Genomic DNA, 61,799 nt, shown 5'->3' on the forward strand with positions numbered 1-61,799 from the left:
GGCATAGGAAAATACAGAGATCTCGCCATAATCTCAAAATACCTCATTTACAGATGACTGTTGATGAGTGTTATGACTTTTCTGCCAAACACGGCACAAAATAAGTACAGTTTTTTTACCCAAATCCTACCACCTGCAGCTTTAACATTGTTTTATGAGGGTGGGAAACCAGAAAAGAGACAAATAGGTGGAGATAAAGTGGGAAAGGTTACAGACACTAAGCTACAGGCTAAAACAGAGAAATCTACAAAATTGAAGGTGGTGTACAAAGTTATTCCTTAGTGGAAAATGCTTTAAGTAGATCGAGGCAGATGGCCGTCTAACATGAGTCTGGTTCTGCTCGAAGTCTCCGGCTGTTAAAGGAAGTTTCTCCTTGCTGCTGTAACTAGCTAAATACTTCAAAGTGCTTAACTCATGGTGGATTAAGATGAGATAAAACTGTGTCTTTCCATGTCTTGATGTTGGGTCTTTGTCAATAATTCAACATAGAGTACAGTCTTGAGATAACATCTGTTGTGATTTGGCGATATACAAATAAAGGTTGATATATATATATATATATATATATATATATATATATATATATATATATATAGCAGTGTTCAAGGACTGAGGAATGGAAAGAAATGTCACAGACAGACAGTGGCAGAAAACCTCAATAGTAGCGCGCCTGCAATCTAGTTCAGGCAGACAACTCAAGCTGCGCTCATTCATACTGACACGTCATCATCCTCCCTATCAGCTGATCTCAACATCCTCTCATTTGGCGGTCTATTTAAGCTGCAAGTCTCCCTGTCTCTGCCTCTGCTTTGCAAGTGCTCCTGCTGTCCTGCTCAGTGCTGTGTGCAAACTTCGTACCCACCTCCTCCCCGGCATCCACCTGCGGGCTCCGAGGGGGGTTAGTCCTATCTCAATACTCCTAAATGTCTGCATTTAAATAATCAATGAGAAGTAATGAGGTTCAGAGCCCATACGCCAAACACAATACTGTATGCTACAATAAACTTTATCTTAAGTAAACGTGAGATATCTGACTGAAATAAGGTTCTTCACTGATTCACGCAATCCAGTACACCTTGTGATAGCAGCTAAGTTAGCTCACTGAAAGGTTGCAGAGTGAACTGCCACTCAAGCTCAAACTGAGGGCAACAGACTATTTTAAATGGAAGAAACATAAAAAGAATCAAAATACATATCTGGTGTAAATAACTAATTCATTAAGTAATTAGCAGGATAATAGTGAGTTGGTTGTCTAGTGGTTGTATCGGCTTTCAGGTTCTGCTCACCCCGCCGGGGTACCAATCATCTATGAACCCACTCACTATACATCGTCCATTACTGAACACCTTAAATGGTTAAAAAGGAGAGAAAAGTATTAATTACAGGTTTCATCTAATTCTACTTCTTTATAAACAGCTGAATTGTATAAAGTAGCAGACACAGAAGAGAACAGTTAAAAAACGATAAGCATATTTGATCAATGTGAGAAACTGCAACAAACCTCGATTAATTAATGTGTGGAAAGTATAAAAAAGGAAACCAATTTATCGTTTCTGTCATCTTTTAAGCACTCGTGTCACACCTTCTCTTGTTCCAACTTCTTAAAAACAAGGATCTGCGTTTCCTTATCAAAAAATGAATAGTTGGCCTGTTGGTTCGACACAAAGACAAGCTGAAGTTGTCACTTTGGGTCCATTGGATTTCTTCTTTCAAAGGAATGATTGATTCATTTATAATTCTGCAGGATCTTCTATGTTACGACTCATTTGTCTGGAGTAACTGTAAGTAGTTGTCATAGTTCAGCTAAAATCTAAATTTTAGACTTCTGTTAAAAACTGTTTTCTGACATTGCCAGCCCATGTTGTTGAAGAACACATGTCCAGAGCACATGGCAGATATTACCCTGTTTTTTTTATTTAGACCTCACTCTGCCAAGCCCTGCCCAAAGTGTTCCTCATGGTCCCAAACTTAAAACAGAGAAGAGGGAGAAATGCTTCAGGAGATGGAGTAACTAATAAATGAGAATGACATAGTTGCTAAAGACGGCAAGCAGGAAGATAACAGAAGGAAAGATCAGAGGCGGACAGAGTGAGCCTGGATGGAGCTCTAAAGAGAAGGAAACCACAAAGAAAACCTCTGTGGCCAGAGCATCAATCATCCTCATGTTACTGCGATGGGAAGAGATTGCTGACCTCACCAGCAGATGTGCGGCCTGCTGCCTGGGCTGGGCTGGCCAGGGATGGGCAGGGAAGAGTTGGACTTAATTAAATTACATTGATATCCCCATCCAAGTACTTCTTAGGCCATTTAGCTACTATGGTTATAATTCAGCACTTATTTCAGTAGGACTTACACTAAGGACTTTGTTATTGTTTGTAATGGTTTATTAGGAAAGCTAATACAGCTAAGACATTCATTTCTTAGAGGAACGAGCTATGGAAAGTGAAAAAGATGGTGAAAGGCAATTCTAGCCTCAAATGTTTTGATGTTTATGATCATTTGAAGCACAAGACAAGTTAACTTTTTAATCATACAATCAGCAAAACATTGTAAAATGTGTTTTCATAAGTCAGACATGTGAAGACACAGGTCCAGATCAAATTAGCAATACCAAAAAAGCATTTAACAGGGCGCAGTCGGCCTAGAGTTTTTTAGCATGCGCCCCATGTACAGCGCTATAGTCCTTGTTGCAGTCTCAACCATTTGCTGCAAGTCTTCCCTAACTCTGCACTCCCCATGTTTCCTGCCTCTCTTCAGCTGTCCTTTCTAATAAAAGTCAAAAATGCCCGAAAATATAAAACAATTTATAGAAAATTTAACAAAGTTCATGCAACCTTTTGCAGGCTTAAACATGCTCAGACACTCAGTAGTAAACATCTTTCCACCAGACAAAAGTGTATTGAGGTTGTGCAGGATGCTTCATGTTTTTCTGTAATGGATGGTTGTCTGTGCTGACAAGATATTTGTTGTACTCATATAAAATACAAAATGTGTCATGGAAAAGGATCCCTCTTTCAGGAACAGCAAACATGCAATAAACGTCCTGTATAAAATAGACCACCATGGTGTAATTGCAGCACAGACAACCAGCATGACAAAATTACAGATTGTAAACATATGAAGAAATCCAGGTGCCCCAAAATCAGATAGGACTTAAGCCACGCCTCCTCTCCCCAATGGATACCTGGACAGAGGACAAACAACCAGACTTCACAAAGGCAAGCTCTGAGCATATCGTTCATACAGACGAGTGAAAGGAAACAAACAAGGAGCAAGAGAGAGAGAGAGACAAGGACAACATACACCGTAAGCAGAGGGAGAGAGAGACAGAAATGTGGAGAGACTGCATCTCCTGCAGGACAGAGATCCAGATGCTACACATCTGGAATAAGGCAGGAGATTCAGGGGAATGTCAAAGTCCTTTGCCTTAGTGCATACAGAATAAAGCAGCGGCAGCCAGATCTATATGAACTTGCGGTCCAGTGTTTCTTAAGTCTTCATGGTGAAATTTTGCAACTGTTTCTTGCCCATTTTTTCAAGTTTAAAACACTTTATAGACCATAATGTATTGCTTTATTTTGGAGTAAAGATTGATTTGATTAGAGGCATCTTAAGTGCAATTGTCCAGCAGTAATCATGCTCATGGTGTGAAGCATTTGCAGTCAGATATCTTGCATGTTTGAAGGTGGATTAGAAATTTCAGTCAGTTTCTGCACTCTCCTCCATTCTCATCCTGCTACACTTGTCTTTGCTTTCATTTACCACCTCTTGTTCTCACTGTTCTTATTAGTAAGAGAACCACCTCATCCTCTCAGTAGTGGTTTGCCTCCCTTTATCTAAAACCCCCCATGTCTTGATCCCACTGCGCTCTTTCTCTTCTCCTGCTCTGCTGGAAAGTCCCCCGAGTTTAGCAGTGGCACCAGGAGCTGCAAGAAGCAGTGTTTGGGTCACACTGGTGAGCGGAAGGCACGCTACTGGCAACTTGCCTACCACATTAGAAGACTTTGGAGATGCATGTGTGTGTGTGCATGTATGTGTATGCTTGCATGTGTGTGTGAGTGCATATGTGTGCAATAATAAGAGCCCTGCTGCCTGTCAGCCACAAGGCAGCAGCTGCTCTGGCCCACAGATTAGAGGCTTGCACTGCACTGGATGCCCCAAGTGAGTGGTTAGATGGATGGATAAATGAACAGATGGATGGATGGATGGATGGATGGATGGATAGATGGATGGGAACTGACTGTTTACTAAGAGTCTTGCACTCTAGCAGGGCATGTAGAGGCAATTGTGAAAATTAGAACATCTTTTACATTTTTAACTCATGATTAAGGTTGACATATTTTGTGAGTTACCATTACATAGAAATGCCATGAGTTACCAGATATTCCCAAAGAAACCAACATAGAAATACTTTCAGGTGTTAAAAGTAACTTTCAAAACTCTGCATTTATGTTAATTTTCTAATCTAAAGATTGGAAAATAGGCAGCACTTCTTCAAGGTCCAACTTTAACCCGACACACAGACACACAGACACAAGGTAGGTTAGAGGACCCTGAAGCAGACTTGTGCACAGAAGCAGCTAGGTTAGCATGCAAGGAGGGTACTTAGAAAAACAGAAAAAAGTACAAAAACATTGCTCACTGAAGCATAAGCTCAAAGACTGAGAGGATGGACAAAGACAGTCTGTGGCCCAATCTCAATGTCCACCCTCAAGCACTCACTGACTTTGAGGCGTGTTCCCGCTGAGTCTGTGAGGGCTTAGGGCCGTCCCACTGTCAAATCATCAAGTGTGTGAAGGATCTCTCTGACTTTTGAGCCCTTTATGCCCCCTTTCCGTAAGTGGGCTTTTTTGCAGACTTAGCGTAAGGGAATTACCCAGAGTTCATAGCATTGTGACGTAAAAAAAAAGGGATTCCCAGGGGAAGCCCACGAGCATAGAAAGGTAAACAAACACTGTAACATGAAATTTAAGTTTGCCTGTAAGTATAAATATAGAAAACAGCCTTAATCTATATATCTTCACTTTTATGTGTATACAGTATAATTTATATATTCATAGTTATATAGCCTATTTATATATTTTAAATTGTGTGGTTAAGCAATCTGTATGGTCAGAGCCTGGATCACATGACAGTCAGTTATCCCTTAAGCGCCTTGAATTTGAGGAAAGTAAAAATTGTGCAATAAAAAAATCCTAATATCGCTAAGGTGAGCTGGTGACGTCATGCAGGTCACGTGAGAAGTCGCAAAGTGCTGTCCCATTCCCAGTTCCACAGTTTGAGCCCTTACAGCCTTCTGCCCTCAATCACTTTACAGGTGACATCAATTAAGTCAAGAAGGGCTCAAGGTTTAGGGAGGACATTGAGATTGGGCCGACATCAGCTAACCAGTCGCCTTGACAATGAGCTGTGATGCTCTATGACCTACTGATTGCTGATCTGCTTCAGCTGTGAACTCAGCAGGTGCAGGCTAATGATGTCAGAGCACACAGGTGTGCTGCTCCTGTGGCCTCTGGGAGAGGGGAGAAGACAAAACATAAACACAGCAGGCATAATACTCTCATAAGAAATTAAAAACTAAATTAAATTAACAAAGTCCAACACTCACTGAGGAGAGATTGTGACATACATTGTAGGTGACAGTACTCCAAATTATGCACTCAAAAAATGTTAGAATTAATCATTTCTTAGATCTTATTTCAAGATATCACAAGCCAAAAATAAGACCTGAGTTAGGTGTAATGCTAAGTGATTATTGAGTGATTATTTTTGTTTGAAGAAACTTAACAAGTATCTTTTTTACCCCATTGGAAGATTTCTTTACTCACCATTAGCAATTCAGTTCTTATTTTTGGCTTGTCATATCTTTAGAAAAATATGTTTATCTGGACTTGTCAGCTAAATGTGGTTTATATTCAGTCTAAAACATTTTTTTTCTGAGGAACAGATCCATCTTGAACTTCACTGACCATCAATCAATCAATCATAGCGCCAAATCACAACAAAGATTATCTCAAGATGCTTTACAAACAAAGAAGGTCCCATCTTACAGACAGGACTCAGTCTGATCTCATCTTAATCCACCATGAGCAGAGCACTTTGCAGCATTAAGAAAGTTACAGTGGCAAGGACAAACTTCCTTTTTACAGGCAGAAACCCTGAACTGGACCTGACTAATGTTAAAGTTTTTTAAGTTATATTGTTGGGCTGTATGCTTTCTTTATGCCTTATGCCTTCTTTCAGAGAAGACAGGACAGTGGAAAAAGCAGTAGAGAGGGAGGAGTGACGTGAAAAAGGGGACACAATTTGAACCTGGGCAGCCTGCTTGAGGACTAAACTGCCTTAACCACTACGCCAAACTGGCACCTGCTTGTCTCATTTAACATAATTGTATTATTATTATTATTATTATTATTATTATTATTATTATTATTATTATTATTATTATTATTATTATTATTATTATTATTATTTGGATTTCTCAATTACACCGTAACTCAGTCAGGAATCTGAATGAGTCTTTATTGCTTACATTCTAAATTATTCTAATATAAACATAAAGGAGACCAGCCTAGAGGCTCCTTTGCTGTCTGAGCTTTTCTACATAAATGTAATCTTATTTTGGTTTAAGCAAAATTTCAAGATAAAGTGATTCAAGACAACATATGTGGACATATCCATCCATCAAAACCCTCTCATTCATTTCTCTTTGATGACACAGTGCAGCAGAGTCTTGTGCAAATTTAAACAGGCCTAATGCCAGTAATTTAAAGCTGCACTTTTGGGATACTGTTTTTTGTTGATGTCTAAAAAGCGTATTCTCTCCACCCAACAGTTAAAACTTTAATTGCATTCTAAATATTTAGACTAGCTGAGCAGAAGTGGACTCCAAAGTCAAATTATCACTCATGCCATAGGGTTTTGATGAATTCTAACTAAACTGAATTTGGATGCCAGCTGCACAAAGGCCACTATAAAAGAATCGCTGTCTGTCATGTACCCCACCTGTGCACAAAATCTATTTTAGGGTGGAATTTCCCTTTAGGCGTGAGCTATTATTCATGTACCCTTGAGGTATCCCCCCTTCATCTTCTGTTGTGGTTTCTCTGAGTGAGATGAAGGCTATTGCTGTGACACTGGGAGGTAGGCGATCTCTTAAACGCTCCCTCTCTGTGTCTGATCTCTTTGTTCCATACACACTGGCACGCGCGTACAGGAATACATGCAAGTACCTGCAAGAACACACACTCCTAAATTCTCTCTAACACACACACACACACACACACACACACACACACACACACACACACACACACACACACACACACACACATGCCCATGTGGTTTGTTGATCCATGTAACTGAATACTCTTTATGTCATACCGCCAATAAAAGCCAAGCCCTCCAGATGTCTGGTGTGTATGTCATTGTATTGGGCAGATCACCTACAATGAATGCCTGCTCACTATGACAGACATAACTCACACACACAAGCACACACATACTCTCAAAACCACACTAACACATATTCATCCAGAGGATGTGATCATGTGAGTGTTGGAGAGGTGGTGAGGAACCAGCAGTGGTTGCCTCATACAAAGAGGAATGCTGTTCAGAAGACATCTGGTGCAGGTAGGGATGTAACCGTTAAATATTATGTCATGGTGTTCAGGTGCAGGTGATGTAAAAGGGGGATTTGTTCACCTCATGTTTCACACTACACATCACACAATGGCTTGCATTGTCTCATATTTTTCTTAGTAACAAACACGATGGTAATCCAATAACAAAAAGTGAGTGCATTTTTTTGATGTCTCAATAAAATGTCATGATTAAAAAAATGTGAGAATGTCAAACGGTAATATTATGTTATGATATCACTAAAGACAAATATGTAACGTAAAGATCTGTAAAGAATAATGATTATCTATCCCAGTGTACATCTTTTATTTAAAAAATGCATAAGACATCTAGGGCCACCACACGACAAGCTGTTACAAACTGGTTGAAAAGTTCTTTTTTTTTTCAGTAAACATGTTTAGATATTCGTGTTTGGATCAGATTTCAACCTGGAAATATGCTTCAGTTACAAGATTCATCGCACATTCATACACATATCCAGTTGTGTACTCAGAAGCGGGACAAGGGGGGGCATCACTCCCCTGGTACCTTCACATAGAAAGAAAAATGCCTTGAAAGTGCTCCACTGGAGACATAAGACAAAAGCCCTCTCTTGTGCCCTTTAAGTGGAACATGTAATAAAATGCTCCTATAGCTGCTCTTCCACTGACTGATACCTGATAAAAAAGGGCCTTCTCGGATGCCCCTTCAATGGATAAAACATATAAGTCAAACTTTTTGTTAACTTGACCTTGTTAAGTTAAGGCCACCTCAGAGTCCAGACCTCAACCCCATTGAGATTCTTTGGGATGTGCTGCAGAAGATTGCGCAGCGGTCCTACTCTCTTCTTATTTTAAGAAAAATAATCAATCAGAGGTTATCTCTTTCACTTGTCTCTACAAGGCTGAAATTAACGCTAAACCAACAATATCTCAAATGAAAAACATACTGTAATAAAATAGAACCTAAGTAGTTAACTAACAAGTATTAACTGCCTTTGTCTCCTCCAGGCAAGATTACTGTAACACACTACTCATCGGGATCCCTTGGAAAGCCTTCAAAGGCTGCAGTTCACCCAGAACTGTGCAGCCAGGATCCTGATGAGAGTGCATAAACATGACCATATCACACCCATCCTGCAATCACTTCCACGCTCCCGGTTTCACTCAGGAACGAATTCAAAATCTCTCTGTTGACACATCAGTGCATCCGTGGAAACGCCCCAACATATCGAAAATAACTATTGCACCCACAGGCAGTGGTGGACAAAGTACACATCTTCATTACTTAAGATACTCCAGGTCAATACTCCAATACAAGGGAAAGTTGCTCTGTCAGATTATTACTAAAGTTAAAGTCCTGGAGTACGTGCTTTTAAAAATACTTCAGTACTCAAAGTACTTTTTGAAAAATCTCAAAACGTTGTATTTTCAAAATATATAAATAAAGTAAAGAATACATAGGAGTACATTCTGTTACATCATGTTTATCTAGAAACCATTACTTGAATCTCTAAAAACTATACCATGGAATAAAAACAGAAACTAAGTTACTCCAAGCACAGACAGCTTAGTTTGAAATGTTCATCTGGAATGAAACAAATGTTACGTAGCTCAACACGCTCTCTCAGATTGGACTGTGAATGTTTGTATGTTTGGGCAGAAATAGGGAGAACATTTCAAACCATACGTATCATTCTTCATTTCAAAAACCTCTAACATGGGCTGAAGATATGACCATGGGTGCTCAGGTGGAGAATTATAGCCATCATTACCACCTCTGCATGAACTGCCTGGTCTTAGTGAAATCTGCTCTGTGTTTGCTCCACGTTCAACCACGGAGACGCACGATATACAGGTATGACTACACCCCTGAGACAAACAGAACTACACAAACACAGTTTACTGTCTTAGGATCAGATTTCAGAAAAGAGAAGGAAATTCATGAGCAGACTTAAAAGATAAAATAGTGAGTAACTAGAGCACTGATAGAAATGTAGTGGAGTCAAAACGACAATAATCGTCTTCTGAATGTAGTGGAGTAAAAGTAATAAGTTCCTTAAAAAATAACACTGAATTAAAGTACAGATACTCAAGTAAATTTACTTTGTTACTGTCCACCACTGCCCACAGGCCACCACAAGAACCCTCCGCTCCACCAACACCAACTGCCTCCACTGCCCTCGAAGCAGGCTCCACACTAGGAGCCCGGGCCTTTTCCTCCGCTGCCCTGCGACTGTGGAATGCCCTCCCCGACCACCTGAGAGCACCCCAAACCACAGACTCCTTCAAAAAAGAACTAAAAACCTTTCTCTTTAGAAGGGCACTTCCTTAGTTTTTTTTTAATCTGCCCTCATCTGCTGCTTTAATCTGTTTCTTTAAGTACACTTTTTTTAATATGTGTCTGCAATCTATTGTCTGTTTTTAACCCTGTTTTTACTTTTGCTTGTTTCAGTGACATGTAGCACTTTGAGATTTGTTTCTGAAAGCAAAGTGTGTATCAAATAAAATGTATTATTATTATTATTATTATTATTATTATTATTATTATTATTATTATTATTATTATTATTATTATTATTATTATAACTGCAGGGTTACTAAACAGGCCACTTACAATGCAGAGGTTCTTCCCTCCAAGAGTTCTCAGGTCTTCTTGCATATAATCTCTGTTAACTCACTATCTGTAATGGGATAGCTGAGCTTGAACACCTCGCTGCAGCCTTTCAATGTCCAGTGGTGTAGTAGAGAGCAACATCTCTGGTGTAACGTCCAGTAGTGAACATTACTTTGACTTCATGCAAACAAGAGCTCAACCAACAGTTTAAAGCCCACTGTGTGATCTCTGGGTATGAATGCAGTCCCTGATGCGCTTTGTCACATGAAAGTTCAATCAGCTGTTCAACAGCGGAGGCATGTTGGTTGAGTCTGCAACACAGGAGAAAGGGTCCCTCACCCCGTCAAATATCACAACATTCAGCAGCACACTACCCTCTTGACAGCCACCGTGCTTCTGTGTGAAAAAGCAAACTGTTGTGTTTAGAGCCCATGTCATTGCATGGCTCCACATCAAGAAGGGATACGATCCAGTCCCCTCTAACAGACAGGACTCAGTCTTATCTCATCTTATTACACCATGAGTAGAGCATTTTGCAGCATTTACCAAGTTACAGTGGCAAGGACAAACTTCCTTTGCCAGGCAGAGACTTCAAGCAGAACCAGACTCATGTTAGACAGCCGTTTGCCTCGACTGAGTTAGCGTTGGAAAGAGGGATTGAAGAGATGAAGAGAAAGAGAACGATGAGAATGGTGAGTGAGACAGTTGTAGTAGTAGCCGCTGGAGTCTGGAACATCCACAGCAGCAGGCCATCTATGGCAGCGACTCAGAGGAACCAAATCTTTCTAATCTATGCCACCAGTAGAGCACTTTGCAGTGTTTAGCTAGTTTCAGGAAAAATAAATCCTTTTAACAGGCAGAAACCTCAAGCAGAACCAGACTCATGTTAGATGGCCATCTGCCTTGACCTCTTATTTAAGATTTGCTAGTTACTTACTATTAAAGCTGGGGTTGGTAGTCAGCTTTAGATCCACTTTTTGTTATACTGGTTAAAATGATCTTTATGTCCCGATGGCATTCAATACATAATGTGTTCTTAAAAAAGAGGTAAAAAAAGCTGCTATCTACTGCCGGAGTAAACCTGGGAAAACACCAACCAATCCCTGCCATCAGGAGCCAAATGATGAAACCAATCAAATCCCATCCTGCCGTTCTTCCCGCCTCCTGCAAAGCGTACATTTCATGTTTGTTTGTGTTTTTAACTTTCACAATGAGAATGTTTTGGTGTTTTCTTACCGCTGGGTGAGACATGAGTCGATGTGCTGAGGACCAGTTTTGAATCAGTCACGATCATATGGTCGTGAATCAGCAGCGCTCATGCATGAGAGCAGGGGCGTCGTTTTGGAGGAGCTCTGAGGGGAAGGGGGGAGGGGTTAGACGGAGTCCCGAGGAAATGCTACATTCAATTCATGCTAGTTTTCCGTGACTACCAACCCTAGCTTTAAGGGCTTTGTTAACTGTATTGCTAACATGCTACAATGTCATCTGTTGCATGTTAGCATGTTCACTAAGCATGTTGAAAGCACCTTTGTTCCTGCAGTGAGCAGAGTTTGCAGCTGTAGGCTTATTTGTGATTAGCACTTGAAGTTGGATTGGAAGATCCAGGAACTATGTTTTTAAAAATCTTGCAACAAAAAAGACTTTTCAATTCAATCCTTTGTCCTGTATACATCACTGACCATCCTGAATGACCTTTACATCTTGCCACTCAAAGTGAGTGAAAAACTCCTTGCTAGCCACTAGCTACTTGTAGCCAAAGATTTCCCTGGAAGGTCTCTGGTCTGCAGAAATACATACTTGGAAAAGATTGTATATGTATGTACATGCACATATTAATGTGCACTCACACACTTGCCTACAGCATAGGGCAGGTTAGAACACTTTGGTAGCAGTGAAGCCTTGGCACTCCCAGTTGACATGTTCAAATCTGTCCTGATCACTGATTCTCTGCTTAATCTGCACCTGATCACCTCGGTCTGTCACATCAAAAGAAGAAGGGAGGTGTCCTCCTGTAATTTCCTTCTATAATTTAATACCACAGCAGGTTAATAAAGCATTTTGAGTTCGACTGGATGGGCAGGGAATGGCATTTGCAGGTTTGTATTGTCAGGTGGTGATGGTACGGTGGGGACATAAAACAGAAGTTGTGAGCTCCAGTCACACCTGTATGAAACAGAAGGTGAAAGTTAAGGCTGCATTCCTCACACTCTTCCCTTTAGTTAAACACATGGAATGTACTGTAGTTGCTCTCCACGTGCAAAAAAAGAGAGACAGTGTGTGTTTTTCAGTGTAGCAATTAGCGAGACAGACATGTTGCTTCAAGGCCATGCTTGTTTCTGATGAACAACAAAGTGAAAGTTTGTTTGATTGGAGAAGTTGTAAGACTTTTGTGCATTCAGAAATCAAAGGCAGACTGCATTTCTAATTCCCTGATGTTAATTCTAAGCAAGTGCATTTTACAGAATGTAGACATACAGTTCTGTAATAGCATCAACAACTCTGCCTCTGTTTGTGAGTGTATGAGCATGACACACTTGGGGATAAAATGAGGCCAGGTGATCAAGCCAGTTTGCGGCACCTCAGTCTGCAGAAGTTGTCCTCCGGGATCATGAGGGGAACAAGGAGGGCTGGACAGGAGGGATAGGAGGAGGGAAGAATGTGAGGAATGACGGGTGAGCTCAGCCTGGCAGGTCTGTACAGAGACAGCATGCGCAGTGAACTCTAAATAAGGTAGTAAAAATGGCCTGAGGACACATCTTTGCCTCTGCACAAAGAACTTGCTACTGATTAACCTACATCTAATCAACTCTCACACCCAGTCTTTGACACTGTCTCCATCCCTAAATCTCTGATTTTCAATTAGACAAAATAAGGCATGTGCAGGTATCTGTCTCAACAAAGTTATGAAGTAATGGAATAAAAGTTAAGAAGAAAATCTGTTGTGTTGCACTAGTTTGCCTTTAAACAAATTAAGGACGGTAGATTAAAGGCTTTGGATGCAGTGCCCTCAAAGGAGGTGTAGTGTGAGGTGAGTGGCAAATCAGCAAAGCAGCTTCTGTGCTCAGTCTTTAGGCACATTTACTTTTTGTAACAAACAACATGATATGTGAGAGTATATGTAGGCTGCAGTATATTTTGGCAATAGAAGTATGGTGGAGTACAATAGCTTGCCAATCTACATGGGAAGATTAACCACCAATGATCACGACTGCTACCTAAAACAAACACAAGTTATGTACAGTGTACTGACTATTCTTTTTGTAGTCTTTGTGTGGTCGTGTACCAAAAAAGTGTTTATTGTTTAAGTGAGCCCCTCATACGACCGAAGTATATCACCAAATATAGACCAATGAACCGCACAGAAAGAGGAATATATTTTTAAAGAAATAAAATTGATTTTTAATGGAGGCTAACAGATGCTTGCAGACTACCAGGTGCACTGTAAAGAATCACAAAGTACTTCCATGTAATCAGAATCAGAATCAGAATCAGAATCAGCTTTATTCACCAAGTATGCTTGAACACACAAGGAATTTGACTTTAGTAAACTGTGCTCTCTCTGTACAAGACATAAGAATAATAATAAGAATAAGAACTACAATAAAAAATAAAATAAAAAATATAATAACAATAACCTTAGCTATAAATACAAAGAAACAACAAATAGGCTTGACTAATATGTACAGGCTAAAATAATATGATAAAGTGCAGTGGTGAGTTGCAGAGGTAGTTTTACATTATAAAATAGTAGTTAAATAATACAAAAATAGAAATATGGAATTCTGCTTGGAGAATTGTTGCATTGTGTATCTACATGTATATTTACAGAGAGTATTTATCTGACAGGTATGACACTGTTATGGTTTAGGGTTCATCAGAGTGACAGCCTGGGGGAAGATACTGTTCTTATGGCGGGTTGTTTAGGCGCACAGTGATCTGTAGCGCCTGCCGGAGGGGAGGAGTTTGAAGAATTTGTGTCCAGGGTGTGAGGGGTCAGCGGTGATGCTACCTCCCCGTTTCCTGGCCCGGGACCGGTACAAGTCCTGGATGGGGGGCAAGTCGACACCGATGATTTTTTCTGCAGTCCTTATAGTCCGTTGCAGTCTGTGTTTGTCTAGTTTGGTTGCAGAGCCAAACCAGACAGTGATGGAGGTGCACAGAACAGACTGGATGATGGAGGTGTAGAACATGATCAGCAGCTCCTGGGGCAGGTTGAACTTCCTGAGCTGACGCAGGAAGTACATCCTCTGCTGGGCCTTTTTTCTGATAGTGTCTATGTGGGAGGTCCACCTCAGGTCCCGGTAAATAGTGGATCCCAGGAACCTGAAAGAGTCCACAGTAGACACAGTGCTGTTCAGGATGGGGGGGGGGGGGCTTCCCCCACTTCCTGTTATCTGATTAGTTTATATTCAATCAATCAATCAATCAATCAATCAATCAATCAATCAATCAATCAATCAATCAATCAATCAATCAATCAATCAATCAATCAATCAATCAATCAATCAGTCAGTTTTTATTTAAATAGTACAGTGGCCCTGAAGGCCAATAGTAATACATATTTCAGAAGCGCAAAATAAATTTCATAGAACAAAAATACATTTCAGAGGAACAACATACATTTCAGAGTAACAAAATAAACTTCAGAGATCACAAAATTAACTTCAGAGATCACTAAATAAATTTCAGAGATCACAAAATATATTTCAATGATCACAAAATACATTTCAAGAAACCAGAAAGGGTAGGTCCATGGTACTTGTTTGTGATTGGCTAAACCCAAGTCTGTCCGGCATCAGTCATTTATCATTTCCTGTTTATAAATATGTTTTGTGAAGTGAATTATTTTTTTGCCCTTTTGAAATATGTATTACTATTGGTCTTCAAGCCCACCGTAATATAGTGCAAAATCACAACAAATGTTATCCCAAGACGCTATGCAAAAACAGCAGGTCTAGACGGTACTCTATGGTATATATATTATTATACCAACAAGAAATAGCCCCATTTTCAAGCAGGACTCAGTCTTATCTCTTTTTAATCCACTATGAGCAGAGCACTTTGCAAGTTAGAGCGGCAGAAACCTCCAGCAGGACCAGACTCATGTTAGACACACATCTGTTGGACACCCCAGCACTTCTCTTTTAACAAAGCCCCACTGGAGAACACTCTGAAGTGGTGATCATGGTAAATGACCTGTGTATACGCAACACTTTCTCTAGTCATCTGACCACTCAAAGCTTGTTTACATTACACGTCACACTCACCCATTCACACTGCATTCATACACTGATGGCAGAGGCTGCTATGTAAAGCTGCCCATCAGTTGTGACCAATCCCATTCACATACCGATGGCACAGCACCAGGCATTTTTGGGGTTGAGTGTCTTGCCAAATTGGACACTTTGGCATGTGGACAGCAGGACCTGGGATCGAACCCCCGAGCTGTACCACTGAGCCACAGCCGCCTCATCATAAGAGTCAGTTTACCATTTATACAATGAAAGTGTTTTCTGCCTGCCCGAGGAGAATCAACACTGGTGCTTACTCTCACTCTCTCAACATTTCCCTTAAAGCCAGTTAAGTCATAAATATCTGTTAGTTTACTGTTATTATTTCGAATTCCAACCGCATCATGCAAGTTGATCCAATGTTTGGCTTTCTGCAGTTTTTGTTAGATTTTCAAAAGTTGTCAGTTTATAAATCTCTCAACACTCTCTGGAAAACAGACACACTGAGCTGCCCAGTGTTCTATCAAGCAAAAGAGGGACCAGTGGCTTAATCCTAATAGATTGCTCATGACCAGTAGGGACTGATTAAAATGCCTGTTTCAATCAAGTTTGACTGTCATTTTAGACATACCATGTCAGCATAGATGGCCTTAATGAGGCTTGATCAGAGAAGACCACACAAGTGTTAAAGTAAATCCAATTAGCCAAAGCAGACTAAGGTTGAATCGGTTCGAAGTTATATGCTCTCAAGTGATTTGCTCACTGACTTATAAGATGTTAATGAACATTCCCCAGCAAACCGATGACTCCTTTTTTTTCTTCATTTTTCTCGCTGCTAAGAGGTTTTAAACTTCATGAAAACAGCCTTGTAAAACTTTTTTCAAGCCATTCCTTGCTAAAGATAGGTCTTGTGTTTTGATAACTAATTCATCATTCTTATACCTTGTAGAATTGCTCTGTTCCACATTAAAATTCAATGTGACAGGAATGGGGAACATGCAAGGCACATCCACATTATCTCATAGGACCTCTCTTGTATACAACCCTTTCAGCTTCTTTACAAATACTTGATCTGCGCTAACACTGCAGTTTGATCTGTGTTACTAATTCATGCACTCTCCCACCAGGGAAGGATCGAAGAGGAAAGAGGGATCATTTTTGTGGGCTTTCTCTCATAAATTATTAAAAGCTGAGGCCAACGAGTACATGCTTTTAACACCATTTGGAACATGTTCCGCTCGACCTAAGCTGGCACTTGCTCGACAAGATTTGAGTTCCACTTTATTAAAGCCTTACAGGGACTGAGATGGTGGGCCTTCTGCTACGTGCCTGCTGATGGATTCACTTTAACTCAAGCCTCTAACACATGCTGTGATCACGTCCTCATCCGCTTGTGAGATGGGTAGTGACACGGGGAGCAATTTCCTAAAATATTGATCAGTGAAGGTCAAACATATCCTCACTAAAGGGGCTATATATGGAAGACGGCTAACCCCTCTGGTCCAGTAGTTTTCCCAGGAAGAACTGTAAGCTCCACTTATTCAAATAGAGCACTAAGAGCTCATCAAAGTAGAAGAAAACTATTTTCAGGACAATGACTACAGTGTTTTCTTATGATTGTGAGAACAAATGAACAGGCAAGATTTATGACAGAGAAACCCAGGCACAATTCAGAAATGATTAACCTTCCAACTCCAACACTCAGATTCAGTTACCATGGCTTCCTGTGCGAAAAGAGGCAGAGAATGTTGCAGGACGGGAACCTGGTGATATCACTAGCAGAGAAATCTCACTTCCAAGTAGTGGAGGCAGTGTATTGTAGAGCTATACAGACACTCCAGTGCACGAGTATGTAGTGCTCACGAAAGCATAGGCTACTACAGCATTGCTATGGCGGAGAGTCAACTTGGAAGTATAAACTAGACTTCAGGTTACAAACAAATGGCATCACATCTAGGGGACTACTATCAGTTGTTTGTATGATTCCAATCATTCCAACAAAAACAAAGTCTTTCAAGGTTTTTCTGTTATTAACAATCTTCAAATGTTGTCCACACTTTACCGGCTACAGAGCGTTCACACTTTACCTGCTAGCAGAGCGTCCACACTTTACCTGCTACAGAGCGTCCACACTTTACCTGCTAGCAGAGCGTCCACACTTTACCTGCTAGCAGAGCATCCACACTTTACCTGCTAGCAGAGTGTCCACACTTTACCTGCTAGCAGAGTGTCCACACTTTACCTGCTGCAGAGCGTCCACACTTTACCTGCTAGCAGAGCGTCCACACTTTACCTGCTAGCAGAGTGTCCACACTTTACCTGCTAGCAGAGCGTCCACACTTTACCTGCTAGCAGAGTGTCCACACTTTACCTGCTAGCAGAGCATCCACACTTTACCTGCTAGCAGAGTGTCCACACTTTACCTGCTAGCAGAGTGTCCACACTTTACCTGCTGCAGAGCGTCCACACTTTACCTGCTAGCAGAGCGTCCACACTTTACCTGCTAGCAGAGTGTCCACACTTTACCTGCTAGCAGAGCGTCCACACTTTACCTGCTAGCAGAGTGTCCACACTTTACCTGCTAGCAGAGTGTCCACACTTTACCTGCTAGCAGAGCATCCACACTATACCTGCTAGCAGAGTGTCCACACTTTACCTGCTGCAGAGCATCCTCACTTTACCTGCTAGCAGAGTGTCCACACTTTACCTGCTAGCAGAGCATCCACACTTTACCTGCTAGCAGAGTGTCCACACTTTACCTGCTGCAGAGCATCCTCACTTTACCTGCTGCAGAGTGTCCACACTTTACCTGCTAGCAAAGCATCCACACTTTACCTGCTAGCAGAGCATCCACACTTTACCTGCTAGCAGAGTGTCCACACTTTACCTGCTAGCAGAGTGTCCACACTTTACCTGCTAGCTAGCAGAGCATCCACACTTTACCTGCTAGCAGAGCATCCACACTTTACCTGCTGCAGAGCATCCTCACTTTACCTGCTAGCAGAGTGTCCACACTTTACCTGCTAGCAGAGCGTCCACATTTTACCTGCTAGCAGAGCGTTAATGGCAGCGAAAGTCTGGAGAAAGCAGCAGAGCCCTGTTTGGGATGATTTTGAATATGACTGTGTCTCTGATAGGAGGAAGTGCCTTGCAGTGGAAGGTGATAAAATATGTGGAACATTTTTCAAGGGAAAAATCCCACTAATCTTAAAGTCCATTTGAAAAGCTCACACAAGACGGCTAACCTAGCTTACCTTGTCAAGGCAAGGGAGAGCGCCCAGCCCTCTTCCCCTGAAACAGAAGCTAACCCCAGACCAGGCAGCATGATGGAGCCCGAGACAACCAGAGGACCGCAGAAAACACTGATGCATCGCTTCCACCAGCGACCCGATAGCTGCTGGTCAGTACATACGCAGGAACATCACAAGAGGGAGGAAGCTTACACAATGCCTTTTCTGACCTTTTTGAATCTCACACCTGAAAACTTACCCATGTTACAAAAAAGACTCAAACTAATACTGAAACTAATAAAAACTCAACTAAACTAGCAAACCAGCTTCAAGAACTAAATACAACTAAACTGAAGTGGAAAACAAAAAGTCAAAACGAAATAAAAGTAAAAACTAATGAGAAATGCACAACTATAATATACTTGGTTTGTGTGTGTGTTTGTGTGTGTGTCTGTGTGTGTTTGTGTGTGTTTGTGTGTGTGTGTGTGTGTGTGTGTGTGTGTGTGTGCAAGCAACAAATGCCGCTGAGCACTGGTTTGTTGTGTAGATTGGTCTCCATAGTCACATGATATGGGCAAGCAGAAAAGCAGAGCTGTCCCTGCACAGCAACACACAAAATGACTGAAAACAGCTGGTGAAGCAGTCATGTTTGCAAAAGTACTCATTTGGTACTGATATTTTTTAAAAGTACTCCATACCAAATGACTACATCGTCAGTATCAAAGTATTGATACCACAGCATAGATATGCCCATCCTTGTATTACACAAATATCTTTCATACAGGCAAAGGTTAACCAAGAAGTTATTACAGCCGTGGTTACTCACAAATTTGGCCATAGCCAGAAGATAGTTTAATCCCCTTTAAGCTAGGCTCAACTGCCAAAGTCAAATGACATGCTCACCTCTTTTCCCCAGCTGTATTCAGTCCAACATCTTCTTTGTCTCTCTCTTTTGATTTCGAAGTCCTTCTCTGAAACAAAAGTTAACTCAAGACCCAGAGTTCAGTCTTCATGGCCTTGAGTGTGACTGACTGATTAAGGTAGCTTTTAAAAACACTTTTACTATCAGCTTCTATTGTCTCAAACACATTTTACACATACATGATGTTTCTATTCTTATCTTTTCCTCCTTTTTCATCATTTTCTCTGCCTATAGTTGTATGGACCACTTTGTTTATGACCCAGCCTGGTGTCCTGCTTTGATCAGTTATCTGTCCCAAACAAGTTAAATTGCTCCATAATCAAAGGAGCCTTAAAGCTTCTGAGACGGTATAATTAGTAATTTTGCCATTAATAATGAAACGAGGTACAAGCGTTCTCTCTAATCTTGAGCTTTTCATTTGGTATGTTTTATGTCCCTTCTCCCTTCCACCTCCTACCTTCCTCTCTACTTCTACTTAAGCATGATAGACTGCAACCCACGGTCTTCCAGCAGACCACCATTTGAGCCTTAGAGAAAGGGTGTGTATGGTTCTATAGACAGATCTGAAAACTAGTGGTTAGCCAGATGACTTCATTTGTGGGTAATTTCTCATTAGTAGTCTAGTAATGCCTTGGACATTCACTTATGACCTGTTGTGGATCAAAGGATTAGAACCAAATCTGAAGATCAACAGAGGAGCTGGAGCGTCTCAGTGAGACTGACTTTGTAGAACTAGTGGTTTGGCAAGGTTGACTGGTTCAGCATTAGTTTAATATTATACACTGCTAAGTTAAAGCAGTGGTTCCCAAATGTGTTCTGTCATGCTCTCTCTTTAAGTGTAAACACAGTCAGCTGCCAACATTTTCAGACATCAAATACACTCCGGTGTTTCAGTTAAACTTGTGACCCTGTTAACTGGTGACCTCCGGCGTCTGTTATTGACGTACTTTTGGAAAGAGGTTATGTACCTGTACTCAGGAATGTCTCTTTATTAATGTTTTAAATTATAAGATAGGTCTTAAAGGTTGTAACTGCTACGACAACATCCAGCTGACAGTCGCAAGATAACAGGATCCCTATAAAAACCAAAACACTGGTCCCTTCCTCATCTCCCATCACATTCACTGTGAATCCAAGAGTAAGATAGGCTCTGTTACCTATAGCTAGTTTGTTTCGTAAGATTCAGACTATTCCTTGTTGACCCCTTCAGGTATCTGTACTTTCTGTCAGCTCTGTGTTTGAATGAACACCATTGCTAGTATGCATGCCTAGTTTGTTTGTCGTAGCGCGACATCAAGACAATAGTTGACCTATTCACCATACACTTTGGGAATTACTGAGTTGGAGTGTGTGTGCTCTGAAACACCAGAGATTAAGAATGTTGTTGAACTGTTAATGTTGCCTTCTATTACTTGGGATTATTTAGTTAGAATGAAAATATGCATTTGCATTTTGGCAACATTAACGGCTTTTTGTTCCATTCATCCAGACAAGTTATAGTGAGCTTAAAATACTGAATATATACTTTTACCAGTATTAAATCTTGCCTCAGGTTATTGTAGAGTGTCCGTTTTGATACTCAAAGCCACTCCCCGTCTCGCCGCCTCAGATCATCAGATGACAATCTGCTGTCCCCTATCACCAAGACCATGCACCACACCTTGGGGGACAGAGCCTTTGCCATCACTACCCCGGCTCTCTGGAACCCTCTCCCTCCCCACATCCGCAACTCTGACTCACTTCAATCATTTAAAAACCACCTCAAGACCTTCCTGTTCAAAAAAGCATTCAACACATGACCTCTACTCCCGCCCCACCTCTGTCCTTGTTCTGTTTTTGTTCATCAGCTTTATTAGGGCCCGAGCACCGCTGGTGGCGAAGGCCCTATTGTAACCCTTAGGGTTATTATTATAGGAGATTGCAGTTTTGGACCCCTGAACGTGAATGAAAGCGCGAGTATTTTTGCACACTCATCAGGTCTGGTGAAAATTGCAAGTTATTATAAGTCTCGCAAAAAAAATCTCAGTAGCGCCCCCTAGAGGTAAAAATAACACCCTACGCATCGAGTTTTTTGAGCTACATGCATGAAAAATCTTACACATATTTATGGCATCAGGACGCACAAAAAAGTCAGTGGCACCCATATTCAAAACTCAACAGGAAGAGCGCCACCTAGCTTTGAACATGAAAAAATGGGCCAAAATGGGTCTGTGCAAGGGTGCATACTTTTGCTCATTTCTCCTAGAGCTTTTCTCCGATACAGTCCAAACTTGGCACATTCTATAGTAAACACATTGACGATTAATAGAAATTAAAGGCATTCCGTTCAGACGAAAGTTGTGGGCGTATCAGACTTTGGGGCGGGGCATAAAAAAAAAAACGTCGGAAAATGGAATTTTGTGAATTTAAAATGCACGTAATTTCACCTCATCCAACACACTGCTGGGAAAAGTTGCGACACTTTATGGGTTTCGCAAAAAAAGTCGAAAAAATGTGCTCACTGGTGCCCCCTACAGTTGTAATAAAACCCTCCCCATAGGGGTTATTTTGAGCTACATGCTTGAAAAATTGTACACATATTCATGGCATCAGGACGCACAAAAAAGCCTCTTGCACCTATATCCCAAACTCAACAGGAAGAGTGCCACCTAGCTTTGAACATGAAAAACGGGGCCAAAATAAGGGTGCATACTTCCGTTATCTTCTCTGAAGCCACTTCTGTGATTCATTCCAAACCAACGGCAACCTATAGTAGACACATTGACGATTAAAAGTTATAAAAGGAATTCCGTTCAGACTAAAATTGTGGGTGTGGCATGCGTTGAGGCGGGGCATCAAACGCACATGCAGCTTTGAATGTGAAGAATGACGCCCAAATAAGGGTGCATACTTTTGAGAGCTCCTCCTAGAGTTTTTCTCCGATTCAGTCCAAACAAGGCTCATTCTATAGCAGACATATTGACGATTAATACATTTTTAATTTATTTTTATTATTATTTTTCTGTAAAGCGACTTTGAGTACCAAGAAAAGCGCTATACAAAACCTATGAATTATTTATTATTATATACCAACCATGCACTAGAGTTTTACAGAATTCCAACAAGATCACAAGAGCAACCAAATTTGAGGTTTTAAGGGGTACAATATTACTTTCCCATCATTAGTGCGTGATAAATCTGATCCTGCTGATTCTTTGTTCTGATTTATCCTTGTGACCTGTGTGACAGTTTTAGACATCAATATTTGCAGCCCTGAAATCATCAAACAGAGTGGTATAGGGATAATGACAATGAATATGAAATAGTAATTCGAAGTGATCAGCACGCCTAATGAGTATGACAACTTCAAGGATCCAATTTTAGCCTATTTGAATCTCTGTTGAAGTATGATATCAGGAAAGCACAATCAATAACTTTCACCAATATTTTCAGCATTTAAAATTCAAACAGGTTGGCAAGGTGTCCTGCTCTCTTCTTCCTCACCTCAGAATCAGCTCACAGAGTTCTACCATCAAAAGATGTGACTGGTCTCTGTTGGTCTCTGATCTCTGTTCCTGAAAATAATCTACAGAAAAGGTTAAGTGTTCAGCATAGTGATCTACTCTAGTAAGAAGTAAACCACTGCCGTAGTTCCTGAAGACTCGGCGGTACCCCTGAAGTTACCATGATAACTGCAAATCCTACTTTGTCGTATACCATGGTGAGGTTAATACAGGAGACATACAAGAACATTAACACACACAAACACAAAGGAAGGCCAGAGGAAAAGGGAAAGGAAATACACTAGGATCCTTGCAAATCTCATAAGCAACATCTATCTGTTACCTAAAGCGACCTTACACCTACTCATGCATACATTTACCATGATAAAGTTTAGACATGTGAATTGTATAAAACATCACTTCCTGTGCAGAATGAGCTATGGGCTATTTATTAATCCAGCAGTAAGTGTTTTTTTTTTCTACTGTAAAGTTGGACGTTAATCAAAGAGCTTAATGAAAGTGGAGTTGCCTTTGGAGCCAAACTCAAGCAGCCACTTGAGAAACAGCAGTTTTTTGGCACTTCCTTACTGACCTCATTTCTCTAGCCTGGAGGTTGCCATTTGCAAAGTGAGGAGAGAGAACATATTGATCAGTCGCAGTCTGATGTCATTGATAATTCAGTACTGGAGCTCACACTCGCTCATACTGTTGGCTTTTTTTCTAATACTGGTGTTTTGCATGACTCGCTGGGTGGCTGTATGCCCTGCAGCATGTTTGATTTATTGTTAAATGCAGTATTTTCAGTGTTCTTATTCCTTAGTTTACTTGCAGGGACTGGTCCTGCATTTACTCCTTCCAATCCACCCTTAAGCATTGAAGGCGTAGAGAGCATTTATCCCTCATCAAGCTTGTAGCGGCTAGCTGCCTGGCTGTCTCCTCATCATCAGCTGACTTTATCTTTCCATCTTTCTGTTTTCAATCATGCTTTCTTCCTCATACTGAAACTTTAAATGACACTTCCTAACTTTAAATAATTTTTTGAAAGTCTTGGTTAAATTGCATGCATTTTTTTCCTTTTTAAAGTTTAGTTAAACTTACAACTGATCATTTCAAGGTTTAAATATGAAAAGGGTCGAACCACAGAAAGGAAATCTTTCAGGTATTCAAAAAATAGAGGCACCATGGGATGCGCACACGCCTGCAATAAATGTAAATTCAATTGCATGCAATCGCTCAAACAGCATATGAGTTGTAGTATGCAAAAGAGTAAGGTGTGCTCTCTCTGCTGTTTCTTGCACACATACTTGACAATCACATGCCCAGCAGTTAAATAAACAACAATCACAATTTGCACGTTGTGGTCTTGTTGCTTGGAATATGCAAAATTTATGCCTTTAATAAGTTTGTTGACTCTGAAGATAATTGAGTTATGAAAACGGTCTTTACAAGTCATCTCTGAAAACAACAATTAAGAAATCAAGATTAAGATTAGAGATAATACTTGTGGACAGTTTATTGAACCCTGCCAAAGGAGCAAACTTGTTAATTTCTTGGAAAAACCTTTCACTTTTAGAACAAGTAACTGTTTTTTTCCCCCTCATGGGAATAAGTAAAGAATGACAGCATTTCCCTTTATGAAATCCCATTGGTGGATGTTGATTTACAAGGTAAAGTATTGGTTTTACAAGCTCTGTAAAGTGAGGACGCACATGTCACTACTTGTTATTTACATGCAAAGTGACTGTCCGTTTAGGCGTCATTGCAAAACAACCTGACCTTGCCCTTGAAAACATTAGAGAATGTTTAACAAGTGATGCAGACCTGCTAGGTCATGCCTATGGGATCATAACATAATAAATCTCATTCACCAGCATAATGTTGTTTCAGCTCAAACTTGCAGTCACTTTGGGACCTGCTCTCTATCAAAATAACAGCCACTGTTCAAATAAACTCAACACACAAGTCCAGGCCTGGGGTTTCTTTACAGGCAAGAGCCATTCTCATGAAGATTAATGTTTTTTTTCTTCTTCTTTCGAGTAATCTGATATTAAACAAGCTTTTATCGTGGATTTTAATATCTATTCAACCCCTGAATAGTTACCTGATCATTTGGCGTACATTTCTTTCCGTGCAGGAGGAAATCATTAAAACAGAGAAATGAGAACTGAGCAGTTTGATTGACTTCTGTATAGTTACTTTTTATGTTACAATACAGGTGATCAGCTGCCTTCTTTCAGGTTCCATTGAAGCCTTTAGATGACAAGACCCAGCAGAGATCTCAAGGTTTCCACGAGGTTGCCGTCAACACATAATAGTGAAAGCATGCATAGCAACACTTTGTCACTTTAACACATGTGCCTGTACAGAGAAACGCACATGCCTCCATAAACAAATATATACATGCAAGGGTTGTCACCACAGAAACACGGTCACACGTTAATAATGAATGCACGTGGAGAGGGAGATGAAGAGCATGTTCATTTAAATCAGCGCACTAAAAGATGCACTATGCTTGCTTAGCTTAACATAAAGATAGAGTCCTGAAGAGACACCCAGGAGAGCCAGAGGAAGCCGTCTTTCTTCCCCCTGAATGTGAGCAGTAGGTTTGGATAAGAATAGAACTGCAAGACTCCGAAATAGCACCTTTTAACTGCACATCTGTTTACTTTGAAAGTGTATCTCTTGCATTCTTACACTTGACTTGGTGACTTCATCACTTCCCTCGGGGCGTAGAATATATAAGTGAGTCAGGACGCTCAACAGGATTTCTCGCTGCACGCAAGCAGCAACTGGTAAGGGTGAGTCTGCACTTGACCAAAGACTTGTAGGCTTACCTGGTCCGACTTAAAGGTCCTTAACATTTAAATAATGTTCAGTCAAAAGTAATCAATGTAATGACAAAATGATGGTAGACAACGATTCAGGTGCTGGATTTTTGTTTGTTTGTTTGTCTTTTGCCAATGTAATAAAAAAAAGCTTTTACAAACTTCCACCTCTGGAGATCCTGTTGAGCAGGCAGCAAAGACTTTTTTCCATGACAGAAATGTAGCTATCCCCACTCTGCATGGATATTGTTTAAATATAAAGGGGAACATAAAGTGACAAACTTGTGGTGAATAATGTATCTCCAAAATGTCATCATGGTCTTCTGGGCTAAGTGAGGACAAATGCTGCATTACAAAAAGAGGTTGTTGGGTTTGAGGTGAATAAGCATTTACTAGGCAGAAATCCAAGCAGCATCCATCCTGGGTGACATCTAACAGTGTTTTTTGAAAACAAGTTTAAAACCTTTTGTCGGCAGTCGACATATTGAAAATGCTGACTCAACCTCTGTTCGGACGAACGAACAAGGCACAAAGAGGGGGAGCTGAGGCGAGCTTTTAGCCTCCTTGCTAACAGCTACAGTGTGCCTGTCAGTCAAATCAACCATGCCTCTAATTATGTGAAACTTGTAATTTGAACATCTTCGAAACAAATGAGTTTGAAAGAATGTAACCCCCTGAACAGGTTGTGCTGATAGACAGAAAGACCAAAATCGTTTTTGAACCAGGCTGAACATGTTGATTTTTCCTGTACAGATCGTCTCTTTTGATTTCCAGTGCTTCTGGAGTTAGCTTCAAGTGAACACTCGAGGAACTGTAGTTTTTAGAACTTCTGCATTGGCTTCATTTCTCAAGACTGGAGGTTGCCCCTTGGTCTGTATTAACAGGACAGAGGTTTCTGGATAGCAGAGCATGCTAAGAGAAATTGGAGAATAATTTGGATTTAGTTTTGGTTGGGTTTTGCATTGGACAAAATCGGCTGCTGTTTTGTTAATGGTACCTCTGATGATGTTAACACACAAATTATCTCAATGATCTTGAAAAATAAAAAATACATGCTTATATTGAAGCCTATTTATTTTTGTTTTTTGCTGCTATATTGCACAGCTATGCTTTAATACTACAACATGTGTGATCGGCACGCAGTAGTCAGTGCTAATATTCTTTAAATATCAATAGCAATGGATCTGGACCATTGGCATGTCGTCATGAGCACCATTAAAGTCAGATTTGACCAACAGTTTTTTTTATTTCATGTCTCAAAGAAGACAGTTATGTTTCAATTATAAGTATCAGGTGTATACTGTACTTCTTCCAGAGCATGGGATGGACTATCTTTGTTGTTTTGATGAGCACTGTGTCCAAAACATAAATGTTCTATGTATAAGGAAGCTTTTGTTCTTCTACCAGTACAAAAGATGATGGAACAAATCACCTCTAAATATTATTACTGTCAATATATATGCATATATATGTATACATGCATGAACTAATGTATTCGTCATGAACAGTGTGCTAATATCAGCTTACCATAAAAAATACACACAAAACTTTTCTCTTACCAAAGACACTGCTTCCATGTATTTTATTATTCATCACATTTAATCCCCTCTCATCATTATGGCGTTTCTTTATTGTCTTACAAATATTAAGTTATTCACAAAAATAAAATAACTTAGATTATGACCATATTAAAACATAAAAATACATACATACATAACATTTATGACATGAAAAAATGCATATTGCTGATAGCTCCCAGAGTTTTCCTGGACACAGTTCTGTATGTGCAAACTACTTATCAGAACCAAAATCATGTGTTACACCAGCAACATAATTCCAGATTTTTTTCCCCTCTGCTTTCAACACAGAAACACATTTTCTTGAAATAAATTACTCTGTCTTATAAGGAGCCTCACTCTTAAAAAGTTTATTGAGATCAGATTTGATCTTCAAAGTGTGCATAGGCAGAAATCCATATAGATCTTATTTAAATACTTTTTACTTGACACCAGAATATCCCTATTTGAAATGTCGAAGGAGTGTGAAGAAGTGTGTCGATACATCACAAGAAGCTTACAGTGCCACACACAGTACATTGCATCACGAGATAGGAAACACTTTGATAATAGTTTAGGATGTTTAGAGTGTGAGGAACTGAAGCCTGTTCAATGTGCACTCTATGTCCAGAGGCACTTTTAATGTATCAATGGAATTTGTGCAGCATCCATCAGTTTTATTTACAATGCTGTTCAGATTATGCCGAAGATGAAATGTACTTTTTAACTATGGGGACACTGTGCATTGTACTTTGACAGTCCTCTTACATTGCACACCACAGACAACACACAGAACAGTTTGATAAAATTACTCGAGCACAAACACTTGTCACAATGGTTTTTAAACAGCAATTTTCAAATGGAGTCACATAATTAAACTTACCGTGTTCTAACACTATTGGAAGTTGATTTTAGGTGGATTTGTTTCAACACACGATTATTCTGGGAAAGGAAAGGGTTTCTGTTGTAAATGTCTCGTGTGAGGAATCAGAGGAAGAAGCGAACAGTCAGGTTATTAGATCAGTTGATCAGTCTGTTGATTGACCTCTGCTTCAACCTTTCATTGTGATGCTATGTCCTCCCTTATGTTTAATGATATCTATCATAAAAGGTTTGTGTTAAGGTAACCTTCTGGTCTGCATGAGAACATCATTTTTTCCCCCAGTTTGCTTATCTCAACCAACATGTGTTATGTATTTACTCAGAAACATCATCAATGTAGGCAGGGTTGCCCATTATGCAGATGACACAGTAATATTATTTGGTGCAACTTCTTTAAATGTCAGTTGGGTTAGACAATCTTTTGATATTATTTTCAGTGTATCATAATTGCTATAAACATGAACTGCTCTGAACCGGCCTTGAACAAGGCCCTGAATCCTTAAGTACCCTAAAAGGGCTTTGCCGTGTCCAATCCTGTGCTTTAATGTGACTTGTGATGTGTGAAATGATGTGTTCGTCTCTGTAAGAAGGGAACAGGGAACATGGCAAATACTGTTTAACATGACTGTGTTTATGCTGTAAGACATCATATAGTTCATGTAGGGACAAATGTAAATATGATGATGGATGACGTGAAAGAAAACAGATGTTTTCCTCATTTTTTAAAGTTTCATGAGAGGCATCAGTCTTTTCAACTTATATATTACTATTGCTATGAAGCAATATTATTTCTCTCTGCATGCAATCTCATCCTCACTCTCGAGTTCCTCCTTGCTCACCTGAATGACATGCAGCAATATATCATGCTGCATATGCTAATGAAGCAACAATAACTTGTGAAGTTCAGAGCCCAAATGTCCGACAAGGAGCTTTCAGACATTTATCTGATAGAACTTTGTTCCTTTTTCCAATAGGAAGGCAGTAAACATCCATGCTCTATCACTTATGGCAGCTTTCGACATATGCCGCTTGTGCACATGCATTCAGCCATAACCTTCTATCTTTCTGCTGGCTCAACTGCTTCACACTCCTGGAAAAACAGCAGTCCACTGCAAAAAGGTATGGGGCACATGTATTACAGTCATATTCCCCTTTCAAATTAGAAGTCTTTATTTTAAAATGTCTTTCTCTTTGTTCTCTGTATTGTGTTTAGTCTCTTAGTGTGTGTTTCTTCATTTACAGACACTGACCCACTCTGTTATTCGGCACTCTTCACACACCACATAGCAGCACCAGTGAAACTTGCAGTTGCAGCGTTCACTCCGTGTCTGCTGCAGGATGTTGTGGCCTCTCCCGCAGCACAGGCTCTCACAGTTGTCCATGCCAGGGCTGGTCTTGTTGCAGATCCGGCCCTGTGTGCCTGCCGAATCCGACCCCAGGTCCCGCTCGCAGAAATCTGGTGACTTTTCAAAGTAGACCAGTTCATTGATGCTCGGCCGCCGTCGGTGTGAGTGATGGTGGTGATTGTGGTGGTTGTTCTGATGATGGTGATGGTGGTGGTGGTGGTTGTGGTGGTTGTGATGGTTGTGGTGGTTGTTGTGGTGGGAGTGGTCGAGCTGCCCGGTGTTTCGGTTGTGGGCCTTGATAAGCGTGGCGATGTGGAACCGCTCTTTGAGGATTGAGCCCACCACCCGGAACTCTGGGGTGACCTGCCAGCAGGTCTTCAGCTGGCAGCTCCCGGATGTCCCGTGGCACTTGCATTTCCTTCTCATGTGGTCGAGTACCACCTGCAGAGAGCACAGATTGGAGACAGACAAAAAAAGAGAGTGGGATGGAGTGAGGAAGTGAGAGGAGGGAGGGAAGAAAGGTAATGAGAAGGATTAATGACTGTGTTGAATAATGGATACATTACAGTTCAATATAAACTGGCCAGAGGAGTTGTAGACTGCATGCCATTTATCATTGTGGCTTCAGTTTTCTTGTTTGGTCTTATAGCAAGTCACTACACCACTGTGTGGTAACTCACACTTCATGCCCTGAAGGGGGTCCCGCATTTAGGAAGCCAGGTGGTCTAACTCTGTGCATGTTGTCAAACATACTGATATCAAATAACACACATGGATGCAGGCATTACCCAAACAGTAGGCTGCATCATTATTCATCTCATGGTATCACATATTAACTCAAGACACAAGAGATGCATGATCATTAAGAATCACAACATGAGATTATTTACATTTTTTCACTATAATGGTTTCATGGTTCATGTTTCATTGTTTTACTTTATTGATTTTATGGTAAAACCAAATCGATATCAATAGCCAGTGTATGTTGTTGTTGTTTTTTATTACATCCTAGGAAAAGCATGACTGAATGAAAAACGTTCTAAACCAGAGGACCTTTCCGATGTGTCTTTATCTTAATTTACAAAAAGAAATAAAAAGAGGACCAAACCATGCGAATGAGACAAAGAGATCAGGTGTAACAAAGTGCAAACAAAAGTGATAAATGCTCCCCAAACTGCACTGCAGAACAAAGAACGCCTCTGAGCTGCGGCGTGGTTTGCATACGTTTTAAATGGGCAGCCATGCTTTAATTTAGGGCCCCTTCTATGAAAATGAACCTTGTTTACAAATGTTTACACCAGTGATGATAGTGGGATGCAGTTTAAGTTAAATTTGACCATCTGCTATGAATCGGTGGTAGCAATAGATGTGCTTATTGACTGAACGATTTAAACTGTCGCTTTGGTCATCGCAACTAGAATTACTAGTCGGTTAGATTCATTATTATTATCATTAAAGTTCCAAAATGCCAATGAAAAGTTGTGTCTAAATTGTAGCACAGCCACCCATCACTAGCTTGGACTTTAGCTCCAGTTGACAGCCACTGCCTCAATGTTCTAATGCTATAATGCTATACTTGTTGGATATAAACACAAATAGCAGATGGCATCTCAAAGCGAGGCGCCGTTTGGTAGTTTATCAAACTAGAGAATGAAGATAAGTTGTGCGTAGCCTGGTTGAACTGACATATAGCCACTCAACCCGTGTAATGCATAACCAGCATAGGCATGTAGATGCTTAAATGTAAGAAGGTGCAAAGGCTGGTGGTGCTAGCTATAGTGACGTTAGCCACACTTTGCAAACCAACGTGACATTCTTTACCCGCAGACCCTGTGATCCTACGTTTGACCATGTTGACTGTTTTTTTGGGTGTTTCTATCCTTTAGAATAGTCAGTCACAATAAAAATTTGTATTTAAATGACTAGGAATTAGTTGTTCAGAACATCTGCATTACAGTATTCCGGTGGAATGTCAAATTTCCACTGAGCATGACAATTTCACACCTGGAAGATCTAAATTTTATACATTATATCTGTGCATAAGGTCTGTTAATGCAACTTTGACATCCCTATTATTATAACCAGGGGTTAAATCAGTCTGAGGCTGTCGGAGGCCCTACCCAAGCATATGCAGGGCACACCACCTGCGTCGAGATGGTCTGGGCTGATATGCATGCAGCGTGAGAATGTTTTGTCGTTGGACGAGTTGGTCTTACTGGCTTCAGGGAGAGAGCTTTGCCATAAACAGGGACATTTGTATCACATCTGTCATGAATCAACATCAAAATCAACAGGTCGAAGTGTTCGTCATTCAGCTTATCATCTGCATATACAAAGATTTCAGGATAAGAGAGTGGAGATGCTGATGCTCCATCAACACAATCAGATGTAAACAGGCGCTAACTGCAAAGAGCTGCAAAACTTTTTTGCAAATGAATATCATTCACGCAATTTGCTTTGTGAATTAAACCTTGAGTCAAGGCAATAAGGGGAGCAACTGATGGTGCTATCAGCTGCCACAATCCACACATGAATTTGCCCCAGAGTCTTTGGAGTTGCGAGGGCACGTGTGAGACCAAATTACCCAAAAATACAAACACATAGACACACAAACACAGAGATGTAAATATCATATGTAGTATAATCCCTGTCCAATCCGTTTCCTCATAGGCTTTATGCATGTGTGTGTATCAGTGATGTCTGTTTGTGTGCGTGTGTGCATGTGTTTATCAGTCATCACCTGCCCTAAACTTTAGGATCCAATTACCAACAGGAACGGTACACCAGGCCACCCAGTGCAATGACAGATGCTGCTGCTGTTGCAACCCCTATTAACACACACGCATACACACACATGCTGGACACTTGCACGGTTAAACACATGCCACACATGTGCTAGCAATAATGTGAATCTCCTCAAACACCCACTTATTCGTTGTCACCCACGCTAAATGAGACCTTAGAAGGTCCGGCCAGTTTAAGGGCAGTTGATTCAAACATGGTAAGTGATGCTTGTTTGTGTCTACACTATATGTTGATGCTTGTGTGCACATGGTACTGTATGAAGGGAACAAGGTAAGTGCATGCTTGTTTGTGTGTGCACTATATGTTGATGCTTGTGTGCACATGGTACTGTATGAAGGAAACAAGGTAAGTGCATGCTTGTTTGTGTGTGCACTATATGTTGATGCTTGTGTGCACATGGTACTGTATGAAGGGAACAAGGTAAGTGCATGCTTGTTTGTGTCTACACTATATGTTTATGCTTGTGTGCACATGGTACTGTATGAAGGGAACAAGGTAAGTGCATGCTTGCTTCTGTGTGCACTATATGTTGATGCTTGTGTGCACATGGTACTGTATGAAGGGAACAAGGTACGTGCATGCTTGTTTGTGTGTGCACTATATGTTGATGCTTGTGTGCACATGGTACTGTATGAAGGGAACAAGGTAAGTGCATGCTTGTTTGTGTCTACACTATATGTTTATGCTTGTGTGCACATGGTACTGTATGAAGGGAACAAGGTAAGTGCATGCTTGCTTCTGTGTGCACTATATGTTGATGCTTGTGTGCACATGGTACTGTATGAAGGGAACAAGGTAAGTGCATGCTTGTTTGTGTGTGCACTATATGTTGATGCTTGTGTGCACATGGTACTGTATGAAGGGAACAAGGTAAGTGCATGCTTTTTTGTGTGTGCACTATATGTTGATGCTTGTGTGCACATGGTACTGTATGGAGGGTTTTATGAGCAGTACTGTGTTGTGTGTCTCTATGTGTTTGTGTCAGTGCAAAACTAATCCTGTTGACTCCTCTTACTTTAATTCAGAAAAGAAACTCTCCGAAGAAGAGCACAGAGTACCTTGTTACGAAATCACAGGCCCCATCCATTATTTACCCGGGATCTCGTTCATTAAAAAAACAGCAGTCGGAACAAGATAGAGGGAAAAAATAGAGACACGAGGGATCTCTCATGTACCCTGCTGAGAATGACGATCCAGTTTTTAACTTTCCGAAAGTAAATGTTAATGTGGATTGATGCCAAAAATGGAATCCCCCCCTTTTCCTGTTCTTTTTTCCTTTTTTTATATTCACCTCAAAAAAGGAACAAGAACAAGTTGTTGAATACCCTGGTGGGTTTGGTTTGCGTGCTCTAAGGCTCTCCTTCAGGCTGTGCAGTGGAGTTTCACAATTGAGCAAACCATGCAGTGTAAAGAGGGAGAAAAAAAAAACATGTTTCCTTGTTCTGGGGCATGAATGAGCAGAGTGGTGGACGAGGGAATGAAATAGAGATAAACTGAGCCACTTGACTCATCTGTTTGGAATGAATAAGTGAAAAAGAGCGGCAAATGATAACACTTGTGTTTGCCAAAGTTAATAGGGATCAGTCACAGTCTAAAAAAAGTAATGTTAAAAAAAAATCTGGTTCCTGTTGCAAAACCCATGGAAGGATAATAATGAAATCATCTTGAAGTCAAATAATAATTAGAAAAACAATGTTTCCTTAACTTAAAGACAATGCATTATTTATGTTGTTATGAGATTTTTCTAAATTAGATGCATGCACGCAATCTTTGTGAGGATATTTTCATATAAAGATATACAGATGTTAAGATAGTCAAAACCTATGCTGCGGGTTTAAGATAATAAAGTGAGGAACACTGATGTCTGTCCTAAAATATCTTGTTGGTGTATTTTCTGACAGAGTAAAATCTTTTCACTTTTATTGTTGGTTTTAAAAAAACATATTTGAAAGAAGCTCAGATTAACGATGGAGAGATAGAGGCTGAGAGACTTTAAAGTAAATGGCATTGTAATAGTCAGAAAAGCACTTGCACTCGAGTTCAAACTGCAGCACTGGGTTCTGTTTTTACATAGGGGCAGCTGCAACCCCAGGTTCACAAATGTGCTGGCCTTAAACACACAGCAAAGTCTGTAATCATAAAACTCTCCAACCCACTTAAACCTTAAAGACACAAACTGACCTAGGAGTCATGACTGCATCCACATTACTACTGTTTGAAGGTTCACTCCCAGCAGGATAGAGGTTTCAAAGGATGGTAATACAACAACAACAGCTGTAAAGTGTTTGTAGAATGAAATTAGCCTGAGTCATTTTGTTGAGGGAAAAATGAATGCCAAATTGTAGAGGAATTATGAAGTTCAGTTACATGTTTCTTATCTTTTCCTTTGTGTATCCAAGTATAGAAGTGACTACAAAACTGTTGCCTTCCACTGCTTCAGTCTCTTTCAGGGTTTGGCAAGGCCTGTTGAGCTTTTAATACCTACGCATGAAAACACTGTAGTAAGAGTAAATCTCTACATCTCAAGCTACAACAGTTAGAAGTTACTGTTTATGTTTTATCCTTTCAAACACCCAAAACACAGCGGCAGAAGTTGAAGGAGTAAATCTAACAGCTTGTGTTCCTGCGTAAACATATGATTAAATTGCTAGCATGTCTGGTTGAGTAAGTATTATGTATGTAGTGATAAAGTGCATATTGAAGAACCTTCAAAAGAAATAAAGTGATGAGAACTTTGGAGGCAAGGCAAAATCGAATGGTTTACACTAACTTATATAGCTTAAAGGTGCTGTGAGGAACTTTTGTTTTGTATCGATTCTTGCGCCCCCCTTGTGGACAAAGTGATACCTCTTATCTCTTGTCCTATGGATGAAAAAAGTCGTGTTTTCAACAAAAGCCGCCTCCTGTTGTGTTCAACAGTCAACTTTATCAGGCAATGTGATTATTTTCCATGAAAACAGTCAAATAAAGGCTGTTTCTGAAGAGAAGGTGTCAGTGTTGCTGCTGATGGACTAGTTTGCTATTGAAGGTTATAAAGAGGCACCAGTATCATTTTCAGTCTGTTTCTCAGCCAGTTGAAAACTCCTCACAGGGCCTTTAAGTAAACCAAGTAAGCTAGATAGCTATTGCTAATCAATTAGGCTTGTCACCTTGAATTTGTGAAAAAAAGGGACACTGCCAATTGTTTGGGGCGGAGGGCTCAGCCACTATTACCAGTTCAGACCGACCAAATGAACATCAAATTCGGACATAGGACACTGGTAAGCTCTGCCACTGCAATCTTGTCTTCTTCTGGTGAACCTTTATTGGTCATAAAGTTGCAATGGGCGCCTGTTTTTGTTGTTTGATACCACAGCTTGAGGCTTTTTTGTTTATGTGTGGATTTCCAATGTGTTTTTCCCTTCATATGTTAAGGAGATTTTTGCCAGATACAAATAGCATGTGGAGGAATAATTGTCTCCCTGGGTCGGCCGTACCCATTCAAACTCTGACAGTGTCGCCCAGTCAGTATTGTAGCTAGTATATCGTTTTTTTTCGTGCATGTAGCCTATTTGCTCCATCTCCTTCCTCGTCAGTCGTCTCTCCTTCCATTTCAAATGGAGACGCCAAAAATTGGTGAAAAGAAGACCTCAGCGCAGAATACTTTCAATTCAGCTTTCTGTCTCTCTGTCTTTGGTCAGGTTTCCCTCCCTGCTTGAGCCGCTTTGAGCGCTAGGTCGGACGAGTGTGACATATGCATAGACGGGAAGAAAACAGAGACAACTTTAAATAGCCGCAGAACCACGGGGGACCTTTCTAGACTACAGAACGAAGGAAATCAAATTAGATTTTTGCATTTTCCCCAAAAAACTGGACAAATTGTGTCCCGGGAGAGATTTTTATTTTCCCGGGACATCTGGTATAAAAAGAGAACAATTCTGGGAAAAACGGGACGGGTGGCAACTCTATAATCAACTAGCAGTGAAAAGCTAGCTTAAATGTTGACTTTAAGTGAACATTTAACATACTATTACTTTAAGTTGAGGACTTATTGTTTCCAAAAGCATCAAAGTTCATCCACTGTTACAATCCTGCATGAGTGCTGTTCTCAGTAGATAGCTTGAGTGGCGTTTAGGACTAGGCTACCTGGAGGCTAAAGGGCTCAACAAAGCATACATTTTGACCCATGTAATTGTTGTTATGACACATTCGTCACTAAACGGATAATGCTGCAATGTGAAAGTTAAATTTAGTATAACAGACAGTGAACTGGGTTTACAACTTGTTGCTAATCATTTGAAGTCCAACGTGGTAACCAATAGGTCTATTTACTGTTTCACTGCAAAAAAATGGGAAAAAATTGTGTTTTTGTAATTTTATGTCTTCTAAAAAATATATCTAAACTTAAAATAAGCCAAACTGACATTACAAGTCCTGATAAACTTCTTATTTAAGATATTGTCTATAAAAATGTATGCAGGCTAATGTAATTCAAGAATTTAAGTACATTTCGCTTACCAAACTTGACAATTTTTCACTCATTAGAAGCAACTCAGGCCATCGTTTGTGCTTGTAATATTTCAGAATAAGATGTTTATCAAGACGTTTTGATTTATATTAACTGTCATGAGATATTTTTTATTAAAAATAAGACAAAACACTTTCCTAGGTTTGAGTTTTTGCAGCGTGTAAACAACGATGATGTTGTGCACATGCACTTTGGCAAAGGAGGTACAGCACAGAACAATAGTGTGTCAAGCTACGTGAGAGGACAAATATTCAGTGGCCAGACGTTTTTAGTGGAGAAAGCAAAGCGAGACATTAAGCACACAAGTCACTTGATGCTTATAATTACATTATCTGTGGTCACGTACAGGCTGTCAAATATCAAAGACACAGACTCAGAGTTTTGTATCTGTGGAACAATGAGACACATTCTGCTGAAACTCACCAGTTAACAGAATCACTCTTTCAACAAAAACACCGGTAGCTTTGAAACAGTTGGAATTCTGTCAGAGTCCTTTTGTGAGATTGTCATTTCTGACAACCGATCAGACAACAACCAGACATTTTGATGCTGGTAACAGTTTTAATTCAGTGTTTAAAGATTATGAACTCTCTGGATGAAGGGTGAAAAAACGTTGCCTCTGTTGCCAAAATGTGAAAGAGATATATAAAGCTAATTCTAATACATCTAGTAATTCAACTTCAGATGCAAACACCAGTTTCAGAGAGGACTTATCCATGAATAACACGCTGTGCTCTGACAGAGCTGCTGTGATAAAGGGTTTGCTTGCTCCTTAATCCGCAGCAAAAGAACTCCAGGTAAGGAGTACTTTGAGGAGGGGGGGGTTTAGAATTTTCTTTTGACGTGTAATTGACAGAACAAAAAGGTACATCCCAAACCTCAACAGGAAAAAGGAAAGCTGTCTGTTCTTGCTATAGAAGAAGTGGTCTGTCAGTATGACATGAGTGGCAGAATGAGATCTATCTGACAAAAAAGCAAGGTGAACACTAGTTCAGTACATCTTGTACAAGAGAAGACGAGGACGTCATTGAAGTCTGAAGATGAGCTTTCAAAGAAAGGGATTTTAACTTTTACTGATCACACTGATTTATGAACTTCCAGTCACCCTAAAACCAAATGACTGTGGCTAGATTTGTACAGATCCAGACTGCTGTAGATCCGGCAGGTTAATTGATGATCAGATAAAAGTTTAGGACTCTCTAATTTCTTCCTGTTCCTCCTTTCGGTACCTGAGGCCACGACTGGGAGTAACAAAGAAAGGGGATAAAGACACAACAGATACAAACACTCTGCGTCTGTCTCCAAATGTGTTAATGATATCCAACTTCAATACTGAATAAAACGGAAGACAACTGATGCTGTGATTTATTGCTGCCTTGTTCTAGCCCTGCAGACATGCGAGGATGGGGGATGGGCTGAAGGGGAGAGTACTGTAAACGTGGAGGTGAGGAAAGGTGAGAGGAGAGGAGAATGACAGGAAGGGGAGGTGATCTTTAGATTATCTCTGCTGCTCCTCCACCTCTTGATACACAAAGGCATTTTGATGTATCTCTAAGCGTGTGTGGGTGTTATTATGAATCACCTGCCCATCAAACCGATACTCTGCTATGCTTAGTCATCATGTCCTGCTGTTATTAGCCTTATAGATTAGATTGGAATCACAACCCTTGTCTTAGCTGTCATCGGCTGTGATTTTCTTGGCAGCGTGGGCAGGGAAATATACAAATATTGTACATGTTACACAATGTGGGTTGCCTCATACATGCTATAAAAAGCTTGCTTGAAGCGAACACTTTGCATAACTCACTTACTTTCAGATACATTAGTGCATACTTATGTGTCCAGAGACTCAGTAGTGGCCTTCAGTCTGGTTTTGAGAGGAGTAAAATAGGTTACCATGTTAAACGAGGAGGAGAGCTGATGATTTATAGATGAAACGTGACAGTTATGCAGTAGAAGCCCTGTTCCAGTCATGCAAGAACTTGCCATGTAAGTTGGTCATGATCTGAAGTTATGTCTACAGCAAATATGTGACTGGATAACACAACTGTAACCTGCTTATATACCCTATAACATCCACGTTCATTGAGAGCACACTTGGGAGTAATTGCATCAAAGTCAATAGCGGACCACAGTTAGACACAAACATCTGGCAAGTTCTAATTGGCTGAGAGAGTGAGACAGAGGCGCCTATAAAATAACCCCAGACGGAGATCAAATACAACATGTTGGTGGCAGATTAGGACTGCAGGCTACGAAATACAGTAGACCAGGGAAAAGTACAGCATACTGAAGCAGATGACTGCTGTAATATGAAGAGGAGTGCATGGAGTAAACTACAGATCAGAGCCTGCGTCTAGCCTTGTTACCACAATGTGATGAAATGGGTCTGAATGCTGTCATTAGATGAGCATGGACCCAGGTCCCCCAGCAGAGTTCAAGCTACATTTGAGCAGTTTTTGAATCAAAAATACGTGGAAAAAAACACAGTTTGAGTCAATCTTGTTTTATAACTCATCCCTGAAAGCATTAGTTGTGTAATGTTCCTAAAATATTATCTAATACAGCAGTGAGTCGTTCGTCACAGCACGTGAGTGGGGATCCATGATTGCAGTATGCCAAAGGTTAAGTGTTACCACACTCCTCTAAGCTTTATGTTACACATGATTCTGTCATCCTGACCAAATATCATGATTTGGCTGAGTCAACCCTGACTCAGTGATAATGAAGGAGTCGGTGATGACTTACAGAGAAGCTTTTTTTGCAGGGGGAAAGTCCTATGACATACAGAGGATTCCCACAACATAAATTATCTTTCCAGTTCAAAGCGCTTGTGTGATTCCATATCTTGGTTATTTACTTTGAGCTAATGTTTGCATGTGTTTTGTATGAATTCATAATTTGAAGACTGTTTTCTATGGGCCGCAGTTTGTAAAGTTGTGCACACTGAAAATAACAGCTACATTTCTCCACTTTTAGCTCCGAAATGTCATAAAAACAGGATAACCCATAAGAGTCAGAACTGACTGACTATAGTTGGGATATATTTATGGATTTAAGATGCTTTTTTTTTTTGTATTTCCGCTGGGCGGCAGTGTGAATTTGCATATTAGCTTAATATTTAGGATCGTAGAGCAACATTTAACATTGATATTTAACAATCAACATTTAGATTTATATTTAACATTTAGCTTTAACATATACATTTATTTTTAACATTTAGATGTAACATTTAACATTAAGATTTATACATATATTTAACATTTAGTTTTAATATTTAACATGCCAACATTTATATTCAACATTTAACATGCCAACATTTATATTCAACATTTAGCTTTAACATTTAACATATATATTTATATTTAATATTTAGATTTAACATTTAACATTAAGATTTAACATTTAGACTGAACATTTAACATATATATTTATATTTAACATTTAACATATATATTTAACATGTAACATATATATTTAACATTTAACATATATATTTATATTTAACATTTATATTTAACATATATATTTATATTCAACATTTATATTTAACATGTAACATTAAGATTTAACATTTAACATTTAGATTCATTATTTAGATTTAACATTTAACATTCCGATTTAGATTTAGCATTTAGGTTCAACAGAGATTTAGACTTAAATATATTTGTCAAGACAAAAACTAAAGTATAAAAAGATCACAAATTTTGCTCTAAATGTGATCAAAAAGTGACTTTTAACTACTTTTACTACATTTTTACATTTAGACATTTTAGAGCTAAATGTGGAGAATTGTTGCTGTTATTTTCGGAGAGCACAACTTTACAAACAGCACCCCATATTTTTCATGTCTTGTGTCTACAATGTGACTTTTGACTAACTTTTTAAAAGAAGAAATGTTGTGAATTATGTCTCAATATCAATTTACAATAATGATCAACACTTTCAATATGAGTCTGTTTAAACACAGATGTTGCCAGGTAGAGGCTTAGTTTGGGAAATCTTTAATTCCTGTCACAACCAGCTACACTGTGCTCTTACATGTTTAATTTGTGCCTATGTTGGGTGCACTGAATTTAATCAGCTGCCAAACTGGTAGGGTCATCGCTGCAAATGTCTTTGGGGAAAATCATAACCTAACCTTTGAGTGTCCTGCAAGCGACCCCGGTCTCTGACAAACAGCAGACTAGTCTGCACACCGCCTCATGTTTGTCAGTTCAAAGAAAATCTACCAAAGGAGCTTTAAAGCCAAGCAGAAAGCCAAGGCAATATCAAAGCACACAAACAAATCCCACAGCAGCACATTAAGCCCAGACATCACTTTAAACAAATCAAACGCCTTGCTTCAAAAGAACAGTTAAGAGCAGCAGACAAATACGCACGCACACATGAGAACACAATGATATGCAATTACTGAGCATATGCATTTCCACAGTACACAGTAAGCAGGAGTGTTTGTGTATGTAGTGTTTACTCACTGTTAAATGTCCACAGCTCTCATTTACAGACTCTAATAAAATGTTATTACCAGCATAAGCACTTCCACCTGCTGATGGTTTACTATGAAGCCTTCGCCTCTGCGTATATTTACGTGTATGTTTGAGTGTTTGCGCTTAAGAGAACTGTTGTAAGGTTATTATGGGTATGACTCAATGTGTGTGTGTGTGCACATGCAGTGTGCGCACACTTTGTGGTGGGTCAGATCAAATGCTCTGTCAGGACTCTGGAATGCCCAGCAAACCACTGATGATATGAAATGGCCTCTGAGGAGCACAGGACTAACCCCCCCATTAATGTTGCTATTTTTGATCAAACACACTTTGCTTTTCGTGTGGGTTCCTCTGAGTCAATGAATTAACTTGAATGGGCTCTCCAGAGCAGTTAATCATCGCTCAAGGGTTAAATTAGGCATAAAAGGATCTTAGGGGTTCCACTTTTGCTGGTTTGGATCAAGTTCAAGAGGTTTCAGCTCTAGATTCATCATTGTTTTCACAGTTTTACAGTATTTTATGGGCTTTGATGAAGCAATGAAGTGCCATGTCTGATAACACACGCTTTGCATCATTTGTAGTTTTACAGTACAGCATCTCTGACCTTATCACAGTTCCTTACAGGGAGTACCTGAGGTCATTTATTTTTTAAACAATTTGTTGCAAGTTCTTCTCGTTGCAGCTGAGCATTAAAGAAAGCACATCACATGGTAAACACACCAGTGTATGAGCCTGCTCTTAAAGCAGGCTTGAGTTATTGTGCAATAGGTGCAGATTAACTACAAAAGAATACTCATCACCCTCTACTAAAGAGACATCTAGAAGGTTTAAGTATTTAGTTGCTGTGTCTTTGTTCGTGAGGACCAAAACAAAACAAATGTCAAATGTCTGAAAGGAGTCAGGGAGTAGGTGAAGAGCCAAATAAAGCTGAAACTCTTCCCACGCATGTTGTTCTACGGCACTTTACATTAATACACCAGTCAACCACCTGTGGCTCGGTAGTAGAGTCAGTGATCTCTTTAGCCTGGCATTTCATATGAGTGAGAAACGTCATCTTAAACATACAGTATAAGCAAGTCATTCAGGTCAGATCAAGACAGAGCATTGACAATCGCCAACAAAGTTTACTTTCACAAATGTATCTGTTAAGATGTCTCCATCACATGGCATACCACTATCAGGCTTTCAGACACTATCTACCATTTGCTCATTCACAATCAGGAAAAGAAAGCCCTGAAGCTGTGGAATCAGCTCAAGACTACATTGTCCGCAGACTATTATTCCTAACAAGCCAGATATTCACATGCACAGTCGGTATCAGCTGATCAGGCATTGATCAGCCCTCATGCCCCTTTGTACACTGCACAACAAATGACGTGGAATTTGCCTTTCAAAGTTAGTCATGCGACAGGGAATGCCCAATCTTAATAAAAAGCCTGGCAGTTCCATCCCCACCTCCTTCATATTGAAGTATCCTTGGGCAAGACACACCCGGAATGATGTGTGAATGCATGCAAATTGGAATAGTAAGCAGTGTATGCATGTCTGAGTGAATGGGTGAAAGTGACACGCAATATACAAGTTCTTAGGGATGAGAAAAGCACCATATAAGTGCTGTTTCAATTCCATTTAGTCAAGTTACTGGCCATGGAAGTTCTATGACACTTTTCATTAGTGCACCAGTCAACCACCTTATCTTTAATTTTGACGTTTTGCTTTGTTTTACTGATACTTTTTGACATTTTAAAGTAAAGGTAGTGGAATGCAATACAACTGCCTGATATGAATGTGACATGTTCTGGGCAGTCATGCTATGAACATGCCAGAAGTCTCATGGAATGAAAGTCCAGCTTCATGATGAAGGTGCCTTAACTGTCAAATGCCAAATATATAAGTCTATAAATGATGTCAAAACCTCTCTTTTATTTCTCTTCCTTCAACATTTTGATTACATGGAGCTTAAGAAGTATACAATTGAACTACTTTAGTCAATATGTAAATATCTTTGTTCAATATATACATAGATCCACACTTGAGCATTAGTTCCTGGGTCCTGGTGTTTTAAGTGATTGATCAAAAACTTTGTTAGTATTTCTAAACAAGCATTGCTCTGCTGTAATTCATCCACTTCTCTCTGACCTCCTGATCTCACCTCATAGATAGACTTAAGGGTTGTGTGGGTCAAAGCCAATAGGCCTTTAGAGCTTGTTATGTGGATTCATCACAACAAAGCCATGTTCATTTTTAGTGATTCAGTCAGATGTGGAGGGTCTATTTTTTTGTAAATAATCACCATCCTGCATATTTTTCACATTGAAAAAATATCATCATAGATTATAAGGGCAACGACTGCCATTTAACTCAATATTAGAAGCCCAAATTCCATTGTGTTTTTGGATAATAAACAGGCACCCTCTTTCCTCTCAATGTTAACAAAATAGCTAAGACTCACAAAGACTAGTGCTCTCATAAAACACTCTCGGAAATTACATTGAGAGACAGGAATATTGTTTTTAAAGTTCAAAGTAGGTTTTCAGTATTAAAATTCAGATTGGCTGTACGAAATAATTAAAAGCTGGGTCAAAAGAAGTTGAGAAGTATTGCTTCCTTCCTGAGAGGGGGATCTCACCTTACTTCCCTGAAGTGATGCCTTGATGGTAAATCATAATTACCAGAGGACGCTTGCCAGTATGATGGCAAACTGTTGCACAGCCAACACTGTCACCACCTACCTAATGAACAGACAGGATTCAACAGAACTTCAGTGAGACGCTGAGCCCAGCAACATGAATGCAGAAACACGTGCCAAGCATTTGTTTTGAGGTGTGCTCTCTGAACGCTTACAAAAAAAAACTTGGCGAGAAAAGTGACTGCAGTGGTGAAGTGTTTCCATGTCATAAGCTGCAACTTTAAACATGTAGTCAGACAATTAAATCGGCCTATTAGCTACTGAACAGTAGTGGGTTTTGGTTCACTGCAAAAGGAACAAAGAGGGGAGAGTTTTCCACTTGCGAGTGGAAGCAATTTCAAAGTTTGCTAATTTCTAAATTAATGGTGTGTTTTATTTTCACATCTTACTCTAATTTAGGATTTTTTATTCTAACGTAACCCTGCAGCTGGTAGAATTGAATTTTACATATGCATTGTGTTATCATATGTAAATCAACCCACCCATGTGTTTTCATTTCATGTGCCTCCGTCGTGTACAGTATTATTTCTGTAATCAGCCCTGCTGGAGAGAAGTTGGTGCAGGCAGAGCAGGAGAAGGGAAAGAGGGGAGGGAAGGAAGGGCGAATCTCTTTCTACTTTCCGCCTCGGCGTTTGAAGTCTAAAATCTTTTGCAGGGTTTTAAACATCTGTTTCCAAACTGCCAGCAGCCACTAATTAGGGCTAAAAACAAGACGGGACGCCGTGAGAACCCTGGGGTGGGCATGAGGCGACATGCACACCCCGCTAAAAAACCACCGCATTCCTCTGCTTAAAGACTACTTCTCTGTGAGGGGGGGAGAGGGGCAGGGTGGAGGGAGGTGAGGCGGTGGTGGTGGCAGGTCGGTGGGAGGAAAGAGATACAGGAAGGGTAGGCATTATTTAGAGGCCCCACCTGTCAGTGTTTTCTGTTTGATTCTAGGGGCTGTGTGTGTGTGTGTGTGTGTGTGTGTGTGTGTGTGTGTGTGTGTGTGTGTGTGTGTGTGTGCATGTGTGTATATGTGTGTGTTCAAGGTCTAACAGAGGTTTTGTTGAGGTTTTAATACTATTTGAAGTCATCAAGGTGCGTGGTATTTTACAGTATAACAGCTCTGTAATGACTTATACTGGCTTCTCTGTCTTTCCCTACTTAAGTGTCCTCTCTCTCTCTCTCTCTCTCTCTCTCTCTCTCTCTCTCTCTCTCTCTCTCTCTCTCTCTCTCTCTCTCTCTCTCTGTCTCTCTTCCCTTTCTTTTCCTCCAGCCATGAATTGCCTTTGTACACTTATTCAAACACTGACGTCAGCCAGATCCCTCTGAGCTATCCATAAGAACAACGGTTTGTTAATGTACAGAACACTCTGAGAGGTGTTTTTGTAAACAGTGATACTCAGATCCATCAGGTAAATTAGTTCCCTGGAGGTTTCAGTTATCACATTCATCAGCCCTAACCGATGGAACAGGGATGATCTGTTCCATTGGAAAGCTCTAATCTCTTAAATGATGATGGCTATGAGTCAAACTTTCAGTTGTTTGATTGATTATGCTCGTTTGGCGGGAATTGTGAAGCCTGGCACACTTAATAAAATCTTGAAAAAAAACCTGAGGGCTAATTTTTTGCATTTTTATATATCTAATTGAACATTTAATTAAAAGGGAGGATTTGTACTTTGAGTACTTTGACATGCTTTTGCTCTTCTCAAACCTTCAAATTGAGATTTTTTTATTTGTTGCAGTAGTTTTAATGTAAAAATGACACCTCTGTATGCAACACAGAGCGTGTAGACCAACTAAAAATTTGTCACTTAAAGTTTTTTCCTCCATTTGTTGGAGGGTGAAAAGACTGCACACACAAGTAACAAGAAGGATCTTTAAGTTTCAGAATTCTCATGCCCTCAAAATTGATTTCTAAATTCTCCCTCTTGTCTTCCAAAAGTATGTGATCTGTTTATTACTGCGTAGAACAAAAGTTGCATCTGACTTTCACTCTTCAAAATAAAGTGCTAGCTGGATAAAAGTCCTCAATGTTCTAGACACACCACTTCTGTCCACAGGGGCTCCATAATATCAACACAACTGTGTTAAAGTTCAAATAAGAAATATTTAAAAGAAAAAAAGAAAGATGCTATCATGATAATGTTAGACATATAAGTGGGTAGATACCCTGTGCATATATGTACATATGGAGGTGACTTAAAAGAGTCATTAAGCATACATGATTTGAAATATGTTGTATCCTACCCTGTCCATAATCCTTTTCCCGTTCTGACAGTCAAACATGGAGAAGTGTAGACTTACTGTAGTAAGCAGTTTAATGTACTTTCTGTATGTTTGTTAAAAGCAGGTGTTAAATGACACAAGGCCTCTCTGCTGATTTTGACAAATATAGAGGAGATTCAACAACCGCTGTACTTCTTTGTTTGTGTGTGTTACACATTGTGTGAAAAACAGAAGTCTCCAATTATTTTAAAGTCCAGTTTTCATCTCTATAGAATCCTGAGCCCCTTATACATTTTCCTTACTTGACAAAGTAACATCAAGGTCCTTGTTGTTGACCCCATCAAGGACAAGACGAACGTTCCCAAAGGATTATCCCTGCCTCCACAACAAGCAGCTGCTCCTCTCCACATTGTCACCACCTGTTGTGTATGTTATTTTTTTTACTTAAAGTGATCCTTTCAGTTTAAAAAACACTTCAATTCTTAAACAGATTATTTTCTGTAATATCTATAGAGCCAAATCCAGTCATTTTATTTAACAAGCACCAGATCATAACAAGACATTTTCATGTAAAGCCAATCAAGGCCATCCCACAAGTTAATATTATTTACTAAGACTAACCAATTCCTCAAATTGCCCCAAATCCAAACTTAAACTGTATTCACAAAAAAGTGAGGAGTCTTCCAAATCTCAATAAGAAAAATTACAAATGGACTCAGACCTGGAGTGTTTTTGATGTGGTTTAGTGTCTAAGTCACTCTGTCACTCTCCAAGGCTTTAATATTTGGACCGCAGAGGGCCTCAGGAGGTACAGTAGAAGGAGAAAAGACAACAAGCATGACGCCACAGTGTGACCCTGCCCATTGACCAGGTCTCAAATCTCACTAACTACATCCAAACAAAAAGAGAAGGGCCCACTGGACCCTTTCCCCATGATTTATACACTCATATCTACTCATGTCATTTTATCCCCCACCCAACTTTAACTCCCAAATCCACAGCACAGATCACAATATATGTCATCGGTTCTACAGCTCTGACTACTTCTACCATTACAGCTACTGCAGGGAGTCCAGCTGTTGTTGAGTACAGATGACGGGCTCCACGTTTGTGTTTTGACTGCATAATCAAGGAAACCAGAAGTAAACTGATGGAAAGATACAGGCCCGAATTACTCAGGAGGAAACGGGGAACAATGAGCAATTTACGGTCGCTTCTCTTCTCTGTTCCACCACAGAGCTGGATATGGTCGAGGCTTATCACTGTCATTTACATCTTTCTCTTCCATTGCCCCAGGAGGCTAACTTCAAAAATAGACCAAAAATAGAATCAAAAATAACACCAAGATCTGGATTTACAATACAATAAGAATGGATACAAATATTAAAATGACCTGAGCCTCAAACACATTCAGTGAGTACTTCACAAAGTCAAAAACATTCCAACATTGCAACTATAAGACACATGAATTATGATGACTACTGTTTGTTATCCCATTCATTTCAACACAAATATTAATGTAAGACAACAAATCCTATTACATTGTCCTTGTGGCAAACAGGAAGTCAATTATTGTTGGACAGACTCAGAAATCAATAACCAGTATCATCACTCTCCTACTGATCCAACACATCTTTAAATTTCACAGATAAGCAAGCACATAGCAGCCGTCATAACTAAACTTAACCTTCCACAACCTGTCGAACAGATATTGTCATATTTTGTTAAAGTTACTGAAATTTCAAACAACAAAATAGGAGTAAGGAAAAACGTATTTTAAAAGTTGTTCCTCATGTAGGGGGCTGACACAAGATGGAATGGCCACTTGGGTACCCCACATGCGACTATAAGTCTGTAGCGCTTATTGTCCAAATAATGTACCAAAAACACAAAAATTAGCTGAAAGACACCAAAATATCAAATTACAGTAATATTAAATTTTTTTTACTTTAATTGTTTTTGGGGTTGTATAAGTTTAAATAGAGTTAAAAGATGCTCTAGAATTTTTTTTTTACTCCCTCATACACAAAGGTGAATCATATGGGAATTCCCACTCTTGTCACTGGATCAAACACATTTCATGCCTCTCTTTGCTCTGCACTGAGACAGTGTGTAATTACAAAGGCTCTATCAACTCTACAGTACAGTAGTTGAAATTGAGCACAGAAGATGTTTGATGAACAATCAGTCAATAACTGAATTACACAATGGTTTGAAACCTCTTTTTTAAATAGCCATGAAACTACTGTTGATTTAATCATAACTGATTCTCTGAGTATGTTTTGCAAGTTATTCCAAGTTCCCAACAAAATTAGGCTGATGTCAACAAAGCCTATCCACGCTTATCAGTGAAACTAATTGATTCAAGTAAGATGACTAAGCTGCTGATAAGGCTGTTTTCATAACCTCTATGAAGCCATCATTTTTGTCTTATAAACACATCATTACCAGTATCAGGGCCTTTCACCCTTTCTCTGTGCTGCATGTAATGTGCTATTTGTCAATTCATTCAAGAAAATAATTTCCTCTAACCTACAGTGCCTCCAAATCTGTCCAATGAGAGCTCTACAGAAGCTGAAGTGTGTTTTAACCATACAAAGTTACGATAAGTGATCACATATGGAAACTGAAAATCATTCTATAAGAATACACAGTGTAAAAATTCTAAATCGTATGTACATTTTCAGAGTTCATTCTGTGTTGATGTGAAAGCTTCAAACTGTGGAGCCGTGGAGGGAAGTAAACTAATACTTAAATCAGTTTTAAACACCAGATAATAAAAAAGAAACAAATTAAACTAACTAAATTATAGCTTTGCAAGACTTGTAGAGAAACCATTGCAGCAAACACACACTGTCTCTCTCACACACACACACACACACACACACACACACACACACTTCCAGTAAAAATAAACAGCAGTGGTGACCTCGCCACTACAACCAGATTGTGTTCTGTGCTGCAGCATTATTATTGGCCCAGCAGCACTCGACCCTCCCAACCTCCACCTGTTTTATTGTGTAATATGTTTTCTTTTATAAATCATATTAAAGATAGTGAAATTGCACATGTAACTAAGTGTATGTGAGTTAACTTCATCAGAGCGGGTCAACTTTAAAGTATTTGTCTTCTTCTGTAATAAGAGAGGACAGTTTTTCACAGGAAACAAAGTTCCCAATGAATCTAAACTTCTACTCCAAGTAAGTTTTCATATGACATTAAACAACTGACATAAAACAAACTGGCTGAACAGTGCCAGACTCAACTTGATGTGTAATAACTGATGGAGTGTCCCTTGTAGGATTAATCCCTCTGAATGTGTCTGATCAAAACTGATCTATTAAATCAAAACTTAAACTAATTGGAGAGATTGCAGCAGAAATTAGGAGGAATGTAAACACTCAAATTCAAACATCTACATCTCCTTATTTTGAATCCCCACTCACCTGTCTCCCAACTCTGTTATTATGCAGCCTCATACGGGCGTGGATGTCCTTGTAGGTTTCACGAGCATCCAAGAAGTCCCTCGAGAACTTCTCTCCGAATTCCACGTCGGGGCTGCAGCCGCCCCACTCCCAGGAGTCCTGCGGTCCAGGCAGATCAGCAGGGAAGTGCTCCATGACACCATGTACCATCCCCTTCCCCCTGTGGATGGCCTCCAGTTGCAAACGGTGCAGTTTGATGCGGAAGGCCTCCTCGTCCCCTCGCCGTTTCTCATCACAGCTGCACGCCTTCAGTTTACCCATGGAGCAGGCGTTGGCCACCGCATGTACCACGCCTGCTGCTGCTATGGCATACGCGAAGGCACTCTCTCTGAAACCTGTGGGATTACAGGACATAGAATACATATTAAAAAGTGTCATAACGAATAGTGTCGTAACTCTTTCACAATCATGTTTCAGTTAGAAAGGAGATTTCACAGACAAAGATGGAACTCCAAACTCTGTATAGTGACACCATGTATCAACAGTCAATCCAGAACACAAACCTGTAAGGGGTGTTTCAGTAATCTGCAGGTGTTATGTTTCATAAAAAAATGCTGTCACTATTTTTACAAGTGTGATAAAATGGAGTTCATGTAAAAAGGAAACAGTATTTCTATAACCTGCAGGCAGAAAATACCTATGTTCATGTGTCATGAACCTGCCAGTTAAGATGGAAAGATAACCACGAACATAGAGGATGGAGAATGACAGTATCAGAACTGTTTATATAGTTTATATAAATTGTGGTGCATTCTGCAACACCAGAATTAGCAATCCAATCATTTAATCCCCCTTAATAAAGTTACACATATGAATTTCTGGATACATTTTTGATGTCAAATGAGGGGATGAGATAAACGCCAATAAGAAAAAAACCATCTCTTTACATCACTGTGGACAAAATGTGTCTGAACACATGGGGATTTCGGACTGTAGTTTCACACGCAATCAGTCACGCTGTCGTAAAGGGGCTCCATCTACTATGATGAAGACATAAGAATTTATTCACACCTTTTTTTTATATACACACATGCTGAGACTCATATAACCTAGAGAAACATCTGGGACAATAGCAATTAAGTGTTCCAAACACTTGCGTATTTCATCACTAAGGGCCAGCTGAACATGAACAGACTCCCACCACTCCCATCAGAGGACTCACAGAGGACTCTAAACAGGGCCGTGTCTCCCTCTGTCCTACTGCTAATGTACAAGATCGTATCTTTTTTTCTCACATCATATCTAGTAATGAAAGTTTAGGACCAGAGTATGTGTCACTGTAAGTGAATGTTATCAGCAAAGACGATCTGATGAAGTTATACCGCATCGTTTGCCTTATAATCACTTTAAAATGGCTCAGACGGACTACTGCATGTAAAGGAGGTGGTAAAATGACTGCGTGCATGTAATCTCTATATACGATGTGTGACTACTTTTGCCTTTACAACTCAACACATCCCTTCTCCTTGATAGCATGTCTAACTTGCATGCAGCAAATGTAATGAGTCCAACTCTACCACAGCAGATCTGTAATTCAGCGGACTAATGTTACAGTAGTGTTTCCCTACACACACACACATGCAGTAGCAATGTAAACACAAACACATTCACCCTATCCCTGGTGGTCTGCGTTGGTGCGAAAGAAATCCATGTCCAATTGTGGAATCCGAGAATATTGACAGATGAAGTGCGACAGCAGCGTTTGCACTCGTACCCTGTCCAGTGTTTGTTGTGAGATCTCAGCTTACTGCCCTCAGGGTCTATAAAAGTAGCCCCACTGGCAGTCACGTAGTGTTGAAAAAAACACTGTAGATTATAATGGAAACTTGTAAAGAAAACATGAAAAGAAACCTCTTGGGAGTTTATAGCACACAGCTTGAAGGGGAAATGATTCAGGCTGCTCGTTGGAGTCAAATAAAAAGCTATTCACTGAAACGTCTCTTTTTAGCACTGTTTGATGTTGCTTTCCTTTTTTATGTCTGCAGGTTAAGTTGATGTTATTTGGTTTTTGTGAGATATGTTGTAAAATTTGACACATTTGCTGTTATGCTGGACTCCTTTGCTTGCTTTACACTTGACACCTTTATAACCAGAGGCGACGCAATCATGTTACACTGCACAGTTAATGTCATCCCTCTTACAACACTTCACATACATACAACTATCAATGCATATACACCTATATGATAATGTTTGCTTACCAGAGATGTTACTGTAGACCAGTGTTGAGCCATAGTCAGAACAGTATGTTAGCTGTGCCCTGTTATAAAAAATGTCACTCTTCTCGTTTATTCAAGCAGAGCTGGCACCCAGAGATCTCTGGCACAACAACTCTGACTCGTCAGATCAAAAAGATCTGCCATCTGACAAGAAGGGATGCGGTCGTTTAGTCAACTAAACAAAAGCATTGTTATCCTCGTTAGTCAGCCCCGGAATTACCAGAATTAGATCATTGAAATTATTATTGTAGGCCTGAAATGAAGGTCATATGTTATGCCTGAACTGTTATGCAGTCACCTGATTGTAGCCAGGGCTGTAGCTCAGGTTAATAAGCCTGAAGGTTGTTCCAAACTCCAGGCTTCAGACCAGAGGAGTCCGTGCTTTTACTGCTGTAGTTCAACCTCTTTGGAACTCTCTGCCACTGAGTCTAAGATCCGTGGACTCAGTTGACACTTTTAAAAAACTATTTAAAACCCATTTCTTTAGACTTGCATATGCTTAACCTGTTATTAGGGATGAGCAATGATTTGCGAATATTCTAATATTCGTTCACTTATAAAAAATCGAAGAGTTACTTCCAATATTTTCTCATTTTAAAAGTACAGTTTTTCATCTGTTTTACCGGTGCCTGGTTGTAATACAGTATTCCCTCCAGACGGTGGCTAAAGAGCGTCTTAAAGCTGTTTGCTAACCACATTAGCAAACAGAAGATGAAGAATGTTAACTGCATTAAATAGCAAAAGAAGAAGAGAAGATTTGAGATAGTCCCTGCAATTTTCTCCGTTTCCGAACAGATACCACTACACATGTAATTCCAGAGACTGAGCATGGCTGTCAAATATAAACACACACGCCACACCGCGTCACAGAAACACAGACATAAAGATGGAGACAGACACTGTCAGTGCCCGCTACTAGCAGCACCTCGTCCTGCTGCTGGTTAACGTGACTGCCACACAAACAGGACAGGTGTGTGTGTGTGTTTGTGTGTGTGTGTGTGTGTGTGTGTGTGCAGGGGGATTATTCGAATAACTTTTAAATAGATGCCAATGATTATCCAATAGTATTTTGGCTTGAAATGCCCATCCCTTCCTGTTATATACTGTTTCTTGCTGTGCCCATGCCCGTGTTATTTCTATTTTCTTGTCTTTATTTTGATTTGTTCAGGTGGTGAATTGTGAAGATTTGTTTGTGTATTTTTCTTTGTAAAGCACTCTGTGACCTCTGTCTGTAAAGGTGCTATATAAATAAAGTATTATTATAATAATAACTGCCATAACGCAAAAATGTTCAGATACCAGGATGTAAACAAGCACAAATGAGAGATGGCATAATGTAGCACTGCAAGGTTTAACATTATTTTGATCTAGAAAATAGAGATAAAGTTGTATGCAGGCTGTGTTTAGTAAAACCGGCATATAACTACTTGACTTGAGTAACGTCTAACTAGCACAGGCATGTGGATGTTCAACTTCAAGGAGGACCAAAGGCTGGTGGTGATAGCTCTTCTAGGTGTTGTGACACTCTGCAAACCAATTTGACATTGTTTACCTGCATACTCTGTAATCCCACTTAACTTTGACAGCTTTCTGAAAGCTTTCTCACCCTTAGACTAGTCTGTTAGTCAGAATTTGACTTGCCATTTAAACAAATGGGAAATTAAGTTGCAAGATTAATCCCAGCCAAGAAAATGAAATACAGCCACCAAACTTTTAACACAGGGATCTTAAAATGTATGACTGTTTACAGAGTTCCTTTCAAGGATCCTGGTGTCTGTGCTCCGATTATATATAAGTAAGTTTGAGGTTATCTTGAAAGCTGCACAAGCTGTCAACACAGTATACATTTAATCACTCCTGAGGTTGGTATGACAAACTTATTTCAAACAGCAGATTTCTGGTTAAGGCGACATTAGCTTTCAAACTGTCCACCTGTTGAATGTGCATCTGAGCTTTGGGTTGGTCTCCATCAACTCTGACTTCTTTGTGCTCAACTGTTTAATCCAACTATATGCTAACTTGATGTTCTCCTCAGGATGCAGCACACAGTGAGTTTTATCACAGTGGCTTTATTTGCTGAAATGAGCTTCTTACTGCATTTGGAAACACAAGCCGGGTGAGACTGAACCAAAACAGTAAAGCTGTTTGGCCATAAAATCAAACAATGAGCTTAAAGAATATAAAACGCCCCGTAAAGCTAAAGGGAAACTGCAGAGTCAGATTCTTCTCTGTGGGTTTGTCACTGTTAGCAGCATCCTTAAAATAACAACATACAAGTTATTTGATCCAGTCATTTTTGGAAAAAAAAAAAAAAAGGGTGAAATAATTAATGTACCATACCAGCAAAAAAACACCCCATCACCATGATCCACACAAGCATGGGGAATTGAAAGGGACGGCACTTAGGCACATCTTTATACATAGAAAGCCCGTTTTAGCTCTCTCCCGCTCTGAGCTGAGCTCCGCACACAGGCCCCCAAAAGACTGGGTACAAATCAATCTAACAAATAATTCACCGGCTGTGGCACGCCCCGCTGAACTGATGGCAGAGGAAGTGACAAAATGAATTAAAGATTGAAAGGAAACTGTCACTTTGTGTTACAGAAACCAACTAAACAGGTTTATGCTTTTGCCTCGGAGAGTTGGGAAAGTGCTGAGAGCAAATTCACAAGTACTCGCACTGGCAAGGGAAGTAAAAGCATTAGGAGAAGCCCAGCGAGGGAGGACACAGGCACAGTGACGGAGAAAGGCAGAAAGAGAGAGAGAGAGAGAGAGAGAGAGAGAGAGAGAGAGAGAGAGAGAGAGAGAGAGAGAGAGAGAGAGATTCTCCTATCTCTGTCTCTCCATGTCTTGCCTGATGTCCTCTTTAGCCTAGTTTTTAATGCAAGCTTAACAGGAATGAACATGAGCCCATTAAATTTATCAGAATCCATTTGCAGAGAGATGTGTGGTAGAGCAAGAGAGGCTGCAAGCAGCATCGGATGTAGTAAAATAGACACCAAAACAAACATTTGGTTTTTGTTAATAATATTATAAAGTTCAGTCTAGACTTGCATCTTATGGAAAGTGCCCTCAGGTAACTTCTGTTGTGATTAGTGTAAACAAAAGGGACTTGACTTGACTAGATGTAGAGCTCCTGACACTTGGCTCAGAAACAAATACAGAAATCCCAAGACTTGAGAAAACTCTGCAAGATTGTGAAAAGAAGAGGTTCAATGCCAGAGAAGTGGTTCCTGTGAGCCAGTTCAACGACTCTGTGTTTGTCTCATGATGCAAACATTACTTCAAAGTCTTTCAAACAAAAAAAAACTTGTTGTCATAGTTTATGAATTATAAGGCCAATATACCGGTTTGGTATATTTACAGTAAGCCTTGTGTGATGCTTAGATCATTGACATTTACCGCACCGAGTGTGTGTTAATCTCTCCAATACCATGTAATCCATGTCTGTAAACCTGTCTGAATTAAAGTACTTACCTGTTACAGTAGCTGCACGCAACAATGGCCCCAGCACGTTCACTCGTACTGTAGCAATTTTTTTCGTGTGCGGAACATATCGACATGCAACAGATGAATCATCCGACTTAAAGAGGTTGTTTATGTCGGTGGTTTGGAGTTTCAGCACCCGAGGCAAATCAGGGATGCCAGACAACCGGCAACTGCCTGTACTAATAATGACAAACAGCCTTTCAATGAGTCAGTGAGGAGTGAAAGTAAGACCAGAGGTGTATAAGCAAATAGTTAATAAGGATAATTTTTTTGAGGTTCCACATCACTGATGGGAGATAAAGTCCTTAATGAGGGTTATGAAAGTTGAATGTGATTATTGTTGAGTGAAAGATAAGAAGATGATAAAGTTTGGCATGGTTATCCCTCCATAAAACATGACCTTTTATCAGTTTGTTTACTTACGATGAGGAATCCTTCAACAGTTCAGTGCAACCAGCCAAATGGAAACTCTAACACTCCGCCAATATTTTGTTCAAGTTCGTGCAAAACTTCAAAACTTGAATACATATTGAAGAGATAGATGTTGGACAGCTAATGCACCACAATGTAATACACACTTATGAACGTCACATTTATGAAGCATCATTACAGCACTTGGATGCAACTTGTCCCTACGTGCAGTACTCATAAGTAACCGTGTTGTTCAGCATTAATAAGACTAATAATTTAGTTTGCAGTGGACACTCACATTTGCTGCTGCTTATGTATCCAGGCAATCTGACTACCTATAAATTGATGCCTTTTCAGCCAGTAACTTGGGATGCGTCCATGAAGACGGATCCTCTTTCATCCTTTGTGACTAACTTGCAAAGCTTCAAGCACAACAAAGCGGCAGAGGAAACTGATCTGCATGAGACTTGGTAATCTTGAGGTGACTAACCGCTTTTGAAGTTACCCGCTCTTTTTTGCAGGCTATTGAAGAGGTACAGTAAGGTGGTTAAAGCGCAGGTACCAGTCCGCCAGTCCCCAGACAACCTAACCGTTTAGAGCACTGCATTCACATCAGACAAGAGATGTACCAAAGGGATAAAATGATCCCTTTTGATAATCTTTGGATGGTGTTTGGAGCATAATATTATACCGATGCTTGTTCAGGATGTTTTGGGATCTTTGAGCGAACTAATCTCACTAAGCCTTTCCTTTCAAGGTATTTCCATCAAAGTGTGTTTGAGGATGAAACCACAGCCTTTTTGAAGACCAAACTTTTGAACTGGTTGCTTTACTCTATTGTGACTTTAATAAGGTAGCTTACACCTCATTTCCTAAAGGTGTTTAGTCACTTTCTCATGTTTTAAGTCTCTTCTTAGCAGGATTTAAACCTCTACACTCCTGCATCACTGTTAAAGGAAGGGATGCAGGATTGTGACAAACAGGAAGACATGGATTTAGTCAAACTTGTAAAGGCTCACTTTGGTATTGCCTTTAAGACTGACCTCTTTTGAAGACTATGCTGTCGTAAGGTATTTTGTTCCTCGTCTCCAGGCTGGAGCAGTTCCAGCGGTGCCCTCTGAACTGGTGCTGGCACTCATGGATGGCAATCTGGATTCCCTGGATTGCTGAAGCCGTCACGTCCGGGTTCCGCATGCACACCTCCAGCTGGCGCCGCGTCAAACCCGGCAGAGTGAGACACACTGTGTTGGCGTTCAGGATTGGGTCGATGTTGGGGAGCTTCAGGCCCAGGATCTCGTTGGAGTCTACCCTGCATGGAGCACACAGATCGGGTTATTGAGGAGACAAACCAACAGCTATTCCCCCCCCCTTGGTCTTTTCTTTTAGTTACAGAACTTTACTTAGATCTTTTGGGTTTTCTGTCTTAATGTTTTATGGGTGTCAAAGTGAAATTCCGGTTCCATATGGTCTTACTTTATAGTGAAAACTGGGATGATTGCTGTGATTTGAAGGTAGTCAAACCCTCTGAACATCCTGGCATTTTACAGGGGAAAGTAGTCTCACATCTTCTTCTTTGTGATTTCTTTTCACATGCATTCTCTTCATTATAATGCAAATATTTCACCAATATTAAAGCTTATGTTTACATGGGGTCAGATGGTGATTCTAAAAGGATGTGGGTTCTTAGAAACATTTGCCAAAACCTGTTATATACCTGCTTGAGCTTGTGCTGGGTTTTAATTTAGTCAAAGTTCACGTTTTGTTTCATCTTCACTTTGATGTCGACTTGACTGTACTAGATAATAGTCGTACAGTAGAACAGGTGAGTTTAGGTGGGGGATGGGGGAACTTCTACCTTATTGGCATGAATCCAACAGTTTTAGTAACAGTTTTAAAGGATAATCCCTTCAGGGAATCCGTTAGCATGTAAATTCAATGACTCTTCTGCTGTAAGGTGTGTCTCTGAGCTCGACTGTCTCCTGCTTCTGTTGCAGATCAATCATGTGAACAACAGTAATTCAGCTGACAGCGGTCAAAGCTCCTTTAAACTTCACAGAGAAACAGTAACAGCAGTAACAAGGAAAACACAGGCTGCGCTGATGACGGCTTGAGAGCTGCGCAGCTTCTCTTTTCAACATCATTACAAGTAAAACACAGGTTGTGTGTTTCAGTGCGGCTGAAACGGACAAGGCAGGAGAATGTATGGCTGTGGGCACACACACTCACACTTCTGTATGCACACATGCTGAAGCACACTCTGACATGCACACACAAATACCAGGTGTAGGGAGGAGTGTACAGTAACACACGCACACACGGACACTGACACAGCTGCAAAAACTTTGTCAACATGTGTCCCTTCTTGAAAGTTCCTCTTCTGCAAGCCTCTTTATCACAGAAACATGTACAAAGATCAAAACCACTGTGCTTCTTTTAAGAAAGCTGACAGTAATTTTGCACTTGAAACTAAACACAACTGGCAGTGACTTCAAATGTTCACTTGCATGATTGTGCCCTACTTTCCAGGTGGCATTAGCCCACATGTGCTTCTGTAATTCCAGCACGGCTTCTGTTGCTACCTGTTGTGTTTCCTACTCTGATAGACCTGTTTCAACAACTTTTTCCAAAGGGTTTTTTTCTTGATTAGCAACTCTGTTATGGAAAGAACAGGTGACAGAAAATATATTAAATCAAAAAAGGACTAATGCTTCATTTTATATTTTCACTTTTCAGTATTTTTAAAAGTTGGCTTTCAGCACATGTCAGCAAGAGCAATATGGGTTACATAACTTTTATTTTGAAGGGTAGACTTGTGTTGTGAAAGTAGATAATTACGTTAAGCAACTGAAATTGTATTCTTAAGAAGTCACAATTTACGCAAGCATTAAAAATAAACAATAAGAAAATACAAAATAAGCAACAGGGATTTTTCCTCCTCATAACAAACAACAATAAACTTTTTTTTTAATTTAGATGGACACAACTTATGAAGCTTAACTCACCTTTCATCCATGAGACAGATAACCACAAAGACGCACGCTACTCTGAGGAATGACTTTTCCATTTCGTGCCTCAAAATCATAAAAAAAAACACTGTTTGAAGAAAGTATATTAAAGATAAAAGTCCAATACTCCGCCTCGAAGTTCGGGAAGTACAAAACAGAAGAGCAGGGTGAGTTCAGGTCCGGATAAACGTTGGCTCTGGACTTGACAGCTCCGAGAATCCCGAATCCAGATGTGGCAGCCAGCGGCGGGACTCTCATTCAAAAAAAAGTTTCATCAACCTCTCAACTTGCTGAACGCAGGAGGCTGCTGAAGTTAGAGAACAAGTCACCTTTTTCTTTCCCATTGACATCCGTACACATCCCGGTATCTCCGCTAAGGTCTTTGAATTGATAACTTCCGAGAGAGACGGCTGAAGCACCATGGACTCTAAATGAAGTCTGTCTGCTTGTGATGTTTCAGTGCGCACCGAGAGTCCTCTAAACTAGTGCACTTAGCGCTTCGCCAGCCCACTTTTTTGCGTCACCCAGGGAGTATGGGAGCGCCGAGGGAGGTCAAGTGGCTCGTTAAAGCAGGATAGAGATCCTTTTAGATAAGGGGAGCAGGAACACTTAGCCTGCACCCTCTGTGAGGGAGAACATTTGTGTTCAATGTAGAGATGCTGAGGATGAGGATGATGAGCTGGACAGTAGAGAGAGCATTGTTAAAGTTCAGAAAAGTGCCTCTTTTGTATTCTGATGACTGCGTTTATAAAAGGTTCAGAGGGTAAAATGATAGTGATGGTTGAAGGATAGGGAGGATGATGAGCTCATGTCATTTGAGATGTTAGAGGAAGTCCATAGAGCATAGAAAACTGACTTTTTATTTCATACTGGCAAGATGAGAGATGAAATAAGATCGTTTGCTGTTTTTGTTGCAGACCATGATTTTTAACTGCATACACCTGTGTTCACTGAGATATACTTTTTTATCCCCAAATGTACATACAGTTTATTATTTCTTACTTTCTTCTTCTTCTGAACTTCTTAACTTTTGCTTCTTCATTTGTTCAAGACATCAAAAAACAGAAATACAAATCTCATTTGTGGATGTTCAGTAGTCTTTGAGCAACACTGAAACTGTCTTCCCCTCTTACATCAACTTGAATAGAAAAGTTGATGTATTTATTTATTTAATCATCTATTTATTTAGTTATTTGTCTATTTATTTATTTATTTAATTATGTATTTATTTATTTAGTTATTTATTTATCAATCTATTTATTTCTTTATTTTATTTAGTTAACTTCAGTTATAGAACTGTATCATGATTTGGGGACTCTTGTTAGATCCTGTGCTCTTCCACTTCACGTCATAGTGTCCTGAAACACATCACAGAAATCCAAATTGCTTCTTTTTTTTATTGTGTGTGCGCATGTGTGAATGGCTTGTAGAGTAAAGCACTATATGAGCTATCAAGACTAAAAGTGTGACACAAGTGCAAATGTTAATACATAAAAACAAGGTTAAAGTTGAGCAGCAGTAGAACATATTTGCAACCATGATGCTCAGGCTTAGCCAAGTTAATTTCACTCACCCTCTTCTGGAGCCACAAGTGACATTTCATAACTTTTTAATAATCTGAGCAGACTTAACAATGGCAAACTGAGTTTGATGTGTTAACTGTTACAGTTGTCCTCAAACCCAAGGCAGGACAGTTGTATCTCTGGAGCACATTTTAGGCACAGAGTTTAAAAAGTCAAAAAGTCAGAGAAAATCATTGCAATGACATCTAGAGCCTAGATCAACAAGTAAAAGAATGACATCGATTAAGATGGAGTAAATTGAAGTTTGAATCAAACAAAGAAGAATGACATGAAACATATTAAATCAAATACAGTGTAATTTATGGTGCAGTAAGTTAAGAGCTCCAGTAAAGCAAATCAAAGAGCATTGGAGAAAGTAATAACTGAAAGCACTAGAAAACAAAAGTTCTGTAAGTGGTTGAGGCGCCTTTGAGAACATCAGAAAGTTTAACTCATGTTTCTGCAGCAGAGAAGCTAAAAGCAGCTCCCCCTGTTCATCTCGGACTTGTGGTACTTCTAGCTTCTACACTTTTTTTTTTTTTTTTTTTTTTTACAGTGAATGAGACTCCATTTAAAATTATGATACACTTTTTGGGATGTATTTCAAAAGTTTGTTGTTCTGTCAATGTTAGGACCTCTTAGAGTTAAAAAGACTCTGACGTAAAATGAGGGCTTGTAAGAATTGCCGACTGAAAATCCAATTGCTTTCTAACTTGCCTGTGTGTCACTGCCTTTCATCTTTCCATTTAAATGGCTATAAAGTATAACAGAGAGCTCCCTTGTTGATGAAGACCACATGATATCACTCATCTCAGTGCTTTATGGGTAGCCTAGAATAAAGATTCAGAGACCACAAATAAAACGTCTTTCCCCCAGCAGTGAAGGGGAGCAAACATTCTGCCAGCATGGAGTCACCAGAGCTTTAAAACATTACACAAGTTTAGCATTCAGACACAATTAAGTTGCCATACATCAATTTGGAAGATCAGGGGAAACAATACCACATCAATTTTCTCCCACAGCACCCTGCTCTGGGAAATTTGGCAGGGACGGCAACTTTGTACTTAATTCAAAGCACGTACCGAACGAAGGCTTGTTAGTCGACATCGTGGTTTCTGTGCCGTCATTTTTGCTTCTCCGGCAGGATGTGTTTCACGCAGGCTGCCTGATCTCTCTGTCTCTTTTTCACACATCAAAACTAAAGATATTAGCC

The 61,799-nt window shown here is 39.9% G+C and overlaps 1 protein-coding gene across 1 annotated transcript; it reads right to left on the minus strand.

The window, feature by feature from the left end:
* Nucleotides 1–29,071: 29,071 nt before the first annotated feature.
* On the minus strand, nucleotides 29,072–59,435 carry wnt10a (wingless-type MMTV integration site family, member 10a). Its single transcript, XM_034693295.1, has 4 exons — nucleotides 59,022–59,435; nucleotides 57,063–57,328; nucleotides 49,862–50,235; nucleotides 29,072–30,151 (listed from the first exon to the last, which is right to left on the minus strand). Exons 1-4 carry the CDS (start codon nucleotides 59,099–59,101, stop codon nucleotides 29,597–29,599), a joined length of 1,275 nt encoding a protein of 424 aa, XP_034549186.1. The 5' UTR covers nucleotides 59,102–59,435; the 3' UTR covers nucleotides 29,072–29,596.
* Between the last annotated feature and the right edge of the window lie 2,364 nt (nucleotides 59,436–61,799).

The sequence above is a fragment of the Notolabrus celidotus genome, chromosome 10, assembly GCF_009762535.1.
Source record: "Notolabrus celidotus isolate fNotCel1 chromosome 10, fNotCel1.pri, whole genome shotgun sequence".
In the NCBI taxonomy this organism is placed as follows: Eukaryota; Metazoa; Chordata; class Actinopteri; order Labriformes; family Labridae; genus Notolabrus; species Notolabrus celidotus.

Excerpts from the sequence above, each read along its gene's own strand:
- wnt10a (XM_034693295.1), bottom strand. The coding sequence starts at position 59,101 with ATGATTTTGAGGCACGAAATGGAAAAGTCATTCCTCAGAGTAGCGTGC. Across the intron at positions 57,329-59,021 it reads ATCTGTCTCATGGATGAAAG|GGTAGACTCCAACGAGATCC; the intron begins GTGAGTTAAGCT and ends TGCTCCATGCAG. Across the intron at positions 50,236-57,062 it reads CAGCATAGTCTTCAAAAGAG|GTTTCAGAGAGAGTGCCTTC; the intron begins GTCAGTCTTAAA and ends GTAATCCCACAG.